This window comes from Chionomys nivalis, chromosome 6 (genome assembly GCF_950005125.1).
Source record: "Chionomys nivalis chromosome 6, mChiNiv1.1, whole genome shotgun sequence".
Classification (NCBI taxonomy): Eukaryota; Metazoa; Chordata; class Mammalia; order Rodentia; family Cricetidae; genus Chionomys; species Chionomys nivalis.
This window is the reverse complement of record NC_080091.1, coordinates 34,941,115-35,005,174: the sequence shown is the minus strand read 5'-3', so window position 1 is coordinate 35,005,174 and position 64,060 is coordinate 34,941,115. Positions and strand designations below refer to the sequence as shown.

Below are 64,060 nucleotides of genomic sequence, written 5' to 3'. Positions count from 1 at the left end.
GTCAACCCTGTACACAGCAACATAACTCTCAGCCACAGTCAGCACAGCGGCTCTCTGGAAAAAGTAAGGTTTCAGGTCTAGCCCCCAGTATTTCTCCTGGAGTCAGCTGAGTAGTGTGGGGAGATGGGCAGGGCCAAGAGTGCAGACCTCATACAGAGGGGCAGCTACACCAGGGCTGTTCTTGGAGGGCGGGGTCCCAAGAACAGTGGAGGTGCTGTACCAGGATGCTGCCCCCTTGGGGCCTATGTAGCATTGCAGGCAACACAGGTAGATTGCAGAGCCAGAGGCCACCAGCCCTTGGAAGAGCCACACCCAGGTTAGTGCTTTGCTGTCACCATCCCCAAAATTTTCAAGTTATTTAAGGATGTCATCTTCCTGGCTTGTCCTTTTCCCCACCCCATGGTAATGACTGATCTGGAGTAGCCAGTGTAGCCTCTGGGGAGTCCCTGGGCAGTTCTCCCAGGTACCTTTGCTCCCATAACACACCACACAGGCCCTAATGCCTGTGCCCTTGGAAAGCCCCAAATGCCCTCTCAAAGGTTATGTGACATGTTGGCCAGTTCCCAATAGAATTCTACCTGGCAGATGTGTCTGTTTGGGTGTGGTTCAAGCCCTTCCCTTTCAACACTAAGCAAGCAATGGACCATTTAGCTATACCCCAGCTTCTAAGTTTTTCCAAGACAGAATAATATTTTTCAAAATTTAGAGATATCTCCATATCTTAGTGGTGGTGACAATGCCTTTAATCCCAGCACTTGGGAGACAGGGGCAGGCGGATCTCTGTGAATTCAAGGCCAGCCTGGTTTACAGAGGGAGTTCCAAACTGGCTCCAAAGCTACAGAGAAACACTGTCTCAAAAAACAGAAAACAAAAAAGAATGCTTCCTGCTCTTCTAAAGGACTTGAGTTCCCAGCACCTACGTCAGGTGGCTCCCAACTGCAGGGGAATGACACTCTCTTCTAGCCTCTGCACACACATTGCATGTACACATGTGTTTGTGTTTGTGTGTATGTGTGTGCTGTGATGTTGGGTTTCTCTTGAGACTGCTCCTCCACCAGTCAACGCTAGCAGGTCCTGAACATCAGACATGGAGGCTTCTTAGTTCTTTGGTCTACCCTCCCATCATGCCTAGCCCCCCACGGACTATCTATCCCCGAGGGTAATGGCAAAGCCAGAGTCATGGGAATGTGCCCTGTACCATCACACTTGGACATGCTCAGAAGGGACCATCTTGAAAACTTGACGGTCTTCGAATGAGGACTCTAGCCAGCACGGGACAGAGTTGCTGTGAAGATGAGGACTTCCTTGCCGGTTTCCCCTCTGCTTCTGCCCCTACCGGCTGCAGTTTCTTCAGTGTGAGTTAAGACAGTACTGTAGGCCCTTTGTCAAAATTACCCCAGGGCCTGGAGAGTAAAGCCTCTTGGGAAATATTGGCCTTACATTTGGTGGTAGGACCCAGCCCACACATTAGGGCTGAAAGTGGGTTATTATACAGTTGAATGTGGGTTATTATACAGTTGAATGTGTAAATAACCCATGCACTTTTTTTTTTAAAGATTTATTATGTATATACAGTATTCTGCCTACATATATCCTATAGGCCAGTAGAGGGCACCAAATCTCATTACAGATGGTTGAGAGCCACCACGTGGTTGCTGGGAATTGAACTCAGGACCTCTGGAAAAGCTGCCACTGCTCTTAACCTCTGAGCCACCTCTCCAGTCCCCCCCCCTTTTTTTTTTCTTAAGACAGTCTCATAGTCTAAGCACGATAGGCAAGGACCACCTTAAATCCCTGATCCTCCTGCCTCCACAGAATAGCACCCACACGGCAGCTCACAAATGTCTGTAATTCCAGTTCTGGGGAACCCAACACCCATGGCAAAACACCAATGTACATAAAGTAAAAATAAAAAATAAAAAAAAAAAGACTTCAGACATGTCATGTAAAGGGCCTCAGTTTAAAAAAAAGAAGAAGAAATTAATTAAACCCAGACTAGGGAAAGAACTCCTAAAACACAACTGTAGCAAAAGCAATCAATTAATTAAAATGGAGGCAACGAGCCTGCGGGGGTGGGGGGGCCGCAAGTACACTTACCGCCGAACCACCTCCCAGCCCCTCCACCCACCCTTTGGGGAAGGGTCTCACTGCACTCGGAGTTCAGTTTTGGCTAGACCGGTTGGTCAGCCAGTCCCTACTCCCTCCAGGTCCGGGCTTACAGACTCCTTCCCATGGCCTGGCTTTTGCATGGGTTCTAGGGATCCAAACGCAGGTCCTTGTGCTTGCATAAGGACATTTTTGCGAACAGCACGTTTATAGGATGGTGTATGAATAAAAGCTACACTGGTGCCGAAGCTTCCAGCTTGGCAGATCAAGATTCTGTGGTTCAACTGAATGCGCTCTTGGTCTGATTCATCCAAATAAGGCACGGCCAGACCCACATTCCTGAGGCTCCGTATCTAAGGCCTCAGAGCTTGAGGCCAGCTCCCACAGCTGCGGGAGAGCAGCACTGACTTTTCTCTTGTTTTTGAGGCAGGGTCTCACACTCAGAGCTCAGGCTGTCAGGAACTCTACCTGGAGGTGGGATTTCAGGCATGTCCACCCTGCTTCAAAGCACTTGTATTGAGTGTACACCTTAGGCCTCATGATGAAATGAGAAAGACCCAGACCTTGGGGGGGGGGAGGATAATTACAGGTAGGATTTGGCCAGGATCCTGTTTAAAAAGCTTCCTCCTGGAGAGCAGGCAGGATATTTTTGGAAAGTAGGGCATTTAAAAAGTATTTCATAATCTTTCAAATGAGGGGGCTGCTTGTGTCCCTTCCGAAAGTTGAAGAAAACGGAGGCGCTCAAAGGAACCTAGCAGGAAGCGGTTGCCAGTGCAGGATGCCGATGCGGGTCCTGGATCTCCGCCCAGGGATGCCGGTTCGCGTTTCCGCAGCGCAGGCCTCGCCGCAGGACCCCGCCCGACCTTGAAGGGCCGCTCGACCTTCAGGTCCGTGTCTACCTCAGTTACTCTCTCAGTGCAATGGGAAGATGCGCGCCTTCAGAGGGAGGGCCAGAGGCCCCGACGCGCTCCTAAGGGCAGCCAGAAAGCGTGGACACCCCCCCCAACTGCCCGCAGACCCTACCCCCACACCGACCGCGACGCAGCCACTCCGTAGGAGCCCGCGGGCGGGAACCTGCCTCCGCGCGCGACGGCGCACGCGCACCTCACTCCCCGCCCCACCTCGCGCCCGCGTGCGCCCATAGGCCGCCCGCGCCGTCACTCCGTCTGGGAAGCAATTGCGATTGATCAAGGTCCAGGCGCGCGACCGGGCGGTGGGCGGGGCCCAGGCCGTGTATAAAAGAAGCGGGGCGGCCAGGCTCGTGCCGCTTTGCAGACGCCGCTGTCCTTTCTCACCGCTTTCTGCAGCCATGGTCAACCCCACCGTGTTCTTCGACATCGCGGCCGATGGCGAGCCCTTGGGCCGCGTCTCCTTCGAGGTCGGGTGGGCGCTGGCGCTCCGGGGTGGGGTCCTGGGGCCGGTGGAGTGGGAGGCGCCCCCGGGCGTGGGCCCACCCTCCTGGGGAATCGAGCACGGGCGGCGGCGCCATTTCCTGACAAGGGGCCATTTTGGGAGGCCGGCGAGGCGCGGGGAGGCTGGGCGGGCGGCGGACAAAGCCGGGCGGGGCGCGGCCGTTGGGGGGAGGGGGCGGCCCCCTCCCCCGCCCGCCCGCCTCGGCCTGCCCGCAGGCGCACGTGGCTGCGCCCTGTGGGGCCCTGCGCGGCCGAGCGCACGTGCTCGGCTCGGCGCGCCTCTCCCGTCTCGGAGCCGTTGGGCCCCGCCTTGCTGGGCTGCGGCGCCGCCGACCCGCGGGCATCCTCCCAGCCACCTCCCCTGAGCCGCTGCCTTTCAGTGCGATCTGGGCAGGGACCCCACTTAGGACTCAAAGACTAAGGCTCGATGAGCCGGTCCCTGCTCGTTAGTCCCCGGTAATTCGGGTGTCCTCGAGTGTGGCCGGAGCGTTTCTCCATTTGGTTTGGAGCAGTAACGTTTGTGTAGAGAGAGGCCCAGAACATCCCTCTACCTCCCCCACCCCACGAGCGGAAATGGGAAAGGCCGGGCCTTTGCTGGTGCCCAAGGACCGCCTCCCGTCGCAGTGATGGCGCAGCGGGGGAGGCGCTCTGGAACCCCTCCCGATTGCCCTCTGTGGAACAGGCATGTTAGGGCTGGCCACGCTGCAGTCTCACATTTGACCCAAGCGGATTGCCAGTGGTTAGTTATCTAATTGGTTTGGGAGGTGTTAAATGGCTGCTTAAAGATCAGATAGTAATTAGTATCCTAAGCGTGTTTCTTTTACAAAATTAAATATTCTCGTTAACCCCAGCACCATACCTTAGGTCATAGTGAAATTGAATGTTGCTTAGTCTCTGTCTTGTTAAACTACTCTAAAACTACCAGTGGTTAGGTTTTGATGCTCTTAACTCCAAACCTAGATTTCCCCACCACAGTGCTCGGCACATAGTCTTCAGCCAGAGTTTCTCTGTAGTCAGAGCTGATAATTGACAAGGGCTCTTGTGGAAACTTGGCTCAAGCTTACTGCTGGGCAGCAGGTCAGTATCAGGTTAGCCAGAGCTTAAAGGAAGTGAGACAAGACTTGCAGGTCCGTAGGTGAGAATAGAGATGGACCCGCCAAGAAGGGCTTCGAAGAAGTACTTGCAGTAAAAGAAAGTGGGCTTGCCCGCTCTGAGAGAGGGAGTTTAAGCGGTTTAAAAGAACCCATATATTTAACCTTTTAAGCCATAGGTATATCCCTCTAAGAGAATATAGATGCTATAACAGATTTACTATTATCTTGGAAAGTTGAAAGAGAATTCGTGGTTTTGGACTACGAAAGGGCTTTGTAAATATTGAGGAAAGGTTCAAAGCACATACTAGTAGGTAAGGAACCTAGGTACCAAGACCACTTACCTGATGCTTCAGAGCTGTGCTGTGATAGGGTGAAGGTGGCATTTCCCTTACCAGTGACTAACACAGCTTACTTACCCGATTGTGCATTGTGTGACAGTATTTTCTTTCAGAAGTTTTGATTTTAGATTCTGACATGAAGTTAGGGGAGGTGATGTATATTTGAGAAGCCTGAAGTCTGTTCAGAAGTAGGTGTGATGTATTAAAAGCTCTTGAGTCACATTAAAGGAGTCTGTCGCTATTTCTAAGTCATGACTAGCTCCAGATTTCTGGCATGTTTTTGGTTCTCATGTTTCACAACCCAACCCTTAAAACTTAGGAGTGATTCCTACTGGGATTTGGAGATTATTACTGAAGTAGTATTCTCCTACTAAGAAAATGAATTTGTGATGTACAAATCCCTAATCTAAGGGCATTAGTCATGAAAATATTCACCTATGTATTAACTAGCTGTCCTTTTTCTCCTTACAGCTGTTTGCAGACAAAGTTCCAAAGACAGCAGGTAGGTTTAATTTTCTAAATTTAACTTAAAGTTTCATGGATAGAACAATTTTAAAGAGAAAGCATATGTGTATATATTGTTTTTGTTTCTAACAACTGTATTTTTTTATTTCTAACAGAAAACTTTCGTGCTTTGAGCACTGGAGAGAAAGGATTTGGATATAAGGGTTCTTCCTTTCACAGGATTATTCCAGGATTCATGTGCCAGGTATAAATTGACTGAATTTTTAGTTCCTTTAACTTCAGATTGAGCCAGAATGAATGCTTCAGTTGTACTTATGTGTATACATAATATAGTGCACATATGCAGGTCCGTTCTCCATCTTGTGTGTCCTGGGATTGGTTTCAGGTCTTGGTGGCTGATTATTTTATCCACTGAACCATCTCATTGGCCCCTTGAATTCCTTTCCTTTTCTTCCTCCTGTGTACTGGGATTCCACATGTCCTCCACACTGACCTTCTAGAATCTATACGTACCTTGTTCTGGGGTGAGCCCTCCAAAGTGCCTGCTAGTGAGAACCTGAGTCCCCAGAGCTCCTGTAAAAGCTGGGTATGGTGACAAATGCTCTGATGCTGTCAACCAGCCTAGCCAAAACTTTAGACCCCAGGCCAATGGGAGACTTATAATTAATTGTCTGAAACAAAAGATGGCCCTTGCAGAATAGCAGTTGAGATCCTGTGGCTTAATGTGCATACAGAGACAAAAATTAGGAATGTGTTAAGGCTTTTACCTTGTGAACTTTTCGGTTACATTGCTGAAATGACAGATTTCTCTCTGTTACAGGGTGGTGACTTCACACGCCATAATGGCACTGGCGGCAGATCCATCTACGGAGAAAAATTTGAGGATGAGAACTTCATCCTGAAGCATACAGGTCCTGGCATCTTGTCCATGGCAAATGCTGGACCAAACACAAACGGTTCCCAGTTTTTTATCTGCACCACCAAGACTGAGTGGTAAGAAACACAATGAATGTATCTATTTGGAAAAGTACAATCCTGCTGAGAGACATTTGTTTCTTCGGTGTTTTATTCCATCTCTTAGTGGAAATAAGCCTGTAAGAGTGCTGATTTTGTGTGTGTGCGCGCATTTGTCTTGTAGCAGTCTTTATCTCGGTGTGCCATCTTCTGCTAGTTGCTGATGGTGATCATTCTTCTACAGGCTGGACGGCAAACACGTGGTCTTTGGGAAGGTGAAAGAAGGCATGAACATTGTGGAAGCCATGGAGCGTTTTGGGTCCAGGAATGGCAAGACCAGCAAGAAGATCACCATTTCCGACTGTGGACAACTCTAATTCTTTTGACTTGCGGGCTTCTTACCCACCAGACCATTCCTTCTGTAGCTCAGGAGAGCACCCCAGCCCCATCTGCTCGCAGTACCCTGTAATCTCTGCTCTCACTGAAGTTCTTTGGGTTCCATATTTTCCTCATTCCCCTTCAAGTCTAGCTGGATTGCAGAGTTAAGTTTATGATTATGAATAAAAACTAAGAACTGTTGTCATTGTTTGTGTTGAGGTGTTGGTACAGGTCTCTAAGCAGCTGGTTAGGTTACTTTGAAGATAGCAGTACTCTTCACTAATTCAAGAGGTCTTAACTGTCACTGATCCCACTTAGTGTATTTAAACATGTAGGTTTGTAAATTTATGGTTTTGTGGGGGCTGCTGTGTGAGTGTAAGTTTGGGGTCTGTGGGTCCTAACCCTTACCAACTAAACCATCTTTGAACCCCAGATTTGTTTCTCCCAGAGGTGACAGAAGGATCAAAAGTAGAATGGAGTACAAGTCTGAGTAACCTCTGAGTTAGTCTTGCAACCCATGTGAACAATGAAGCCTTTTCTGGTTTCAGGATAACCTGGTGCACAAACATGCATACATATAGCACTCAAGTTCAGAAGTTATTCTTGGTTACATGGTGCGTGTGTGTGTTTATGGTCTGGAGGCTTCAGACATTGAGCTGTGAGCCATCTGATGTGTGTATTGAGAATTGAACTCTAGTCCTGCAAGTACTAACTGCTGAGCCATCCAGATCTTAAATGCTTTCCAGCTTGTATTCATTCTGTGTAGGTTTTAGGACAACTTTTCAGGGTTTGGTTCTTCCACTGTTTCTCAGCACTTGACCTCAGGTCCTCAGGCTTTGTGGCAAGCACTTTTTATGCACTGACTTACTACGAGCCCCAGTATTTCCTATTTACATTGTTCTTAATGTTTTTAAAGTTAGCTTTGTTTAGATGTAATTTGTAATTAATTGGAATTGGGGTTTGTTAAATTTGTTTCTTTTAACAACAGAATCACATTACTAGAATCACATGTCATAGTTTTGTCAGCTTGACACCAGTCTACAGAGACCTGGCACATCAGTTGGGCATACTCATGGAGGGCTCAGCACAGTGCATTGTGCCAATCCCGAGGCAGGTATGAGCAAACCAGTAAGCAGTGTGCCTCCATGTAAGATGTAGACCCTTTGCTCTTCAAGTTTCTTTTGGCATGGTGCTCACAGCACAGAAAGCAATCCAAAATTTATTTTTCTTAGTTCAGATTCTTCATGAGTTTTTGAGTGTACATGTACCTGTGAGTGCAGGTGCCCCAGGAGGCCAGAAGAGGGTGTTGGGTCCCTTGGAGCTAGAGTTGTGAGCTACCTGATGTTGGGAACCAGCCTTGGATCCTCTGCAAGAACAATATATATAATTTCAAGGCAGTATACACTCTTTTTTTTTTTTTTTTTTTTTTTGGTTTTTCGAGACAGGGTTTCTCTGTGGTTTTGGAGCCTGTCCTGGAACTAGCTCTTGTAGACCAGGCTGGTCTCGAACTCACAGAGATCCGCCTGCCTCTGCCTCCCAAGTGCTGGGATTAAAGGCGTGCGCCACCACCGCCCGGCTGACAGTATACACTCTTAACCACTGAACTGTCTCCAGTCCTTTTATTTGCTGAGACAGGGTTTCTCTGTAGCTTTGGAGCCTGCCCTGGAACTAGCTTGTAGACCTCCAACTCAGAGATCCACCTGACTTTGCCTCCCACCTCTGCCCGGCTCAGCATCCTTTTAAAAAGGATGTGAACAGACTGAAGGGCTAACTCCGGGTTAAGAGCACACACTTGTAGAAGACTGGATTCAAGTCCTAGCCACCAGCATGGTGGTTTACAATCATCTGTAACTCCAGTTCCAGGGGATCCAGTACCCACTTCTGACCTCCATGTGCACTAAGTATATATAGTGCATATACATATATGCAGGAATAGTTTTTTTTTTTTTTTTGGGGGGGGGGTTTCGAGACAGGGTTTCTCTGTGGTTTTGGAGCCTGTCCTGGAACTAGCTCTTGTAGACCAGGCTGGTCTCGAACTCCCAGAGATCCGCCTGCCTCTGCCTCCCGAGTGCTGGGATTAAAGGCGTGCGCCACCACTGCCCGGCTATGCAGGAATAGTTTTAATTTAAAAAATAATTTTGAAGGCAATGCTAGCCCAGTATGGTGGCACATACCTTTAACCCCAGCACTTGGGAGGCAGAGGCAGACAGCCTGGTCTACAGAACAAGTTTCAAGTCAGCCAGAGCAACACAGAAAGCCTGTCTGAAACAAAATTTTTTTTTTATTTTTTGGTTTTTTGAGACAGGGTTTCTCTGTGGTTTTGGAGCCTGTCCTGGAACTAGCTCTTGTAGACCAGGCTGGTCTCGAACTCACAGAGATCCACCTGCCTCTGCCTCCCAAGTGCTGGGGTTAAAGGCGTGCGCCACCACTGCCCGGCAAAAACAATGTTTCTTAAGTTTACCTGTAGCAGTCAGGAATGCTTGGCCTCATACATGATACAGTCTAAACCAAAAAGCATGCTGAGGATTGAAACCCAGAGCCTCGACCCAGGCATGTCAGTCCAGGCCTATCTTTCAGCACTTTAGGAAATAAGAGACAAAAGGGATCAGAAATTGAAGGCTAGCTTCATTCTGAGTTTAGATCAGCCTAAACTAAATGAGACTTTGTTACAAACAAACCAGAGCCTCACACATCCAAGGTGAAGGTCCTACCACTGAACTATGCCCCCAGCAGGAATACCTTTTTTTTTTCCCCACTTAAGGCAACTTTAGGTGGCTGGAGAGATGATGCTCTTGTTACAGCACTTGCTGCTCACGATGACGCTGGCAGGCTCTGCACCAGGAAGGCCTTGAACTCACAGAGATACTCCTGCCTCTGCCGCATTCATGTCTTTCCACTTCCTAAGTGACAATGTCTGTTTTATCCATTCTCCAGTGGATAGTCCTCATACACATACAAGCAATACTAGTTTTTTTTTTTTTTTTTTTTTTTTTTTTTTTGGTTTTTTGAGACAGGGTTTCTCTGTGGCTTTGGAGCCTGTCCTGGAACTAGCTCTTGTAGACCAGGCTGGTCTCGAACTCACAGTGATTCACCTGTCTCTGCCTCCCAAGTGCTGTGATTAAAGGCGTGCGCCACCACCGCCCGGCTCAAGCAATACTAGTTAAGTTCAGTGGGGCCAGGTGTGGTGGCACACGCCTTTAATCACAGCACTTGGGAGGCAGAGGCCAGCCTGGTGTACAGAGGGAGTCCCAGGACAGTTAGGGCTACACAGAAAAACCCTGTCATGAAAAACCAAATACATACATACATAGGACATGAAATTGGATGGGGTGTTAAGGAGAATTCATGAAGGAGTTGGAAGGAAGGAAATGGGTAGTAGATTGCATACATGTATGAAATTTTTTTGTTTTTTTCGAGACAGGGTTTCCCTGTAACTTTGGAGCTTGTCCTGGAACTAGTTCTTGTAGACCAGGCTGGCCTCGAACTCACAGAGATCCACCTGTCTCTGCCTCCTGAGTGCTGGGATTAAAGGCGTGCGCCACCACCGCCCGGCTGGTGAATGCTTTTAAGCAGGAAGATCTCTGTGAGTTCGAGACCAGCCTGGTCTACAAGAGCTAGTTCCAGGACAGGCTCCAAAACCACAGAGAAACCCTGTCTCGAAAAACCAAAAAAAAAAAAAGAAAAAAGCGTTCACCACTGCCGCCTGGCCTGAAATTCTTAAAATACCTTAAGAAAAAGTTCAGGCTTTGTCTAATAGCCCTAATTCTGGATTGCCTAATCATTTTGTTTGTATTCTTTACTTGTTCTACCAGTTCCTACCAGTTTATTTTCTGGAAAATAAATGGAAGTTAGGCCTAGAAGTTTGATTGAATTCAAGTTCATTATTCATTTTTTTTATTTTTATTTTTTTCAAGACAGGGGTTCTCTGTGTAGTCTTAGCTGTGTTAGAGTTTGCTGGCCTCAAAGAGAGAGCCTCTTGCCTTTTCCTCCTGAGTGCTGGGATTAAATGTGTGCCACCAAGGCCAGGCTTGCATTTATTTATTTTTTGAGACAGTCTCACTGTGTAACTCAGTCAGATCCTCCAGTGCTGGGATATGGGCACAAGCCACTGTGCTCAACTTCAAGCTCATTATTGGAAAACTTTCAGAGGTGCTGCTATATGCAGCACAAAAGTAAAAGTGACTCAGCACTAAGGCTAAATTCAGTGTCAGGTTCAAGTGGTGTCTGGCCGATCACTCACTGGAAACCCTGTGTGTGAGAGCAAGAGAGATGGGGAGCTGTGGGGGGTAGGGCAGGCTCTCATCTAGCTCAGCCTGGCTTGGAACTATGTAATACAGGCTGGCCTCAAGTTTGTAGCAATCCTGACTCAGACATTCTCCAAGTCCTGGGATTAACAGCATGAGCCCATGTCTGGCTTGGAAAGATACCATTTGTTTATTTATTTATTTATTTTTTGTGCAGCAAGTGGTCTGAGGGGTTAACACCCTCTCCTTTGACTTTTCATCTGATGGTTTTATTTTGACATCAGTTAAAGATGTTGGCCTTGGCCCTTGCTGAACACTGCAGCAAGAGAGGGGAGGCCCACCCTCATGGGAGAGCTGTCCCCATTCTGCACTTGGGAGAGAGAATGGACCCCAGTGGCTTAGGGGAACTGGCTCTGCCTATCGCTTGAGTTGGTTGACCCCAGTGGCCTAGACTGACCAGCTCAACCACCCAGGCCCACAGCCAGGCCTGGGGTGGCCCACCCTAACATCTACCACATCTAGGACCTTCTAGAGTTTGTGAAGTGACTGGTCCTGTGGACCAGTGCCTGTAGGATTTCCATGTCTCAGGGTGGCTGAGGAATATCCAAAAGGAGGTTCGGTGTGAATCCAGCGATGACGGTGGACCAGAAACCAGAGGCCTTGAGCCAGACAAATGACTCATTGTTATGAACATTTACAAGTAAAGCTAATTGGATAAAAGGGTATAGGCAGTCACACAAAGAGAGACTGTACAAGGACATTAAGAAACATCTCCATCGCCGGGCGGTGGTGGCGCACGCCTTTAATCCCAGCACTTGGGAGGCAGAGGTCGGTGCATCTCTGTGAGTTCTACAAGAGCTAGTTCCAGGACAGCCTCTAAAGCTATGGAGAAACCCTGTCTCGAAAAACCAGGAAAAAAAAAAAAGAAAAGAAAAAGATAAAAAGAAACATCTCCATCTACAGAAGGAAGTAAACTACAGGATACAACAATGGCACGTGAGATACTTGGGCCATGTTACAAGAATGAATGACGGCAGATGTGCGCTGCTTGGAGGAGTGCACGGGATAAGGCGAGAGGAAGGCCAAAAGAACGCTAGACAGACAGCATAGAGGAAGGCTGTGGGACCTTGGCTATGACAGTCACGAGCGTCTAGGACCGCTCAGCACAGGAGCAGCTGGAGAACCGCCACACACGGGCTGCCCATGGGTGCCTAAGCGTTGCAAGGGCATAAATGATGAAGATGACGAATATAACACCCCGGGGCTCCCAAAGCCAGCAGGACTAATAGAGAGGTGTTGGAGGAGGAAGAGATTTTTGTCGTTTTTGTTCTTTTTCATTCAGAATTTTTGTTTTGTCTTTTGGAGACAGGGTTTTTCTGTGTCACTTTTGAGTCTGTCCTGGAACTTGCTCTATCTATAGACCAGGCTGGCCTCGAAGTCACAGAGACCCACCTACCTTTGCCTTCTGAGTGCTGGAATTAAAGGTGTGCGTCACAACTGCCCAACCTTTTGTTCTTTTTTTAAAGATTTATTTATTTCAGATCTAATTACAGATGGTTGTGAGCCGCCATGTGGTTGCTGGGAATTGAACTTGGGACCTTGGGAAGAGCAGCCAATGCTTTTTATTTTATTATTTTTTTTTTTTTTGGTTTTTCGAGACAGGGTTTCTCTGTGGTTTTGGAGCCTGTCCTGGAACTAGCTCTTGTAGACCAGGCTGGTCTCGAACTCACAGAGATCCACCTGCCTCTGCCTCCCGAGTGCTGGGATTAAAGGCGTGCGCCACCACCGCCCGGCTAGCCAATGCTTTTTAAATATTTGTATGTATTTATGTATGTATGTGTTGATGTGCATGTAAATATTTGTTGTTTTCTCAGACAAGGTTTCTCTGTGTAACAGCCCTAGCTGTCCTGGAACTAGTGCTATAGACCAGGCTGGCCTCAAACTTAGAGATCTGCCTGTCTCTACCTTCCTAGTTCTGGGACTAAAGGTGTGTGCAACCAATGCCCGGCTTATTTATTTTTATTTTATATAATATCCTATTATGTATCCCTGCAGACCAGAAGAGGGCATCATATCCTACTATAGATGGTTGTGAGCCACCATGTGGTTGCTAGGAATTGAACTCAGGACCTCTGGAAGAGCAGCCAGTGCTCTTAATCACTGAGCCATCACTCCAGTCCCAACTTGTCTAGATCTCCTATTTATTTAGTGTTTTTTAAAAATATTATTTATTTATTTATTATATTCTGTCTGCTTGTATGCCTGAAGGCCAGAAGAGGGCGCCAGACCCCATTACAGATGGTTGTGAGCCACCATGTGGTTTCTGGGAATTGAACTCAGGACCTTTGGAAGAGCAGGCAATGCTCTTAACCACTGAGCCATCTCTCCAGCCCCTTGTTTAGTGTTTTATGTGCATCAGTGTTTTGCCATGTGTTGGGTCACATGGAACCAAAGTTACAGATAGGTATGAGCTGCCATACGGGTGCCGGGAATTTTCAAACCCAGGCCCTCTGGAAGAGTAGCCAGAGCTTTTAACTGCTGAGCCATCTCTTCAGCCTCCTGTCTAGATCTTGATTCAAACAAACTGTTAAAAACAAAACCCAGGAAAACCTGAATGCTGACTGGTACTTCATATTAAAACTGTTAGCTGTTGGCCGGGCGGTGGTGGCGCACGCCTTTAATCCCAGCACTCGGGAGGCAGAGGCAGGCGGATCTCTGTGAGTTCGAGACCAGCCTGGTCTACAAGAGCTAGTTCCAGGACAGGAACCAAAAGCTACAGAGAAACCCTGACTCGAAAAATCTAAAAAAAAAAAAAACCTGTTAGCTGTCTTCGAGGTGTCCCATCTCTAAGTGGAATATTTAGTGGAAACCGAGTAAGTCTCTACAATACAGACGTGAAGACTGTAACCAGGTGGGGATATGGTTAAACTGACCACAAGACTAAAGTCAGAGGACAGGATATATGGCTCTACCAGACCAGCATTATTCTCTTTATTTCTGTGTATTTGTCACAATTTCCACGATAAAATTATTTTTTCAAAATAAGAATTGTTTTGATACTGTTATATCAACAACTCCTTTCTTTTTTCTTTCTTTTTTTTTTTTGTTTTTCGAGACAGGGTTTCTCTGTGGTTTTGGAGCCTGTCCTGGAACTAGCTCTTGTAGACCAGGCTGGTCTCGAACTCGCAGAGATCCACCTGCCTCTGCCTCCAGAGTGCTGGGATTAAAGGTGTGCGCCACCATCGCCCGGCTATCAACTCCTTTCTTACAAAGAGTTCCATGGAAGAAAAATAATATTTTGGCTGTAATACACTGACTAGTGAATTAAGTTAAACTGTATGCGTTATTACTTAGAGATCATCTTTAAAGATTGAAAGTTACTGCAGGTTTGTGGGATCTATGAGACCACAGCAGAAAACTGATAAAGCAGCGGCATTTCTAGGTCATGGTGTGAACTCTGGGGCAGGAAGGTCGCGGCTCGGCTCCTAACTGCCCTATCTATGAGCTCAGTCACCTTCTCAGCAGGTCATTTGGTTCCTGGGGCAATAATGTTCCTTGGCCAGTGAAGCATAGGCACCACACATGGTAAGTGCGCAGGCAAGGATTCAACTCATTCCATTACCAGTTTTGATCCTGAATACATAATTTCCCCTTTGTCCTCCACCTCTGCAATGAAGATTTATCTCCTAATTGCTGGCATTAGTTCACAAAGATTTTCTTTCTTGGTTGCATGTAATAAAAATAACGGTATATTAGATTGTATCCAAGCTTCAACATGGTATACTACTTTCCAATTTTTAAGATTATTCTGAAAGACTAAATTTTTCTTCTTTTTCCTTTTTTTTTTGGCTTTCCGAGACAGGGTTTCTCTGAAGCTTTGGAACCTGTCCTGGAACTCACTCTGTAGACCAGGTTGCCCTTGGACTCAAGAGATCTGCCTGCCTCTGCCTTCCAAGTGCTGGGATTAAAGGCATGGGCCACCACCGCCTGGCATAAAAGACTAATTTGCAACTTAAAATTTTCAATGTCTGAGTAAAATTTTTTTTCTTTTAATCAAGTCTCTTGTAGTCCAGGTTGCCCTAGAACTCAGTATGTAGGCAAGGGTCACTATGAACTCTGAAGGTCCTGCCTACACCTCCCAGATGCTAGGGTTGATGTAGACAAAGCCATGCCCAGGTGTGAACAAAGTATTTCCAACACATCATGAAGAAATTCTGGGACAAATTAGTTTTGTAAAAAATGTTTTATCAATTCTATTTTTGTATAAAACACAAGGGAGAAACTTGGCCAATCAACACATGACCATGACCACAAGGAAAGGGACTTATCAAACTTCGCGAGTCTAAAAACATACAAATGTTTCTTTTATCTTGTCTACAGCAATTGTCTATGCTTTTCCACTGAACTGTTCTTAAAGTTTCCATACAATCCCACAGGTGTCCACTGTCCAGATACAGACAGTAACGGGGAGCAGGTGGTTAAATCACTTCCTAAGCAGTTTTCTGCTGTCCCTTCTTTCCAATCAGAGATTTGTGGATGTGCGGAATCACACCTAGAATGAAATTTAAGAAGTTTTGTTAGTACACTATGATAACATTCTGTATATTTTAATGCTTTAGTGCTAAAGTAAACAAGCAATTATACAAAGGATGAATTTAATCAAATCACCTTTCATATTTGGATCCTATTAAACCTACAGGAGCCCGGAAGCCGCTCTATAGGAATAGTAAGTGTAGCTAACTGCAGCCACTACAAGGTTCTGGAAGCACCTGGTAACTCCATCTTTACAGATGCTACAGAACACTTTTGTTTTTGTTTTTTTTTTGTTTTTTTTTTTTTTTGGTTTTTCGAGACAGGGTTTCTCTGTGGTTTTGGAGCCTGTCCTGGAACTAGCTCTTGTAGACCAGGCTGGTCTCAAACTCACAGAGATCCGCCTGCCTCTGCCTCCCAAGTGCTGGGATTAAAGGCGTGCGCCACCACCGCCCCGCGCTACAGAACACTTTGGTCCTGCCAAGACTATCCTAACAAGCAACGTCTCAGGACATGTTATTTCTCTAGCATAGTTCAAAATGTATGGGGCAGTACTTTAAATCTTAGGCTTGAAGTATCACAAAACTAAACAACAAACTAAAATAAAAATAGCACTGCCCCTGGCAAGGGGACAAATATTTACTCAGACCACTATGAGAAGAGGCCTAGAGGGTCCTGAGTTGTGGCTCAATTGTAGCATTTATGGGGACCCAGGTTCACCGCACCAACAGAACTGTAGTACACTTAACACTTGTGGACCTAAAAGTCATACAGTTCCTATTTAACCACTGATGCTGAGGATCACTGATCTGAAGGATGTTAATTAGAAATACTGTAGACTTAATAACACATACCGCCCCCAGCTATGGTAGCCTTGATGAGTGAATCCAGCTCTTCATCACCTCGGATTGCAAGCTGCAAGTGGCGTGGAGTGATGCGCTTCACTTTGAGATCCTTAGAAGCATTACCTGCCAACTCCAGCACCTTTAAAGCATCCATGAAATAACACAATTAAGGAAACAGTAGGTTTCCAATTGTAGGAGAACAACCTCTTTGTCACTGTATGTTTTTACAACACTCAATACCTCCCTCTGACTCCCCTCCTTGCACAGAGACACACGCAAAAAAAAATCCCCCCCGCCCCAAGACAGGGTTTCTCTGTGTAGCCTTGGCTGTCCTGGAACTCAGTCTGTAGACCAGGCTGGCCTTGTACTCAGAGATCCATCTGCCTTTGTCTCCAGAGTGCTGGGATTAAAGGCATGAAACATCACTGGTTGGTCAAAACTCCAAGGTTAAATACCTAGAATATGCTGACTTGTTTTAAAATGTATTTATATAACACCTGTGTGTTTGGCAAACTGGTGGATAAAGAAATAAAAGACAGGTGCAAAACTAAACCCCCTTTACAACCCAGAATTCATTTTTTATTCTGAGTTTTGATACTGGTAAGACATGACACTTATGACAGAACGACAATGGCACTGTACTAATCATGAGGCTGGATCTAAGAATAAAGGTGACAAGTTAAAAGCATAAAGAAACTAAAGCTGCAGGGCTTCCCACAAGCCACGCACCTACCCTCTCACTGAGCTGTACTGGAAGGCGGTCTAGTTCTACCCTAGAAACCCTGGCCAGCTGTGAGCGAAACATGTAGCTCAGTCACTTGTCGCTGGGTAGGACCACAAGTCTAATGCCAGCTGAGGCTGCCTACAAGGCTGTGTCAAAGAAACAAAGGACAGGACTGGAGAGGCGTCTCAGTGGCTAAGAACACTGGCTGCTCTTCCACAGGGCTCTGGTTCAATTCCTAACGCCCACATGGTGGATCATAACCATTCTTTTTTTTTTTTAAATTTATTTATGTATACTGTGTTCTGCCTGCATGTATGGCTGTAAGCCAGAAGCGGGCACCAGATCTCATTACAGATGGTTGTGAACCACCATGTGGCTTCAGTGATCAGTGCTCTTAACCTCTGAGCCATCTCTCCAACCCCCCATCATAACCATTAACTCCAGATCCAGAGTACCTGACACCCTCTTCTGGCTTCTGTGGACACTGAACGCAGGTGGTAAGCAAACATACAAGCAGGTAAAATACCCAAATACATAAAATAATAAAACAAAACACCCAAAGGGCTAGAGATGTAGATCAGTATAGAGGAGTTCCCTAACTCATAAGGTCTTGGGTTCAATCCCAAGAAAACGTAGCTGAATCCCAAATAGGAATGTAGAAAGACCTCCATGGGGTGAGCTGTAACTCTACATGCCACAGCACTAGTAAAGGAAAACGCATATCTTCCTAGAGCCTGTAGTAAAAACCTGGAATAGGATCAAAGAAAGTGTCTCAATTAACAGCAAAATGCCCCCATGAAACCTTTGACTCGTAACATAGCAAAGCTCAAACTACCCATAAAGCAGAGTTTAATCTTGAACAGGGAGGGCGATGAAACTATGGCAGTGTGATCACTAATGCACATTACAGTCACATTTCTCAGCTTTGTTCCCTAGCACATCTTCCCCATTACGAATCTTCTGCTTGGGTTGGAGAGATGGCTCAGCAGTTAAGAGCACAGGCTGCTCTTCCAGAGGTCCTGAGTCCAATTCCCAGCAACCACATGGTGGCTCACAACCATCTGTAATGAGATCTGGTGTCCTCTTCTGGCCTGCAGGCATACATGCAGACAGAACACTATATACATAATAATTAAATTTTAAACAAAAAACAAAAAAAAAAATCTTCTACATGGCTTGGCTGTCTCTAGCACCTGACTTGCCTGCTACTCAAATTGGGGTTTGGAATGTAGTTGCCAACATTTCATGCCTTCCTGTGCATTTTCCAGGGGAGGTCTTGAGACGGGGAGAGAAGATCCAGAATCCTCATATTAAGAAATCTTGCCAAGCCAGGTGTTGGCAGCGCACGCCTTTAATTTCAGCACTTGGGAGGCAGAGGCAGGTGGATCTCTGTGAGTTCAAGTTCCAGGACTGGCTACAAAGCTACACAGAGAAACCCTGTCTTGAAAAAAACCAACCAACCAACAAACCAGTCTTACCAAAATAACTTATTTAACTGAAATGTGAAGCTCACTTATGAGCACGACGGAAGGGCTGTTGACTCTGCTACGTACTAGATCCAAAGGTTTTTGATTTTAACAACAGAGCAAGTTGTTAGTTTTGGGGCAGGGACTCTCTAGATAGCTGAGGATGGCCCCAAATTCACAACCTTCCTATCTAGGATCACAAGCATATGCCACCATGCCTGGCCATATTCTATTACGAATCTTCATAAACTAAGAAGGCATGTTGTAACTTCAAGAGTAGTGTCCCTAGTTTACTTTTTAAAGAAAGAGTTATCATATACCCCTGGATGGCCTTAAATTCACTATGTAGCTAAGATGACTTGAGTTCTTGATCCTCCTGACTCCACTATCCCCAGTTTATGGGGTGTTGGGAAACAATTCCAGGGCTTCATGTGTGCAAGGCAAGGAGCCTCGAACACTGCTAAATGTCTAACATATGTATCTCACAGTTCACTTAATTACAAAGTATTTCTTTATCATGGCTCTGAAAAATGTGGTTTGCTTGCCCTCACTTAAATATAAACAAACAGAAACCAAGCATACCAGGACTCCAACTGGCAGAGCACGCCTCTAATCCCAGCACTCGGGAGGCAGAGGCAGGCAGATCTCTGTGAGTTCGAGACCAGCCTGATCTACAGAGGGAGTTCCAGGACAGGCTCCAAAGCTATAGAGAAGTCTTATCTCAGGAGAAAAATAAAAAACAAACAAACAAACAAACAATTGGCAGAGTGATGATGTCTGGCCTAGTCTCTACAGAATTCCGATCAGCCAGTCACCTGTCTCTGCCAAGCCAAATCAACAAACGAAAAAACTCCCCACACTAAGCAGAACACAGAGTAAGTTCTAGGCCAGCATGAGTTGCTGTCTCAAAAAAGCAAAACAGAAGAAAAGGAAGCAGCCAGTGTGGTGGTCTACTTCTGCTACCCAGCACTGGTGGGAGGCGGGGGTGGGGCGGGGGGCAGGAGGATGGGGTCAGACAAAAGGAACAAAAGTTCATGGTCACCCTCTGGCATGCTGGAGTTTGGAACCAGACTAGGCAATATGAGGCTCAAAAGAAAAAAACAAAAAAAACAAAAAAAAGAGTGCACTAATCTCTTTAGAAGTATTCTCAGGCCGGGTGGTGGCACACACCTTTAATCCCAGCACTTGGGAGGTGGATCTCAGTTAGTTCGAAGCCTGGTCTACAAAGTAAGTTCCAGGATAGCTAAGACAGTTACATAGAAAACACCCCCAGCCCAAAAAATTGTGTGTGCGTGGTGCGATTGGGAGCTCTTCCAGAGGACCCCACGTTCAATTCCCAGCACCCACATGGCAGCTCGCAACTATCTATGGTTCCTGTTCCAGGGGATCTGACAACTTCAAACAGACATACATACAGGCAAACACCAATGTACATAAAATACAAATCAAAAATGTGTTCTCCATGGCAGTCGCAGCCATTTAGTTTAGAGTAACCCTTTGGATCCCCACGTGACATCTCTCCACAAACCTCAGCCGTGAGGTACTCCAGAATGGCGGCACTGTACACAGCAGCAGTGGCTCCCACCCGTCCATGGCTTGTGGTGCGAGTCTTCAAGTGTCTGTGGATCCGGCCCACAGGAAACTGAAAAAGAGACGTCTTTCTTGTTGGGAGGCACTGCAGTGCTTGAGTGTAACTGAAGGCTTACCCCTGTTACGGGCAAATTTACTCGGTAGTTAATGGTCCTAGCGCCTATATGGATGTGCTGCTACTTAGCACCAAATCTTCAATTTTTGAGCAACACAGATCACTGTAAAAATGAGTATACTATGCTGTTATCAATTACATGTTCAATACGGCCCAATAATCACAATTGTATCTGATCAATTTTCACATAAAAGTCACATGACTTTCAACCTTCACCCACTAGTCTCCTCTGACCCTAACACTGTTCTTCTTCAATTTTATTTTATTTTATTTATTTATCTTGGTTTTTCGAGACAGGTTTTCTCTGTAGTTTTTTTTTTTTTTTTTTTTTGATTTTCGAGACAGGGTTTCTCCATAGCTTTTGGTTCCTGTCCTGGAACTAGCTCTTGTAGTCCAGGCTGGCCTCGAACTCACAAAGATCCGCCTGCCTCTGCCTCTCAAGTGCTGGGATTAAAGGTGTGTGCCAGCACCGCCCGGCCAAGATCTCATTCTTAAGGACTGTCTCCAGAAGCAATTATAATTTTAAGAGCACAATCAATGCCTTATTTCTATTTTGTAATGTTAGTAAGGTGTGCTGTCTGGCATGTAGCAAGACAGCCAAACTACCTCTTACTGAGCTTTAGAGACCACAAAGAACTGTATTTTTTTAAAAAAAGATTTATTTATTTATTATGTATACAACATTCCTTCCATGTAATTTTGCATGCCAGAAGAGGGCACCAGATCTCATTTATAGAGGGCTGTGAGCCACCATGTGGTTGCTGGGAATTGAACTCAGGACCTCTAGAAAGAGGAATCAGTGCTCTTAACCTCTGAGCCATCTCTCCAGCCCAAAGAACTGTATTTTAAACTTATTTTATGTGTATGGGTGTATAACATGTGAGCCTAGCTCCTTCAAAGGCCACTGGATCCCCTAAAACTGTAGGACAGTTGTGATCTCCCATATGGGTGCTTGGAATCAAACCAGGATCTTCTGGAAGAAGTCAGTTCTCTTAACAGTTGAGCCTTTCTCCTGCCCTATAATGAGGCCTTTAAGACAATGTTTTAGGAAGGGTAGGTTGTGCATGGTGCACACCTTCGATCTCATCCCTGGGAAGCAGAAGCAGGCAGACTTCTGAGTTTGAGGCTAGCCTAGTCTACAAAGCAACAAAGCAAGTTCCAGGATAGCCAGTACTACACAGTGAAACACTGTCTCAAAAAAAAAAAAAAAAAGAGGAGACAGGGCCTTGCTAAGTTTTCAGGCAGATGCCAAGCGATTCTTTGTACAGGACCATGCATACCTCTTTTTATTTATTTATTTATTTATTTATTTATTTATTTATTTATTTACTTACTTACTTACTTACTTACTTACTTATTTTGGTTTTTCGAGACAGGGTTTCTCTGTGGTTTTGGCGATTCTTTGTACAGGACCATGCATACCTCTTTTTTATTCATTCATTCATTCATTCATTCATTCATTTATTTATTTATTTTGGTTTTTCGAGACAGGGTTTCTCTGTGGTTTTGGAGCCTGTCCTGGAACTAGCTCTTGTAGACCAGGCTGGTCTCGAACTCACAGAGATCCTCCTGCCTCTGCCTCCCAAGTGCTGGGATTAAAGGCGTGCACCACCACCACCCGGCCCACGCATACCTCTTAAAACAACTTAGTGGCTGGCATACAACTGGAATCTAGCACTGGAAAGAGAAGACATTAGGATCACAAGCTTGAGGACACTGTCCCCTGTCTACAAACACTGGTTCCTAAACAAAACAAATAAAAAATATTTTGACCCTTTTGGATGTCAGTGTGGCGATTTTGCAGAAAACTAGGAAACAACCTTCCTCAAGACCCAATAATACCATTTTAGGTATATATCCAAAGGATGCTCAATCGTGCCACAAGGACATGTGCTCAACTATGTTTATACAGCATTGTTTGTCATAGCCAGAACCTGGAAACAATCTAAATGCCCTTCAACCAAAGAATGGATAAGGAAAATGTGGTACATTTACACAATGGAGTACTACACAGCAGAAAAAAATAACGACATCTTGAACTTTGCAGGAAAATGGGTGAAGCTAGAAAACATCATTTTGAGTGAGGTAACCCAAACCCAGAAAGACAATTATCACATATACTCACTCATAAGTGGTTTTTAAACATAAAGCAAAGAAAACCAACCCACAAATTACAATCCCAGAGAACCTAGACAACAATGAGGACCCTAAGAGATACATACATAGATCTAATCTATATGGGAACTAGAAAAAGACAAGATCTTGTGAGTAAATTGGGAGCATGGGGACCTTGGGAGAGGGTTGAAGGGGAGGAGAGAGGCAGGGAAGGAGTAGAGAAAAATGTAGAGCTCAATAAAAATCAATTAAAAAAAAGAAAAGAAAAATACAAAAAAATTTTTGAAAGGGACCATCATTGTTCTTGTGTTTCTTATTCTTTTGGACTAGGAATCTCATCCACAGCACTAATTTTTAAAAAATATTTATTTATTTGTTTACTTATTTATTTATTTACTTATTATGTATACAATATTCTGTCTGTGTGTATGCCTGCAGGCCAGAAGAGGGCACCAGACCCCACTACAGATGGTTGTGAGCCACCATGTGGTTGCTGGGAGTTGAACTCAGAACCTTTGAAAGAGCAGGCAATACTCTTAACCTCTGAGTCATCTCTCCAGCCCCCACAGGACTAATTTTTCATAAATGATCTAAAACTAGTTAATTTTGTGTAGGACAACCTTTACAAAACTGGCCTTATTTCTGCTTTTAACTATTTTAATATGCATTTCAATAAACTTTGCAGTAACTAGTGCATCACATCTACCTTACAGCACACTCACACACCATAATCCTCTATTAGATTAGAAAATTCTAAGTCCCCTCAACACCTCCAATTTTTCAAGACAGGGTTTCTCTATAGCTTTGGAGCTTGTCTTGTAGACCAGGCTGATCTTGAACTCATAGAGATCCACCTGCCTCTGCCTCTCGAGTGCTGGGATTAAAAGAAAGTTACAATCTTAGAGAAAACTTTTTTGGTGGGACAGGGGAGGGGCTTCATTCTCTACCTCTTCCCATCTACTGCTCATACTTCTTTTTTGTAGCTCTAGAGACTGAACCTGGAGTCTGACAACATCCTGGACAAGTGCTTTACTGCTAAAGTGATATCCTTTCTTTGTACTTTTTCTTTGATCTTGCTATACAGTGTGCAGTGTGTGGGCTGGCCTCCAATTTGCAGAAATCTGAGATTACAAGCTTTGTACCACACCTCAGACTCGCTATTTTCTGAGGCAGAGTATGGCTAAGCTGTCCGCGCTTAGCATAGTCTTTAACACACTATGTAGCCCAGATTGGCCTTGAATTTGTGATCCTACTGCCTCAGCCTCCAGAGCAGCTACTATCACAGGCAATGCTAGACTCCCTCAGTTACACGGATTATTTTTAAAACAAAGCCATGCTCATTTTCTTTTCTTTTTTTTTTTTTTTTTTTTTTTTTTGGTTTTTCGAGACAGGGCTTCTCTGTAGCTTTGGAGCCTGTCCTGGAACTCCCTTTGTAGACCAGGCTGGCCTCGAACTCACAGAGATCCGCCTGCCTCTGCCTCCCAAGTGCTGCTCATTTTATTTTCAAAAGTTTGTGTGGCCTGGCGTTGGTGGCACACGCCTTTAATCCCAGCACTCGGGAGGCAGAGGCAGGCGAATCTCTGTGAGTTCAAGTCCAGCCTGGTCTACAAGAGCTAGTTCCAGGACAGGCTCCAAAGCCACAGAGAAACCCTGTCTAGAAAAACAACAACAAAAAAAAAGTTTGTGTGTCCAGGCATTTTGCCTTGTATGTATGTCTGCATACCATTTGCAGGCCCAATCCCCTGAGCTAGAGTTACAGACATGGTACTTGCCATTGGAGTGGAAGAACACTCAGTGCTCTTAACTACTGAGTTCTCTCTCTAACTCCTACATGAACTCACCCCCCCCCCCACCAAAACAGGGTTTCTTTGTTTGGCCCTGGCTGTCCTGGAACTTTTCCTGTAGACTAGGCTGGCCTTGAGCTCAGAGATTCACTCATCTCTGTGAATCCCAAGTGCTAGGATGCATGCATGCATGATTTTTAATCCTTTAAACCACTAAAATATTTATCTTATTTTTTGTTTTTTCAAGACAGGGTTTCTCTGTGTAACAGTCCTGGCTATCCTAGAACTTGCTTTATAGACCAGGCTGGACTTGAACTCACCGAGATCTGCCTGCCTCTGCCTCCTGAGTGCTGGGATTAAAGGTGTGCGCCATCACCACATGGCATATTTATCTTACAATACTTTATTACATTTATTTGTGTCTATGTACTAGGGAGGCCAGAAGAGGGCACTGAATCCCCAGGAGCTGGAGCTACAGACTAAGGTAAGAGATGCCCAAATGAGCTGGAGCTACAGACTAAGGTAAGAGATGCCCAAATGAGAGCAGGGAACCTCTTTAGTCCTCTAGAAGAGGAGAGAGTGCTCTTGATTGCTGAGCCATCTCTCCAGGCTCCACTTATTTATTTGTGTGTAAGTCAGAGGACAACTTGACGAAATTGGATATCTCCTTCCATCATTTGGGTCTGGAGGCATTTGGAGGTAAATGCCTTTATATGCTGGTCCATCTCACCAACCCTTTTCTTCTTCTCCCCTGCGCCAAGCCCTTTATTTATTAAACCAATGCAACAATCTTCACTGCTTAAATACACCTGAAATAAATTATGAGACTTTAAGTAGTGCCCTAAAATACACAATGCTTTAAAAGCTAAGTTCCAGCCGGGCGGTGGTGGCGCACGCCTTTAATCCCAGCACTCGGGAGGCAGAGGCAGGCGGATCTCTGTGAGTTCGAGACCAGCCTGGTCTACAGAGCTATTTCCAGGACAGGCTCCAAAGCCACAGAGAAACCCTGTCTCGAAAAACCAAAAAAAAATAAAAAATAAAAAAAAAAATAAAAGCTAAGTTCCTGAACTTTAAAGACGGCCCAGCAGTTGGAGCACACATTGCCCTTACAGAGGATCTGGATTTGGTTTCCAACACCTTCATGATAGTTCACTTCAGTTCCAGGAGTTCCAATGCTTTCTTTGGACCCCCACACATGATGCAAATGCAAGCAGGCAAAACAATCATACACATAAAATTAAAATAAAAACAGCTAAGCGGGGGTGGCACACATCTTTTATCCCAGCACTCAGAAAGCAGAGGCAAGTAGATCTCTCAGTTTGGGTCCAGCCTGGTCTATAGAGCGAGTTCCAGGACAGACACGGCTACACAGAGAAACCCTGTATCAAACAAACAAGCAATACCCCCAAAACAAAGAAAACATAATGAACTTAAGTTCCTCTCCCCTTTCCTTCTGTGTCACAGAGATTCTGTAACCCACTTGTTGAAACTGCCATAAGAAACATGATTTGCTGTTGTGGTGAGCACACCTGAGGCAGAAGGCTGACATGGCCACAAAGGGAAGCTATAAAAAAAACACACACACACAACATCACATAGCATGGACTTCCAATTTCCCACTTAAAAACTATTTATGAGCCGGGCGGTGGTGGCGCACGCCTTTAATCCCAGCACTCGGGAGGCAGAGACAGGCGGATCTCTGGGAGTTCAAGTCCAGCCTGGTCTACAAGAGCTAGTTCCAGGACAGGCTCCAAAACCACAGAGAAACCCTGTCTTGAAAAAAATCAAAAAACCAAACCAAACCAAACAAACAATTTATGTATTTATGTATGAGTGTGGACATGCTTTACACACACACACACACATGCGCGCGCGTCAGAAGATAACATACTGGAGTTGGTTTCCTCCTTCCACTGTGTGGGTCCTGAGAACTGAACTCAGGTCAGGTCGCAAGGCTTAATGGTGATGCTCTTCCCATTGAGCAACCCTGTGGGTTCCTAATATTCCCTATAAAAAGGGTTTTGTGGGGCTGGAGGCATGGCTCAATGGTAAAGAGCATGTGCTCTCACAGAGATCTGCCTGCCTCCACCTCCTGAGTGCTGGGATTAAAGGCGTGCGCCACCAGCGCCCGGCGGGTTTCATTATTATTTTTAATGATGTATTTATCTTTTAGCAGGTGGTGGTTAAAGGTGCATATCTTGAAAACCAGCACTTGGAAGGCAGAATCAGGCCTCTGAGTTTGAGGCCAGCCTGGTCTACAGAGTGAGTTTCAGGACTGTCAGGGCTACACAGAGAAACCCCATCTTGAAAAACAAAAATCAAAAAAAACAAACAAAAAATTACACACCTTTATTTTTGTGTATATGAATGTTTTGCCTGCATTGATGTCTATTTACCACATGTGTGCCTGGTGCCCAAAGAGGCCAGAAGAAGACCTAACCCCCTTGGAAATGGAGTTACAGATGGTTGTGAGTTACCATGTAGGTTATGGGAATCAACTCTGGTCCTCTAGAACAGCAAATGCTCTTCATCACTGAGCCAACACTCCAGCTCCCCATTTCACCCCTCTTTTTTGAAACAGGATTTCTCTGTATAACAGCGCTGGCTGTCCTGAAACTCACAGAGATCGGCCCTCGCGAGTGCTGGGATTAAAGGCGTGTGCCACCATCCCTGGCTCCTCCAGTCCCTTTTGAAGCATTCCTTATGTGCAGGGAATAATTTTTACTCACCTAGAAAACTCTGTCTGTAGGTTAACATTATAATAATTCACATACATGAAATTTGAGAATACTTAGGAGTTTAGAACATATTTCTCTGACTACAGTGGAGGTCTTTTGGGAAATATTCAGAGAACAGTCCAATAATCCAATACTGGTCTCTAGTCTATCCTGTCCTGAAAGTCAATGAGCCACTACAAACATTCTCAGAAGGAAAACCAGAGTATACACACTCTTAAGTTTATAAGAATGAAGAACATAGTTATAATCTTGAGAAACCAGGCATTTAAAAAGAGGTTTACGCCGGGCGGTGGTGGCGCACGCCTTTAGTCCCAGCACTCGGGAGGCAGAGGCAGGCGGATCTCTGTGAGTTCGAGACCAGCCTGGTCTCTAAGCATACGCGGGTCTGTGTGGGCATGAGCTGTGTGAGATCCCCGATCAGGTGTCACAGGCAGCTGTTCTACAAGAGCAGCTCACATTCTTAACTGTTAATTCTGCTTCCCAGGCCCAAGAACAGATATTAATAGAGGGGAAAAAAATTAACAAATTTGTTAAGACATCCTATTCTCTTATAAAATACAAACTAATGGCTTACTTTATAATTCAAGTCTTAACTAGTTACTCTCATATTCAAGGTGTATTATAAAAAAAGGACATTTCGGCAATCAATAAACCATCTCTGGGTCATGAATTACAAAAGTAAAGAAAACAACAAACTGACAGAATGGATTTATTCATTACCTGCAGCCCAGCTCTCTGTGAGCGGGACACTGCCTTAGCCTTGGCTTTCCCACTGTCTTTCCCAGCTTTGCCTCCAGCCTAGAAGAAAACAATTTGGAGTTGAAAATGTTAATGCAAAAAAGTCACAAAACAATACTTTAGGTAAAAATTTCTTCCTTCCTTTCTCTTTCTCTCTCTCTTTTTTTGGTTTTTTGAGACAGGGTTTCTCAGTAGCTCTGGAGCCTGTCCTGAAACCCGCTCTGTAGACCAGGCTGGCCTCGAACTCACAGAGATCCTCCTGCCTCTGCCTCTAGAGTGCTGAGATTAAAAGCGTGCACCCCCACTGCCCAACTACGTAAAAATTTCTTATAAAAACGTAAGATATTTAGGTGATTTGCTGCCTCACTGTAAATATATATATTACCTTTTATTAACACATTAAAAACCAATCACTAACACATATTTAAAGTTTAAGTTATTTATAAATCTGACAAATTTCTGACTGACATTAAGTTTCATGAATTTCAGAAACATTTAGCTTTTCTTTTTTTCCCTATTTTTTTCAAGACAGGGTTTCTCTGTAGCTTTGGAGCCTGTCCTGGAACTAGCTCTTGTAGACTAGGCTGGTCTTGAACTCACAGAGATCTGCCTGTCTTACGAGTGCTGGGATTAAAGGTGCATGCCACCATCGCCCAGCAACTTTTAACTTTTCAAAAAGATCAGCATAACATTATTTCCATAGAAAATTGAGAATTTATCTTTTCTGGGAGGAAGAACAACCATGTTATCAAAAATTAGGCTAACTAAACACTGAAAAAAGAGAATGAAGTTCCTCAGGACCCAGCCAGTCCATTTCTAGTTACAGACCCCAAACAAGTCATGACTGAAATGGGTACTTACTTGTACAGCTCTGTTCACGACAACATTATTACAGCAGCCAAATATACAGAATCAGTCACATGTAATGGACTGAGTTGAAGGCTTCATTCTCAAATATTAGCACCCTTTAGGTGGTGAGACAGAAATGAAGGTTGTTGGTCACTGGTGTATGTCCTTACAGAGTGCATTATAATTGGCTGTTTCCTGGCAAGCCATGAAGTACACACTCTTGCTACCATAATGCTTTGCCCAAGAGTATGGGGCCAACTGAGGCCCAAACTCATCTGAAATCATGAGCCATTCTGTTTGTGAGTATGCCTTCAGGCCTGAAGAGGGCACCAGACCCCATTACAGATGGTTGTGAGCCATCATGTGGTTGCTGGGAATTGAACTCAGGACCTTTGGAAGAGCAGGCAATGCTCTTAACCTCTGAGCCATCTCTCCAGCCCCTTTTTCGGTTTTTCGAGACAGGGTTTCTCTGTGTAGTCCTGGTTATCCTGCTGGAACTCTCTCTGTAGGCTAGGCTGGCCTCAACTCATGGAAATCTGCCTGACTCTATGTCCGAATGCTGGGCACCATTATAGCCTAGCAGTTTTTCCTTTTTAAAACCTTTTTGTCAAGTATCTGGTCAAGGCGATGAGAAAAGTAATAAAGAAACTTAGTACTAAGAGTGGGGTTGTTGTCATGACTAAACTTGACTTATGGCTTTTAGGCTTTTGGAACTGATTTACAGGAGGAATGTGGAAGAGTTTGGAGATATGGGCTATAGAAGCTCTGGGATGCTATAAGAACTCAACTAGCAATTCTGCATTTAAAAATACAGAACACAGATGATACAGAGATTCAGATAGAACAAAGACTATTGGGAAGTGGTGTAAGGGCCACTCATTATTATATTTGTCTATATTTTGTGGGAAGCTGGTCACAGCAGTGAATTTAGGGAGGGGATTTCAAGACTGTGGAACACCCAAGCTTTGGCGTTACCATTTCTAGCTGCTGTGAGCAAAGATCAGGAGTGCAAAGCTTAGCACTTTTTAAAATCAATATTGTAGCTGGGTGGTGGTAGGACACACCTCTAATTCTAGCCCTCGGGAGGCAAAGGCAGATCTATATGAGTTAGAGGCCAGCCTGGTCTACAGAGTGAGTTCCAGGGCAGTCAGGGCTACACAGGGAAACCCTGCCTTGAAAAACCAAACCAAAGAAAAAAAAATTAAAAAAAAAAACAGTAAGCTGCTATTTACCCTGATCTCCCAAACCACATATAATCAACTTTAAATAAAAAATCGCTGACGACTGAAAAAGAGAAAATATGTAAAAACTGGGCTATGGAGCTGGCTCAGCAGGTACAGGTAACCAGCATGAACCTTACCACCTCGGCTTGAGCCTGAGACTCACTGGTGGAATGAGGACAGACTTCGGCAAGCTGTCCTCTGACCTCATAAGCCCACCCTTACATATACACAATGAATACAAACTTTGGCTGGGTTTAAAGAGTTTATTCCAAAATACACATACATAAATAAAAACGTTTATTCATGGGAAAGGAACATACTGAAATAGATTTTCGCCTTGAAAACTGGATACTTTGCTGCTACTCTAATAGACCACTTTTATTTCCCGTCAAATTATTTTCTTTTTTCTTAACCAAGGACAACCAATGCCATCAGTATATTTTTTTCTCTTAAATTAATGCTTATGTATTTTTGGGTAGATATTGAAAACCTATCACTACAATGTGAGAAAGAAAAACTAACCGGGATCATAAAAACCAACCGCCTGAGGCCGGGCGGAGGTGGCCCACACCTTTAATCCCAGCACTCGGGAGGCAGAGACAGGTTAATCTCTGTAAATTCGAGGCCAGCCTGGTCTACAAGAGCTGGTTCCAGGACAGGTTCCAAGGCACCAAAGCTATACAGAGAAACCCTGTCTTGAAACACAAACAAACAAAAACTCATAACTGCCTGAGCAGATTAACTTCTGTACAAACAAGTAATTCCTGCAGTCACCATACAATCACAGCTGACAGAACTTTTCTAATTTGAGGTCTGAGAATTTTACAGTCCAAACTTGGCTACTTTCCACTGGCCAATCTGTTTATAGTCATCTACTAAACACCTCACATGTCATCAACATGAGACAAATTACATTACTTGTCAGATGAGAAATGATAGCCTGGGGTTGGCTTTAACTTTGAAGTCAGCCGCACCTGTTGAAGGTACCCGTGAAGATGTAGGTGAAAATCAAAGTACTAAGACGGGATGTGATAATGGACTTCCTAATAGGTTTGCTTAGGAGACATTGAAACAAATCAGATTTAGCTAAAGGAGCACTGCCTCCAAAAGAACTCAAAGATAGGCAGTGCAGTTAAGGCTAACCGTGCCTGTTCCTGATAAGGGGAATTGAGGATGCTAGGATACAGTAGTTTATTCACCGGGACTGACCCAGCCAGTTAGACTCCATTCCCACGGCAAAGAAGACAGCACCGATTTATGACCAGCAGTTACGCCCAGATTCCCACACCCAAACCCAAATCAAGGCGGCAGGCAGCACAGGGTCACAAGCATCATTAAGTCCTAGTCTGCCATTTACTCCCCAGAACTCTTATCAGGGAAAACATAATTCTGTCAGGTGGGAAAGATGACCCAGGAAACGACTATTTGAAAAAGAAGAACAACAATGGCATACTTACAATAATCCTGGTAATATGTAGTATTTTTTGCTGTGTAAATCTCCTATCTGCCTAAGTGGCCAGACTTGCAATCTCCTGCCTCTGTTTTAATTGTTCGAAGTGTAACCTGGGACCCGAAACCGAAAAGAGATTTCAGGATGACAGTGTCTGTGGAATGCACAAGCCTAAAATGTACATAAATTAGAGCTCCTGATGAAGGCTGGCTGTTGCTTGGGTGTTAACCCAGCCGGACATGCATTATTAAATAGTTTTTCCTTAATTAATCTCTTACGTGTGTGGACAGACTCATTATTGGGAAGGCATGTTATTTCTTTAACAGTGAGAGGATACTTAAGACAGGAATACCGACATCAATACAATTCCACAATTGAGAGCGTCATTCCCTCTAACAATTTTGACGCAACGCACAGGTTTCCGTTGCTTTTAGCACTTTCTCCTTCCCCTGAATTTAGAATGGTGCTAAAGTTTTATTCACTTTCGTTTCTAAAAATCCGCTTTCAACTAGATCCGAACTGCAGAATGAAAAGATACTTTCAGATGAAGCCCTGTAAATAAACTGTTGCCTTTAAAGAAGTGGGAGCATAATCCGGTGACCGCTTCAAGCCGGTGCAAACCGCGCACCGACCGAGCGGTACCGGTGGGCAGGGTCAGAACTCCTCCGATCCTCCGCAGGGACATTACGTAACCCGGCGCCGGAGACTCAGCACTGGCCCGGCGGCGGCGGGTCCTCCTCCCGGCGCCGCTGAACCCGCCCCTGCTTCTGCCTCCCGCGTCCGGCGCGGCCCCTCAGGCGGAGTCCGGCCCCGGCGGGCGCTCCCGCTCGGCTGCGCGACACCGCCCACTCCCAGCGCCACAGGTGGAGGCGCCGCCCGGGGCTTCCGTGCGCCTACTCCCCGCGCCGCCCCGCACTCACCATGGTCTCGGCCGCGCGACGCCCACTGCCGCCCCGCGCCGCCGCCGCCGCTCTCGCAGCTAGACCACCGCTGCAGGAGCCGGACAATGCCCCCGGTCCGCCTCGCGCCGCCGCCACCAATAACCGCTCGTGTTGTTCATTTGAACCTCGGCGGCGGACCAATGGGACGCTTCCTTCTAGCCGGAACTCCGCCCTCTCGGCACCGCCTCCCCAACGGCTGTTTGTTTTTGCACACGGCACTTGGAGGCGGGGCCTCCAACCCCAACATTGACGCGTTCTCCACCTGTCTCCTTGCGCCGAGTCTGATGAACAGAAGAACGAACCAATGGGAGAGGAGAAAAACCAATGAAAACATTGCCGGCCGCGCCGGAGGCGGGAATCTGGGAACAACAGCGGGGTGAGCCAACGGACTGGAGTGATACGGGCCCCTGTGCCTTTCCCGCCCGTGCACGAGCCCGCTAGGCCTTCTTCGTTCGCTTTTTCTTCTATTACTAGAAGTTTAGGGGAAATGTCCAAGTAGCACGGAAGGAAAAGTCTAAAGTGGAATTACCTTCGTGCGGAAGCTATTGGGAAAACTTAGGAATATGTGTGACTCGCACCGGCACGGTAGTAAAATTCTCTAGCTATCGTCCACCCGTTCATACAACTTTAAAACGCTTCATTGTTTTTGTGATGATCATTGAACCGAGTTGGGAGAGCTGCGTCCGTCCGTTTCTCAGCTGAAGAAGTGAGCTTAGGAGAACCTAGTCATTTGCATATACCCCATCAGAATTCTTAGGACTTCGTTCTGGTTCCAGCTTCCAAAGGTTTATTCTTTTCGCCGTGGGAAGCCCAGACTAGTCCTAGGAATTAATTGCGAACGAAATAATTCTCTACTCTTTTGTTTTATTTTGAGACTTTGTCCTTACGGTTCGGTTTTCCCAAGCCAGTGTATTTAGAAATTTTCCTCCAGATAGATGGTATCTGTCCCCAAGTTTGAATTACATTTCTTTTGACAATTAACCTTCATCAGAAACAGTAACCTGGGAGAAGTGAGTCTTGCCGGAAAAAATAATTTGAATTCTAGACGAGGAAGGGATGAGCTTCTAAATGATTTTGGGAAACCCAGATGAAGATAAGGACAAGAGTGAGGAGAAGGGGGCAATGAAATCAGAATAAATGCAAATGTGCTGAGATATAGAACTGGGCTCGAGTTCGGAGTTAGTCAGTAGACAGTACCCTGGTAACTCCTACTCCTTTGTGTTTCAGGGCATAATTGAATGATAATATTGGTCTACTAGGGAATGGTGTTACCAGTGTACCAAGGCATAAGTCAGTTATCTTTGTACAAAGACAGAATCCAAATCATTAGCACGGTATCGAAGGCCCTGACCCCTGCTCACCTTGTCTCTTATCACTTCCCTAACTCCATATTGCTTTTGTATGTGTTTTTGCCTTTTCTTAAAGCAATCCTCTGTCTTGCCTCTTTTATTCATCTTTTAAGAGTAAACACAACCAGACGTGGTGGGACACACTTGTAATCTTAGTATTCGCTGGTAGGCTGAGGCAAATATCACAAGTTCAAGGTCAACTTGGGCTACGTGCAAAAGACAGGGCTCATTGAAGACATTTTCTAGAATATTTTCCATTGACCTCCTAATCTGAGTGTCCTTCTGCATGGCTGTGGCACACATTATATACTGTAAGGGTCTCCCTCGGAGCATAGAATTTTTTTTTTTTTTTTTTTTTTTTTTTTTTTTTTTTTTTTTTTTTTTTTTTTGCTTTTTCGAGACAGGGTTTCTCTGTGGTTTTTTGGAGCCTGTCCTGGAACTAGCTCTTGTAGACCAGGCTGGTCTCGAACTCACAGAGATCCGCCTGCCTCTGCCTCCCAAGTAGAATTTTTTTTAGTTTTTTTTTTTTTTTGCCTAGTATTCTAGAAATGTTAGTTGGCAAATAATTAAACAGAAAAATAACATTTAAATAAATCACTAAGATAGTGTCACCTATGGAAAGATCTGACTGACTTGCAGCCATGTGGTTTATGTACAGTATTTCATGTCACCAAGCTTATTTTTGCTGTTAGTAAAACTGAAAATAGCACCTACCTTTTTTCAAGGATTGTGTGTGTGTCTGCCCGCATGTGTCCTCGTGCATGGGTCCGTCCGTATGAGTGCCTGTGCACACGCGTGGTGGTCAGATGCTGTTAGGTGTCCAGCTCTATCTCCCTCCACTTTATGCCCTTGAGACAGGGTCTCTTACTGAACCCGAAGCTTGTCATTGTGGCTAGCCAGCAAGCTCCCAGGACCCACCTATCTCTGGATTCAGTTCTGGGGTTACAGGCATATGTGGCCAGTGTTAACACGTTTTGGTTTTGTAACTGAAATCCTTGGCCCTGGACTCTTGCAGTTTCTCTTCTGTGGCTCCCTGCAGCCTTTATACCCCTTTCGGTCTCAGCTCTCTGCCCTGTCTTTCCTCTGTCCTTCCTGCCATAGCCTCTCTTGGGCTGTTTAGCTGCTGCTTTGGTTGCCAAACAGCTGGCAGCCTTGTTTAGATTAGCCTCTCCCTGCTAAACTGTTCTGCTACTGGTGAGGAAATCTTAAAATTCGTGCACAAATGCAAGAGAATTAGAATAACTAAAATTATCTTGAGAAAGAACCAAGTTGGAGGATATAGCTTTCTTAATTCCAAAACAGACTACAAAGCTATAGTAACCAAGTATGTTCTAGCAAATGATAAACCAGTGGGCCAGAGTTTGGAAATGAACCCGCATGCTCATGTAGGTTGATCATTTGGCAAGTGTGCCAACAGAGTTCAGCAGAGAAGAAGGCAGTCTTCAATAGATGATGCCTGAACCTCTAAGTAAAATGTGTGTAGTACAATCTCTATTTGGTCTTAATAAAAACCTGCAGTCAGATATTAGGGGGTGAAAGCTGAAAGATCAGAGAAGCAGAGCAGCCAGCTACTAGTTCTTAGCTCTACGAAATCCTCAGACCAAATGGGGTATCCAATTTCTACAAGTTCTCAGACTGAATGCCTTTCTCTGAAACCTCACACTGAATCCATGAGCTCCTGTCTCTTCCTACCTTTCATCCTTCTCTCCACCTAGGCATACCCCTTCCTGTCTCCACTTCCCTAGTGCTGGGGTTAAAGGTGTGAGCCACCACCGCCTGACCCTGATTCTCCTTTAGACTGGATGGATCTTGCATAGCCCGGGGTGGCTTTGAACTCACAGAGATCTGTCTTCCTCTGCCTCCTAAGTGCTGGGGTTAAAGTGTGTGCCACCACTGCCTGGCCTCTATAGCTAACTAGTGGCTAGCTCTGCATTTTGATCATCAGGTAAGCTTTATTTGTTAGAGCACAAACAAAATATCGCCACAAACATATACATACATGCAGGCAAAACATTCCTACACATAAAATGAAAAATATAATTTTAAGTGAGAAAAACACAAAGCCAATGTAAAAGAATAGGTAACCAAACTCGTTTATTCTTGAGTTTCAGGTTAGCTCTTAAGGACAGTAGGGTAAGTTTTTTATATATTTGTGTTGTGCAGCATTAAGCAACTATTTTGTTGTTGTTGTTGTTTTGTTTTATTTTTTGAGACAGGGTTTCTCTGTGAAACAGTCCTGGCTGTTCTGGAACTCACTCTGTAGACCAGGCTGGTCTCGAACTCACAGAAATCTGCCTGTCTCTGACTCCCAAGTGCTGGGATTAAAGGTGTGCACCACCGCTGCCCAGCTGACATTAAGCAATTTACAAAAACATGAATACACTGTGGCTGGGGAAATGGCTTAGTGAGTAAGATGCTTTGCAAGCATGATATCTTACATTTAGATTCCTGTACTCAAAAAGTCAGACATGAGTCAGACAGAGGTGGTTCTCACCTTTAATCCCAGCAACTGGGAGGCAGAGGCAGGTGGATCTCTGTGAGATAGAGGCCAGTCTGGTCCAGTGTTACGGCGTAAATGAACGGCAGATAGAAATTATTATAGAATATTCAGCTTTAATAAGGACTTACAGAACAAAGGTCCCCGTGGAGAACAGGAAAGCAGAAGGGAAGGCAGGGAGCACACCCGCAATATTTATAAGTAAAAAATATCCTCAGGGGACCCCGCCCTACAAGCAAGGTGATTGGCTGGGGCTTCCCCTACAGTCCAGAGAGCATGTTTCAGGACAGCCAGGGTTAAAGAAACCCTGTCTCAAAAAACAAAAGCAAATAAACAATCCCCCCCCCCCCCCAACAGAGGCAGACACGGAGCACATAAGCACACATTTGTAAAACAAACACTGAGAAGCTGAGGCAGGATTTCAGGCAGTCTCTAGCTAGTCGGTCTGACCAATGGGTGAGCTTCAGGTTTGGTGGTGGAAATTTGCTTCAAAAATAAAATAGATACATAGACACAAATATACATGTAACAGTGCTAGGAGAAAGGTAAATGTGGGCCCGGCGGTGGTGGCGCACGCCTTTAATTCTAGCACTCGGAAGGCAGAGGCAGGCGGATCTCTGTGAGTTCGAGACCAGCCTGGTCTACAAGAGCTAGTTCCAGGACAGGCTCCAAAACCACAGAGAAACCCTGTCTCGAAAAACAAAAACAAAAACAAAAAAAAAAAGAAAAAAGAAAAAGAAAGGTAAATGTGTTTCATGTTTCACACACCAATGCAGCAGGATTTGTATAACCATGTGACTTCATGGTTGTGATCTCAAAGGAGCTTCTCCCTTAAATTTTTTTGCAATTAATGTAAGAACAGTCTGAGTCTCTAAACCTATTTGTTACTGGGCGGTGGTGGCACACACCTTTAATCCCAGCTCTTGGGAGGCAAAGGCAGGCAGATCTTTGTGAGTTTGAGATCAGCCTGGTATACAGAGAGAGAGTTCCAGAATAGCCAGGGCTGTTTCATAGAGAAACCCTGTCTCAAAAAACCAAACAAGAACAACAAAAAAGTGTTAAAGGGGGCTGGAGAGATGGCTCAGTGGTTAGAGGACCCAGATTCAATTTCTTGCATCTACATGGCAGCTTATAACTGTAACTCTAGTTCTAGAGAGTGGTTCTGGCCTTTATGGGCACTGCACACACACGATGCACTGCACATACATGCAGGCAAAACATACATGCACGTAAATAAGAAACTAGTCATTCAATGCTGTGTAGACTTATTTTCTTTTTTTTATTAATTTATTTATTTATTAAAGATTTCTGTCTCTTCCCCGCCACCGCCTCCCATATCTCTCCTCCCTCCCCCAGTAGACTTATTTTCAAAGACTCGAAACAATCCTAGATAGAGTGATGGGCAGCAAAGAATAACAAATGGCCACCTGCACACTTGTGGTTCACATTTACTTTATCACAATGAGTAGAAGAGTTGAATTCTAAAGCATGTTAAAATTTGATAGCTCCCCCATCTTGTTAGAATATTGAAGCACATGCACACATGTTGTAAATCATGTACAGTGCACCCACTTCCAGTTCCAGAGTATCCTGCACTCTCTTCTGACCCCCTTGGGTACCAGGCACACAGGTGGCATGCATACATACGTGGAAGCAAATTATTCATGCACATAAAATAAAAATAAATCTTAAATGAAAAAACCTTAGTTTATGAAGTGATTTGTACGTACACGTTCATATTAATTAAAACATAATCTATGGGCAAAGATTCTTCAAAGTCATTACCAAGGCTTTTTTTCTTTAAGACAGGCTCTCTCTATGTTTCCCTGGCTGTCTTGTGATGTGGGAGTCCCCTCTGTGTATTATGATTACTATTAATGAATAAAGGAGCTGCTTTCAGCCTATAGCAGAGCAGAGAAGGGCAGAGCAGAGCTAGGTGGGGAGGACTGGACTGAATGCTGAGAGAAAGTAAGGCGGAGTCAGAGAGATACCATGGATCCGCCACTGGAGATAGAGGTGCTGAAACTTTGCTGGTAGGCCACTACCTCATGGTGATGCACAGATTTCTAGAAATGGGTTAAATTAAGACGTAAAAGTTAGCCAATAAGAAGTTAGAGCTAATGGACCAAGCAGTGTTTAATTAATACAGTTTCTTTGTGATTATTTTGGTTCTGGGTAGCCATGATGAACAAGCAGCTCCTCCTTCTACATTTGGTACACCAACATGGTAGACTAAATCCATGAAAACCCGAGAAAGCTTAATAATTAATTCTAGACAAAAGAACAGAGTTAAGCATGGTTTGCTAGCAGACTTTTCTTGGATGGGCTTTGTTTGCTTGAATCTCCTTATAGAGAGGTTTCTTCTGATTCAGCCTTAGCAGGAAAAAAAGTCGCAGCTTAAGCCGGGCGGTGGTGGCGCACGCCGTTAATCCCAGCACTCGGGAGGCAGAGGCAGGTGAATCTCTGTGAGTTCGAGACCAGCCTGGTCTACAAGAGCTAGTTCCAGGACAGGCTCCAAAACCACAGAGAAACCCTGTCTTGAAAAACCAAAAAAAAAAAAAAAAAAAGTTGCAGCTTCCTGAGACCATGGCCAGGGCTCAGCGCTGCTAGGAGTGACAGGCAGAGAGTATGGTGAATTTCTCACAACATACTTCCAGGCTGTGCAGTGCTCTGCATGGCAGATTTAGCTATTACTCAGACAAAAAGTGTTTATGTGCTGCACACTCATTCTCAGAGCTAAAGTGCTGAGCACTGCTCCTACCTGGGCTCCTACCTGGAGACCCTAGAGCTAGCAGCAATGGTACTTCCACCATTTGAAATTGGAGAGAGGTGGAGCCAGCATCCAGAGCAGTTGCAACCAAGCTGCTTACCATTTTAAAATCTCTTCAAAACAGTAAAGAATTACAGATATGCAATAAAGACAAATCCAGATGAGTCATAGTGTTGGATAAATGTACATAGGTTTGGAAGAAAGAAGAAAAAGGGTATAGTGAGTCATAAAATAAAGATGATGCTTTAAAAAAAGGGTAAAGTCTTTAAAGAGACAGAGTACAGATAGTCATAGATTTTTTTTTTTTTTTTTGAGACAGGGTTTCTCCGTAGCTTTTGGTTCCTGTCCTGGAACTAGCTCTTGTAGACCAGGCTGGCCTTGAACTCACAGAGATCCGCCTGCCTCTGCCTCCCGAGTGCTGGGATTAAAGGCGTGCGCCACCACCGCCGGGCTCAGATAGTCATAGATTAAAAGAAGTAAAAAAAAAAAATAAGCCATGTAAAAATGGAAAATTTAGAGAGTCTGGATTATGTATATTACTATGTTCTCTTTGAATTGCTTGACAGCTGAGGAAGGAGCAACAGCTGCTAAGAGACATTTAAATATACATACTGTTAGATTAATAAAACATAAATATTTTATAAATGCATTGACTTCAAAATTGAAGTCAGAAGATATGTTACTTTGGAGAAGAGGTTTTGCTTTTTGTTTCCACAGAAAATGAGAAGCTATGGATTTATTCTGGGCTAAGAAAAACAAGGTTTGATCAAGGAAGACCCCTGAGAAATCCCTGATAGGAGTGGATGGCCCAGATGTCTGAGTTCTACATCCAGAACAGCCTCAAGACTGCTGGCTGAGATGATCAAGCCTCACAGTCACAACTCGATCATAATTCTAAATTTCCTTTGGGTCCCCAAAAGATTATCAGCACCCCAATTCAGCAGGAAGTAGCCTGATAAACTGACCACATTCCCCAAAAATGGACTATGGATATTTTCCTTTGTTTAGAATGTGGGTTACAAGTTGTTATGTATAATAGTAAGGAAAAGAGCTAAACAAAGGATATTAGATTCAGAGTTCTTGTTCTTAAAAAAGGGGGGTGGTTGCTGTGGGACAATGGCTTTACCCTGTAAACATTTATTTCTTGTACTTGTTTAATAAAAGTCTGATTGGCCAGTATCCAGACAGGAAGTATAGGTGGGGAAACCATGTAGGAAGTAGAGGTGGAGCAATGACAACAGGAGAATTCTACGACGAGGAAAGCAGTCTGCAGTCATGCCAGCCTCAGAGGAAGCAGATATGACTGCCTCGCCAAAACAGGTACTGAGCCACGCGGTTAACATAGACAAGAATAATGAGCTAATAAAAGTTATAAGAGTTAATAAGAAGTCTGAGCTACTAGGCCAATCAGTTTATAACTAATGTAGATCTCTGTGTGATTTCTTTGGGGCTAAATGGCTGTGGGACCTGGTGAGACAGAAAACCTCAGTCAACATAATGGTGCTCAAGGGCGGAGTCAGGGAGACACCATGAATCCACCACCAGAGATAGATGTGCTGAAACTTTGCTGGAAGGCCACGACCTTGTGGTGATGCACAGATTACTAGAAATGGGTTAAATTAAAATGTAAAAGTTAACCAATAAGAAGCTAGAGCTAATGGACCAAGCAGTATTTTAATTAATACAGTTTCTGTGTGATTATTTTGGTTCTGGGCAGCTGGGACGAACAAGCAGCTCCTCCTACATTTGGTGCCCAATGTGGGGCTCAAACTCATGACCCTGAGATGACCCTGCGATTGAGAGTCTCATGCTATACTGACTGAGCTAGTCAGGCCATTTCCTATATAAGACTTAGACTCCTTAGGATAGAATGTTTATTAAAACATTTTGCATACATTCCTTGCTTAATATTGTTTATGTTGCTTGTAATTCTAATTATACTTGATATCTGTTCCTAGTGTATATAATTTTGTATTGGGTTTGGAACTCTCTTAGTTAAACAAAAGGGGGAGGTGCTGTGGGAACACATTCTGCCCCTTCAGCCAATAGTCTTTAAGATACAAGCCCACTTAGGTGTGGTCCCTGATACTGTAAAAAGCAGCTCCTTCTTACTAAAGTCTTGGAACTATCTCTGTAGACCAGGCTGCCTATAAACTCATAGAGATCTGCCTGCCTCTGCCTCCCAAGTGCTGGGATTGAAGGTGTGTGACATTACCACCTGGCTGGCTTGGTTTTTTATTTGTTTGTTTTAAAATTTTCTGTGTATGAGTATTTTGCCTGTATATATATCTGTGCATCATGTGCATGCAAAGGCAAATAGATCCTGCGGATCTCAAGAAGGTTGTGAAGAGGTGGTGGTGCATGCCTTTTATCCCAACAGTTGGGAGGCAAAAGTAGGCAGATCTGTGTGAGTTCAAGGCCAGCCTGATCTGCAAGAGCTAGTTCCAGGACAGACACCAAAGCTACAGAGAAACCCTGTCTAGAAAAACCAGAAAAAATAAAGACTCCTGCTGTTCCATTCCTGCCCAATCAGGAGTGTTCAAGCCCCACCTAAGTCCAGAATTCCCCTACCCTTTACTTTACTCCTTAAAAGCCTGCCATAGCTGAGCTCAAGGCTCTTCCTAATTCGACCACTGTGTTGGAATGGACACAACGGAGGGCCCAAACTTGAGCTTATAATGAAGACTCTTTGCTTTTGCGTTTGAACTCAAACTCTTGGTGGTCTCTGAGGGGCTCATGTCCTCTACAAGAACAGCCAGTGCTCAAAACCCCCAAGTTTTGAAGCGGACACTTAAAACTTACATAGCAGATTGTGACTCTTGGTGTTCCTGGGGCCATTGAGCTTGAGGCCCTGCTGGTTTATAAACATCCACAGAAGTTGTGTGGGAGTCTATGTGGGAATAAATTTAGAGTTTGCTCACTTTTTATTAGATACATACTTCTGAAACTCACTCTTGACATTATTGCACAAACGTTTAAGTATTATCATGTAACCGATAACCCTTCTGCCACACCGTAAGTAACACAAGCACTGAAGCACGCACATTTGGAGCTCTCTACCTGAAGCTAATGTGCCCCACCTTACGGTTTACCACTAAACTCCAGCGGTGGAATTATCTGGCAGATAATTCAGAAAAATCATTCTTAAAATCACCAAATTTAGATGTAGGTTGTAGCTCAGGGCTAGAGCTCTTGCCCGGCGTATGTGAGGGACACCACCCTAAACACATATACCAAGAATAGAGAGATAGAGAGAAGAATAAGAGAAGGGGAGAGGCAAGAAGGAAGAAGATGCCCCGGCATCAGCCAGGCAGTCACCAGCCAGAAGACACAAGAAGCTGTTAAAGTAAGATATACAGAAAGAAAGTAAAAAGCCCCGAGACAAAAGGTGGATAAAGAGAAGCAGGTTAATTTAAGTTTAAAGAGCTAGCTAGGAGCCAGGTGGTGTGTTAAACTCTCTCTCTCTCCTTTTTAAGCCCTCTCAGGTTTTATGTGGATGGGCAGCCACTCTGTAGTAGAAGGGCAGCAGGCTGTGTCCCACCATCTGGCTAGCTTATACCCCGAATAACAACATGGAAATTGTATTAATTAAATTGCTGCCTGGCCCATTATCTCCAGCCCCTTATTGGCTAACTCTCACATATTGATCTAACCCATTTCTAATCATCTGTATTGCCACTTGACTGTGGCTTACCGGCATGAGTCTAACCAGCGTCTGTCTCATAGAGGAGAACCATGGCGTCTGCCTCACTGCCTTCTTCCTCCTAGAAATCTGTTCTGTCTACTCCATCCACCTAAGGGCTGGCCTATCAAAAGGCCAAGGTACCTTCTTTATTTAACCAATAAAAGTAACACATAGACAGAAGACCCTCCTACACCACCCCGTGATGTCGCCCTCTGGGTATCCGCTCAGGAGCTGGGCAGCTGCTGTCCTGTATCCCCACTACCTTCCCTGAGGAGATTGCTCTCAGTATCCCTCCAGCACACTCAACACACACTTTTCGTACCATGTGCATTAAAGAATAAGGGACCTAGCTTTCTGCTCTGAGTCGTGTTACACAGGTAATAAAGGTTCGACTGCTGAGATTAATTTAGCAAGCAAAAGCCTGACGACCTGAGTTTGATTCCCAGGATCCACATGGTGGAGAAAGAAAACCGACTTCTATAAGTTGTCTTCTGACCTCCACATGTGTGCCTTAACATTCGCACACACATAAATGTAATAAAAAATTCCCTTAAACAAGCATAGAGTTGGTCTGAGAAGCTAGCGTGGAGGTTATGAGTCAGAGAACCTGAGTTAGTTCACAGCCCTCACGTCTGGTGGCTTACAACCACCTATAACTCCAGCAGCAACTGATGTCTCTGATCGCTAAGGACACCGGCAGACGTCTGAGCATTCCCACACACAGATGCAACACACACATAATTGAAAACATGCAAACCTTTTAAGAAAGTATATTACATATAAAAGAAAAGAACCACCATCAATAACAAAAGTATACCGTATGTGTAGCATGTTCTTGGCATATGTGTTTAGGGTGGTGGTGCCAGGGATGAATTTAGGGCCTCATATATGCTAGCAAGTGCTCTGCCCCTGAGCTACACCCATACCTAAAGTCAGTGAACAGAAATGATGTTTCAAATCCAGGAGCAGAAACTAGCCATAGACAGGTGCAGCATTTTATAGAGTAAAACAAAACAAAACAAAAAACTCACTAAAGGTCATAGAAATAAACTGATAAATCCAACAATAATTTCTTTTTTGGCTCTTTTTGTTTCATCTCACTGCCCACTTAAAATTGTTTTATTAATATTATTTTGTTTTATGTATATGGGTGTTTTGCCTGCATGTATATCTGTGCACCCCATGTGTGCTTAGTATAGATGGAGGTAAGATGGGGCATTGGATCTTTTGGAATTGGAATTACAGATGGTTGTGAGTCACCATACAGATGCTGGGAGTCGAACCCAGGTCCTCTGGAAGATCAGTCAGCACTCTTACTGATGAGCCATCTGTTCAGGTCCCCACCCCATTTCTTGTTCTTGAACTAGGGCCTCATGTAGTTCAGGCTGGCCTTGAGCTTCCTACAGAGGATAACCTCGAACTTCTGATCGTGAGTTCTAGGATTACAGATGAGCACCACTCTACCTGATTTATGTGGCTCAGGGTGTTGTACATGCTAGGCCAGCATTCCTCCAACTGCACTACATAGCAGCCCTTCCTTCTGTTTGTTTGAGACAGTCTCAGGCTGCTCTCAAATAAATTATACCTCTGAAAACGATCTTGAACTGTGCTGATCCTCTTGTGTCTGCCTCCTAAGTGCTGGGATCACAGGTGTGTGCCACAACATTTCACTTCCAATCGTTGCTGTTTGGTGGAAGGCGGAGGGTGGGTGAAAGAGGGTATTACTGTGTCACTCTGGCTGGCCTAGAACTCACTGTGTAGACTGGTGTGGGAGGTCCTTCTTTCTGTGTGTTGCTTTTATTGTTTAATGAATAAAGAAAACTGCCTTGGCCTATAGCAAGGCAGAATTTAGCTAGGTGGGGAAAAACTAAACAGAATGCTGGGAGAAAGGAGGCAGAGTCAGGGAGAAGCCATGTAGCCCCGCCAGAGACAGATGCCGCTTGGAATCTTGCTGGTAAGCCACAGCCACATGGTGATACACAGATTAATATAAATGGCTTAAATTAATATGTAAGAGTTAGCTAATAAGAAGCTAGAGCTAATGGGCCAAGCAGTGATTTAATTAATACAGTTTCTGTATGATTATTTCTGGTCTAAGGTAGCCAGGGCAGCTGGGAACCAACAAGTGGCCCTTCTTCCAACAGTAGACCAGAGTGGCTGCAGACTTTCAAGAACTCCCTGTCTCCTGTCTCTGGAGTGTTGGGATGACTGGCATGTGCCACAAATTGTCTTCTCTCTTAAGTTAACAATTTGTCTGAAAAGGAATTGTGCACCGTTAGAGAGTGGAGCAGATATGTGGGGTGCAAGCACCTAATGCTCTCTCTATCAGAACTGGAGTAATCAAGACATTTTTCTGTCAGTGCTGGAGACTCAAGAAAGTTCATTTCAGCCGGGCGGTGGTGGCGCACGCCTTTAATCCCAGCACTCGGGAGGCAGAGGCAGGCGGATCTCTGTGAGTTCGAGACCAGCCTGGTCTACAAGAGCTAGTTCCAGGATAGGCTCCAAAACCACAGAGAAACCCTGTCTCGAAAAACAAAAAAAAACAAAAAAAAAAAAAAAAGAAAGTTCATTTCATCTGTCTAAGTGGAACTTAACACAAGGAAGCATTAAACTAATTTTCAATTTAATTTCTGCATAATAGTTATGTGTCTGTGGCACATTTTAATGATAAAGCATGTTCATCAGAAAGTATCTCAGAGTCGGGTGTGGTGGTACATGGTGGCTCAGGCCTTGAATCCTACCATATCTGATTTCATTTTGCTTTTTGAGGCAGGGTTTCACTCTGTAGCTCTGATTGTCCTGTAAGGGACCTAGCTCTTGTAGACCAGGATGGCCTAGAACTCAGAGATCCTCCTGCCTCTGCCTCCCGAGTGCTGGGATTAAAGGCGTGCGCCACCACTGCCTGGCTCAAAATTTTATTTTTAATGATGTGTATGTGTGGGTCTGAGCATATGGATGCAGGTAAGAGGTGTCCTGAGTTGGCACTGAGAAGTGCACTCAGGTCCTCTGCAAGAGCAGTAAGTACTCAATCACTGAGCCGTCTCTCCAGTCCCTATTTCCTTGATGGAAATCAGTGCATATATAAATGCAATGGCCACTTATCAGTGTTGGGATTTAAAAGCACCCTATTAAAACGTTCAAAAGGATGCATGCCAAACTCTCCAGCAGCAGCTGCCTTCAGCTGGCTTTACATATTAGGATGGAGAGAAGAGGCGTATTCATTTGTTGGGATTTGTTTGGTCTCATGTAGCCTGGCTGGCCTCATGTTCACTATAAGATCTAGATACTCCCAAGTGCAGGGGTGACAGGTGTGGGGATCATGTGAAGCTTCCAGTTTCTCTGCAGCTGTCTCTTGTAAGGACAATATGCTTGAGTTAGGGATGGAGTATTCAATAAAATCATCCATCGCTCTTATTGCTTCGTAAACTCTTTCTCCTGGCTAAACTGTGAATTCAATCCAAACCATAGATCATGTCTTCTGCATCTAGTACAGCATATAATAGCTACCCAATAATTAACAGAATGAATTTATAAATGATCTAATCTAAATACAGTTACTGGGATTTTGACCATGACCACCAGCTGGCTCTCATTTCCGAAATCTCAGCAATTCCCTTGGAAGTGAAATTGACTTGGGGACCCTAAGAAGTTTTAATGTGCCAAGGGATCCTCCTCTCAATGCACACTCATTTATTCTTTTTAAGATATGTCTCTCTACATAGGCTGGCTGTTCAGGAACTCACTGTATAGACGAGGCTGACTTCAAACTCGGAGATGCACCTGCCTCTGTTTTCTGAATGCTGGGATTACAAGTATACACAATTGTAATTTTAAAAAAAGATTTATTTATATATTTATGTACATAGTATTTGTCTGCATGTATGTCTGTACACCAGAAGAGGACACTGGCTTGCAAGGGACTACAGTTATAGACAGTTATGAGCTGCCATGTGGGTGCTGGGAATTGAACTCAGGACCTCGGGAAGAGAAGCCGGTGCTCTTAACCACTGAGCCATCTCTCCAGCCCCCACAATTGTAATTTCTGCTTTAAAAAAAATTTAAAGACTTTTATTTTATCTGTATGGGTGTTTTGCCTGCATGCATGTCTGTGCACCACATGTGTGCAATGTTCTTAAAGGCTGGGGGCAGGAAATTTATGGAAAAATCACAGGAAAATTAACGTATATGCATCTAAGTTTTGTCTCTGTGTGTAGAATTACTTCATAAAAAGAACATGATTTTTTTGTTTGTTTTTCTAGACAGGGTTTCTCTATGTAGTTCCCCTGAAACTTGAGTTACAGATACTGCCATGTTGGTGCTGGGAATCAATCCATGTCCTCTGAAGAGTAGCAAGTGCTCTTAACCACTGAGCCATCCTTCCAGCCCCTCCTCCCCCCCCCCTTTTTTTTTGATATAGTCTTGCTATTCAGCCCAGGCAATGGTGCACATCTTTAATCCTAGCACGCAGAAGGCAGAGACAGGAGGATCTCTGAGTTCTAGGACAGCAGGGTCTATAAACTGAGTTCCAGAACAGCCAGGGCTGTTACCCAGAGAAACCGTTTAAAAAAAAAAAATCACATAATCTTCCTGTTTCGGCCTCCCAGAGTGCTGGGATTACAGAAGTGCACCACCACACCTTGCTTTAGTTATCTTTATTACTTTTTGCACATGTGTGCGGGCACAAACCATGGTGTGTAAGTGGAAATGAGGACGATCCTTGGAAGTCACTTCTCTCCTTTCATCATGTGGTACCCAGGAATCGAACCTTAGTTATGAGAATTGGCAGCAAGAACCTTTATCTGCTGAGTCATCCCATTGGCCCGGCAGCTCACCTTTTAAGTTCAGTCTTCAAACCAACAGTATCAACGCTGCCAGGCATGTTACTTGACTACAGCTTCTTTCCTAGACCCAAACTCAGGAATCATGGCTCAAGGCTTAGGGCAACTCCAGTGCAAGCAAGAGTTTGTAAAACCCACCCCAGGTTTTCTTAGCCAAGGGACTGAGGACAATGCTGGGGGATTTTTTCTAACCTTTCACAACATCCTCTTTGTTAGCTTCCACAGTAGCAGGCATCAGGCAGGGAGTTGCAAGGAAAAGCTGTACATTGAGGACTGCTTTGGCAGGATCCCTAAGGCTTCAACCATCCCTCCTACCTTGTACCTTAGGATTCCACAAGCCAGGTCTGGTTCTCAGACCTGACTACACAAAAAAATACCTTGGGGGAGCTTAAAATGGTCCACACCAGAACTTACGTCCCTGAGTTCTGGTCCAGTTGGCCTGGACGATGAGTACCCCTAACTCCAAGTTGTTCTGTCCCCAGCACTAATAACCAGTGCCAGATGTACAAACGCAGAATCACAGGAAAATTTCACGTATGCAGTCAAGTGCTGTCTCTATGCATGTAGGATTACTTCATATAAAGAATTAAGTGATTGTCTTGTTTTTCTAGATGGCGTTTCTCTGTCTATCCTCTACTCCCTCGGTACCAGAGCTGCCTGCCTCTGCCTCCTGAGTGTTGGGATTAAAGTCCTGTGCCACTACTGCCTTTTTTTTTTTTTTTTTTGGTTTTTCGAGACAGGGTTTCTCTGTGGTTTTGGAGCCTGTCCTGGAACTAGCTCTTGTAGAACAGGCTGGTCTCGAACTCACAGAGATCCGCCTGCCTCTGCCTCCCGAGTGCTGTTGTTTTTTTTTTTTTTAATATTTATTATGTATACAATATTCTGTCTGTGTGTATGCCTGCAGGCCAGAAGAGGGCACCAGACCCCATTACAGATGGTTGTGAGCCACCATGTGGTTGCTGGGAATTGAACTCAGGACCTTTGGAAGAGCAGGCAATGCTCTTAACCTCTGAGCCATCTCTCCAGCCCACTGCCTGATTTATACTTTGAGGTCTTAGTATGTAGACCAGGCTGGCCTGGAATGAACTTGCTCAGATTAAAAACCTATACTGTCATACCTAGCTAAGCTTCCATCTTCACCAATTCCATCCTTCATTTTCAGAAATGTCACTTAACATGAACTGATGGCTAGTACAACGGTTTTCCATGGTGACCAAGTGTGATCCTTCTCAAGGAGTCTGGCTAACAAAACCTGCTGATACTTACCGCTCTCACTCCGAGTCTATGGTGTGCTCCAGAAGCTAAGTGAAATGGTGTCACTCTGACAGTGGATCACATGTAAGAAGCCTCTCATTTCTGCTCTGATAGGTATCCACGTTTACAGCCCAGAAACACTCCCTTGGATATGAGGTGCAGAGCAGTTCCAGAGACAAAGAGTTTGAGAATCTTTGGCCAGGACCACTGGACACAATCATTTTGTTTTTCTTCTATCATTTGGGCAGGAGAAGATTGGCCTAATTTATTGCTTAATCAGTCCTTCAACTGTTGGGAACATCTGGGCAGCAAGCTTTTGTGAGCCCTTCTAAACAACACAACAAAAAAAGAGGAAGTGGTTATGAACCAAAGCATAAAATTATCTGCTCTGACTTACTCCACAGATGCCCTACTAGAAAGGATCATAGAAACTCAGATGATCCCAGGCCACTTCAAGTGGGGACCCCCCTCAAACCCACACCCATCTGTGAACCACGATGAATGATAGCTCCCTCCCCAAACATCATGCAATCCCTTAAATAAGAGACAATGGCACAAGACTGTCATTCACTTTTCCGCATACTTTATTTGTTACAAACATACAATTTTTTAAATATAGACTGTAAAACTCCATTTGCAAAAGTCTGCTATTGGAAGGAGTGCACACCAGCAGGAAGGATTCTTAAACTTTTTATTTCTATGAGTTTTTCTGTCAGTTTTGCTAGTTAGTGGTAAATACGGGACCCGCCATTTTACAGACCTGTCTGAAGCTTCTGGCTGTATTCACATTGCTCTTTGAAGCAGCCCTGCTTGTCTCACAATTCATCAGAATCTGAGCTTCAACCTACAGGCGGTGAGATCACCAGCCCGTCTGGACTCTGCTTTGAACGGTTTTCAGGAAGTATGGTTTCTGGATGGGTACTGCACTTCATGGATTGTTGAATTGCCCATGCAGCTGTGTTTGTTAAAGTGCATTCTTCTTTTAAAAAATAAGAGGAATAATCTTTACTCTTTAACCAAGGTACTTAAAAAAATGAACTTTTTGGTCTCTCAGCAGATATTTCCCAAATTGATCCTACCGCTACAAATTTTAGTGTTCTATTTACAAATGTTTATAGGGTTCTGGGTGGAGGGGACCTTATAAAATCAAAGGTGCAGCTTCAATTGAAGCAGAAACCAGCTCTACAAATCCATACACAGGCATACACACTGGTTCATGATGCATAATAAGCATGTTGGTATTTACACAGACTACAGACATTCCAAACCCTCTTTAGAGTAATTTCCAACCTAAGCTAATTGTACATCTAGAGCAGGAAGCTGTTTCCTGCTCTCAAGATTTGGCTTTAACTCATTCAAATGACTTCTGTGGATCCCAACTAGGACATCAGTCCCAGCTTTGGAGCGAAGAGCCTAGCTTAACAGAGCCACCAGGAGACAGGACACAAAATGTGCCATCTGCACTGTACTCACAAGACTGGAAAGACAACCGCATGAAAATTCACAAGAGTAAACGCCTAATACGACTGCTCTAACTTCAGAAAAACATAAAGTTCAAATACACTGACAATCTTGATTTCAGATATCAAGGTCACGTTAAAGCAACTAAAATATATTTGCCTGCCACCAAAATGCCAAAAACCACAGGCTCTTTGTGGAGTAAGTCATGTGACCTACAGCCAAGTCTCTAGACTTTTCATACTCCTGAGCGCTTTGGTTCAACAGATAGTGATGTGGGCTTGGAGAAAAGGGTTTATTATAAAACCTCCCCCAACACTGTGCTCAGGGATATAATTCTGCTCATAATCCTGGACTTTCCTGCATCTGTATTTCTCTAAGACAGACATTTAAAAGGGAAGAAACAAACTTCCTGTCACTCTATTTCCAAACACTAAGACTTACTAACCATTGTGATCTTGCAACACAGGGCACAAAATATTTTGCCTTTAAGAAATAATAATTTTGTTGAAAAAGTTAGCACTGAAGAGTTCCTGAAGGTGGGAAAATGGACACACCTGTGCCTTCTGCACTTCACTAGTGGACACGGAACAGGCCTACTGCTTTCTCTCCAGAGCTCTGGACCATATTCCAGAGCACAAACCGATTCTTCTTATCCACGCCAGTGGGTAGTAATGTAGTGGACATGAAATTTGATCATAGAACCTCATGTTTATAGTTAAAAATCTTTCTCCAAAGTGTTAGAATCATAAAAAGGCTTTAACTTCTAACAAAGTTCTATTCTCTTTATTAGAACTCCTACTGAAACTACAAATATGGCATTCACTGTTTAAACATGGCTCTCTCTACCTATCCCAATTGGAATGTCCAATTCAAGAGGCATTGGATTTTTAAATGAAAGTAAAACAGGTGGTTACATGATTACATTGGTGGCTACTTCCTATCTATTAGGAAATATGAAGTACATTCATAAAGGCCTTAATTTGGGTCAGGAGTACACACAGCAAATGGGAATTACTAGGGCAATAAATCTTTACGGTCCAATTTTATTCTTTTTCCATTTTCCAAATTTAATTTTCAATATTGACTACTATCCCATTTGTTCACACAAAAATTTATTAAATTCTTCCAATAATGAAACTAGGTTCAAATTGTGAGGACCGAAGAAGGTAACTTTAAATAGCAAAGTCAGAGATACCTATAGAATTTACCATTTATGAGTCTAGCTACCTTTTGAAAGTTCTGCTATAGAATTCATCGTTCACAGTCTATCTCTTGAAACTTCTGGGGGCCAATATTTGAAAATAACTTAGGTTTTCTAAATTAAAAGCAGGGGAAACGAATTATACTTTGCCATTTCCACCTTATATCTGAAATTTCCAACAGGACAGGACATGAACTTTTTTTCTTTTTTCTCTATATTTTAAGGTAAACGTGGCTCTTTTTTTCTTTTTTCTTTTCTATAAACTACCTCTCTCCCTTCCCCAGCCCCCCTCCCCACACCCACCATCCTGTCTATGGAAGGGAGTTGACTCTTTAGGAAGACAGCTAATTGATTTACAGTACTCTAAAACCAACCCTGAAAACAGATAATCTCATTCACTTACTATAACTTCAGTGCTGTTGTTGACAGAAAAGAAAAAGCTACCTTAAGGCTCAAGGGAAAGCAACTTATTAAATTGTGAATGCAGCATTGTTTACTCTCCCATCCATTGGAAACTAGCAAATGCATTCTAATCAAGAATACAAACTTCCTAACATTAGCAAAGATCTCTATTCTCCTTACATAGAACAATACTCAGAAGTGGATTATCTAGGGGCCTGAGAAACCATGATCCATCATCACACACGATCCATGTATTTCATGTTCAGAAAGTGCTTTATCTTTGAGAACTACATCAGGGTTAAAAATGGAAATATACAATGCAAGTCACTTGACACCTTTTCAAGTGAAGTACAAAGTGGAAAAGGAGCAAAAAGATGGAGGCTCTGCTCTCTGAACAGGCCTTACACATGTGACTTTTAGGGTATAGAAATCAAAATTGTCTTAAGAATTAGTAACAGTGGGCTTTTATGCCACTGTATTTTAAAACCTGAGATTGGACATCAAAGCAGTCAACTTACTCATCAGAGCAATTCTGATACTTCCTAAAAATAGAAGAAAACTCAGATTCAGGGTCAAAGAACATTAACTCTCCTCAATCAAAAACACGATAGTAAGAGTGTTGCAGAACGACCACTCAGCAAACAGGTCATTTCAACACAAGCATAAGTCACTCCTTCCCCTTCTCACTGGTCAAGGCCACACTATTTTCAAATGAATATCTACTGAGAGATCAGTTGTGCATTGGACAAAGTACCATAATTGGGTTAAAAATGAAAACAAAATTTACAGTGAAGAATACTTATGTGCATGACTTGCACACTCCAGCCTCTTTACTTCCATCCACCTCAAGAGCAAGGTGGATGCAAATAGTCGCCTATGTGACTGTCCTACACCCCTGTAAAGCCAGCCAAGGTCACATTAACAAAGCATCCTCAGCAACTCTAGTGCCTGAAGTGTGCAGTCATTTACAGACCACTCAATATGAGGGCATATTATAACCAGCCTCTTTTGCCCACAACCCTGCATTTTCAGGTAAGACAGAATAATTGTTTTGTTTTGAGAAAACCGAAGTTTGAATCTTTTAAAAGACCTGCAATTTACTGCAAAGTGATCCAGAGGTAACAAAGGAAGCAGGAGGCTAATGGCTGCCTGAACCAGAAGCCTCTCAACCATTCTGCAGTAAATGATTATGGGAAGTGACACGCAAGTAGCCATGTGCTCACAGCTACAGTCATTTGTACCACCTACATGCCTCCAACAGATACATAGGGTGTCTGGGTTTTTGGTTTGCTTTCGTTTGCTTTTTGGTGCCGTGCAGATTTATGTTTTGTTTCGTGCAGCATGTGCACTGAAGAATTTGCTGACAAGAGCTGCCGCTAGACTTGCTGAAATGGTGTGGAGGGACAATAGAAAACACTAAGAAGTAGTAGGGTCTCTGCATAGATTTTTTTTTCCTTCTCTTTGATATTCTTAAAGACGTGTTTTTGTATACAGTAGCGTGAGAAACAAACATCTCAACAATAATTTGAAATGGAGGTTTTGCTCCAACTTCTCAGAAATGTAACTATTTTCATTAGCTGGGATATCTGCCAAATTCAGAAGAAAAAAATACAACTCTAAATCATAGTAGCATTTCAAAAACACAACAGAAAAGTTGGTAACTTCCCATAATTTGTACAATGCCATTTTCTGACAGGAGCTACCAAAGACCAACGCCTTCAAATCCTACTATTTATGAGCCGACTCTCCACATTTGCAGACTTCTATTGTCCCTAGTCCCTAGAATGGGGATCAGTGAAATGGCACAGTTAATCCCCACCCTTCTGCTATCTTCCTACAGTGGGAGGGGAGGCCATGGACCACCCACCCGCTGCAGGAGAAATAAACCTTAGAGATTGGTTAAGACTTAAAAACCCACCACTATGACATTTACCACTTAATCTTACAAAGGCAGGTCAAAATTTTAATATAAATTACTTTTGCCAACACATAGCTTATGCATTCTTTGCTCCTTTTTTTGGAGGATTCTCAAATTGATATCTAAAAATTTACATATGATATATTACTGTTATATGGTCTAATGACTAAGAAAATTTCTCTGGTAACCAAAGCTGATGCCATATATGGTAGTGTTCTTGGCATATACTCTATATGCCTCAGACCACTTCCACATTCTTTCTATTCAGCTAATTATAGCTTAGTAGCCACTGGTGAAGGATTGTGAAGACCCTGTCATTTCTACAGAATAGAAAGGCAAGGCTAGTTACTGCAATTCAGCCAAATAAAAAGAAAAAACAAACAAAAAAGAAAAACCAACCCCTTGAAAAGGAGAGGTACTGCACCTTTGCAAAATTGAACTGGCTCACTGCAGCTGAGCAACAGAACCACCACTGAAGCAAGAACACAAGTTGGTCTATACAGGAATTGTACATGATTCGAAAATGAAAACGTTACAGCAATCAACGAATGGCTGCAACCTTAATTTTCATTGCTGCCTCAGAGTTTGAAACTATAATCAGTTTCTGCAAACCTAATGCTAGCTTCTCAGCTCCTTTACTAAAAGTAGGAATTTGTTCTCCGCAGCAAAGAAACAAACACTCAAAACACATAGGTAAATACAGCAGGACATTATTGAAAACAGCTGCCTTGTAGTACAAAATACAGTACAAGTATACGGATGTCATTAGAACATCAAAAATACTATTGCTCCCATACAATTTAGGAAACATTCTTTGCAACGGAGAAAAATTTAAAAGAAAAGCTTTAAAAAAATCTGTTTAAAAATTCTACTGTGGATGATGAGTAGAGAAATAGTCTGTAAGGGCACCAATGTTTGTGGCTCTCCCATTTTTAAGTCTAAGATCAACAATATTCTCAATCAGTCTAATTTTTTTTCAAAGCCTGATTTTATATACACAAGTATTTCCCTCCCTCTCAGCCACAGACACAAAAATGACCTTTTTGTATATTACTTATTTCCCAATAAATACAAAAAGATTGTATAGATTGAATACCAAAATAAGCTAATAAAAAGGATATGCAATAAATTAAAAAGGCAGCTCAAATAAAGGGCAGGCATGCAGTTAAAAAGAAATACTAAGATTGTGGAGGTGGGGTTACTTGCCTCCTGGTTCTTGAGAAGATGTCACACAAATACCTGAAAAACTTTGGAAAGAACATTAGCTCCCATTCAATTCAAAGTTGCCTATGACATTTCTAGGAATACCTTTTGATGGGGTGGGGTTAACTTGATTAGAAAAATCATTTATACTGAAAATCCATTTAAAATATAGAAGAGGCGATCCTTGAAAACCCCAACTTTTATTCTTGAAAGACAGCTGGATAAACTGGCAAACGCCAGTTTGTTGAAATCTCAAGATGGTATAAAAATGCTTCCAGGATAGAGTCAGCATTCACGTTCACTTCAGTTCCATTCACAGATGGAGTTCAGCTTCCACCGGGTGCAGTGCTTGAATCACTCATCCATCATTTGCCAACTTTGATTGTGAGGTACTGAATACAATGGATCAAGTTCTTAAAAATTTATTTTAAAAGAATAAATGATGCTGGAATTCTGGACCTGAGGATCGTCAGTATTTCAATAAATCCACAGATTAAACTGAAGGTAAATGAAGCCTTCAGTTCCGGTTGTCTCCAACTTCTCTGTGAGGATGTGTATGCCTTTAAAGCTCAGGCTTGTAGCCACACTGTTCCTTTTCGCAGATAGTCAAGTTTTAAGGTTTAAAATGCAGCCAGCCAGTGGCTGTAACAGCCGAATTAGCCATAATTCACTAGCTCATATGGTGGAGCCATAGGGATTCAGCTCTCACTCATGGTAAGCCATTTCTTGGTAATGACCTCCACACTGGAGAGATCAAGGGAAGAACTTTAGTGAGCAGCAACCAACCCACTCAAACAAATCCATCTTGTGCTTTATGCCTGACTTCTTGTGCCTACCTCAGCAATCCCCATTGTAAAATTGCTTTCGCTTAAAAAAAAGCCAACTTTTAAATTATTTTAGTAATGGATTCTAGTTCAAGCTTTGATATCTGAATTCATCTGCATCCCGGAAAACAATTCTGCAAAGAAAAGACAGGGGCCTTGGTCCAGGTTCCATGCAAAACCATTTTTTTTTTTTAAAAAAATGGATCCAATTGGTTTTTGAATTCTTCGATAGCTTCTTGAATTCTTAGCTTGCCCTGTCCATGACTGTGTAAAATTGCATTCTTTTTCATAAACCTGTACCCCAGAACTGGGTAACTGCAAAGGCCTCTTTCTTCTCAAAGATTCCATTAAGACCTAGATCCAAAATGCTGATTTCGATGGAGGTGACGGGATAGATGGTAAAACAGCGAGGCCTGGAGGGATGCTAAGACCAGGTTACCCAGGTACAACACAAATTCACCTATTACCAATGGACGAGTCTGGGGAACTCGGATGCGGGTTTTGTCCCAGACTTTCAAAGACCTATCCCCTCCAGTGTTATTCTGATGAATTTACGAACCTTGGTTTCAAACAGAAGCTGAGACTCTTGCGCAGGTGAGGAGATGCTGCTGTCTGTCCTCTTTGCAGGTTGCTGGCAGTTCCTTGGAACTTTACTGCTTTTCTCTAATTGTCTGTGACTGTTTTCTTATGGTTATTTCTCTTAACTATATTATTTTAAATTTTGTTTTCTCCGTCGGCGGCCTCCCCTGATCCCTCTCCACTAGCTCACTGGGGACGAGGAGGAAAGGGAACTCTCTAACCAAGGGGGGGGGGATGGTGGTGGGGTTGGGGGGGAGGCCAGTGCGGGAAGCTGCCCGTTTCAATCCTCATCCACTTCCTCACCCTCGGACTCGTCGCCGCCGCCGCTGCCCCCACCGCGTCGCTCGTAGAGCTTATCTCTCTGTCGCTCCTGGATCTCTTTCATCTCATCCGCATACCGGCAGAAGGCGCCTCCAAACTTGCCCCAGGCCTTGAAGGGCACGGTGATGGCGTTGCGGTAGGACGGCTTCACCTCGCTCACGCGCAGGAACACCCCGTACTTGTTGCAGCCGACGTCGAAGAAGAAGCGTTTGGAGTCCACCGTGATGGAGGTGCCCTCCGGGAGCTCTCCGTACAGGCCGCCCCCCGGGCCGCCGGCGCCGCCTCCTGGGCCGCCCGCCAGCTCGTCATCTTCGCCCCCGTAGTCGTCGATGAGCTTGGCCAGCGCGTCGCGGAACTCGATGAGGCCCTGCGCTGGCAGCGCGATGGTCTGGCCGCTCTGCAGGCCGCCGGGCCCGGGCCCCCCGCCGAAGCCGCCGCCGCCGCGGTTCACCGTCTGGCGGATGCGCAGGAAGCGGCCGCGCTGGTTCTCCTTGAGGTCCAGGTAGTACTTGCGGTTCTCGCGCACCAGGAACTCGCTCTTGAGCGCGCGGCGCGGCCCGCCGCCCTCCTCGGCTCCCGCCGCCAGCTGCTCGGGGCTGCTGGGCCCCAGCTGCGCGTAGTGCTCGATGAAGTCGCCCAGCGAGTCGCGGAACTCGGCGGCCACCGCCATGGACAGCGTGAGGCGGCTCTTGGAGCCGCCCGCGCCCACCTCGGCGATCTTGAGGAAGCGGCCCTTGGCGTTCTGCTTCACGTCCAGGTAGAAGCGCTTGTTCTGGATGTCCAGGCGCTTCGAGGCCAGCTCCTGCGTCTCCTGCTCGCCGCCGGGCCCACCGCCGCCGCCGCCGCGGGGCGCGGGCTGGAAGCCGCCGGGCCCGCCGCTGCTGCCGCCGCCGCCGCCGCCGCGCTCGCTGCCGCTGTCGCCGTCCGCCATCTTCTCGGCCGCCGCCTCGCCGCCGCCCGCTGCGCTCGCGCCCCCGCCCTCCGCCCTGCGGCTCGCGCTCCGGGGCCCCCCAGCCTCGCCCGCCGGCTCCTCACGCGCGCCCGCCGCTCATCGCCGGCCGCCGCCGCCCCCCATCGCCTCCGCGCCCCGCCCCCGCGGCTTCCGCGCTGCACGGCCCGCTTCCGGCGCGCGGCTCTCGTGACGTCACTCCGCCCCGCCCTCCCGCCGCCTCCCGGCCGGAAGACCCGGAGAAGCGGCGGGGCGCAGAGGTGACGTCACTGGCCGCGCCGGGGAAGCGCCCTGCGGCTCTCCTGGTGACAGTGCGTCCCTGCTTCTGTCCGCTGGCCTTGGGGTGCTTGCTTTCTGCTTTATTGATATTCATGGTTTCAGAGGCTTTCGTCCATGATCAGATGGCTCTGTCGCTTTTGGGCAGTGGTAAAGCAGAACATGCTGAGAAGCGTCTGAATTACTCAAGAGTGGAGCTGCTTACCTCATGGTGCCTGGGAAGCAGAGACAGGAAACGGCCAAGGACGAGTGATCTTTCTAGAGCACACCCGAATAACCTGTTTTCTCCAACGTGATCCTACCTTTCAGTATTGCCACTAGAGTATTAATCCTAAGGGACTACTAATACACTGATTAGGTCAGAGTCTTAAGGATCCAGTCACTTTTCAATGACCATCCACCAGCCAAGGATGAAGCCTTCAATACATAAGCTACTCCTCGCTCCGCGCCCCCCACCTCTTTTGTTTTTCGAGACAGGGTTTCTCTGTGGTTTTGGAGCCTGTCCTGGAACTAGCTCTTGTAGGTCAGGCTGGCCTCGAACTCAGAGATTCGCCTGCCTCTGCCTCCCGAGTGCTGGGATTAAAGGTGTGCACCACCACCGCCCGGCTAATAAGGCGTCTTTAGGACAGGATCTCACTACCTCAGCTAGACTGACTTGAACCTGAGTTCTAGCATCAGTTTAATTCTAGTTAATCAAGTTCTATTTTAATCAAATGTTAAGTGTTTTAATTTTGCTTGTGTGTACATGTGGGTACATATGTACATGTGTGTAGAAGCCAGAGGTGAACATGGGTGTCTTTCTCTGTTATTCTCCACCTTATTTTTTTGAGGCAGGGTCTCTCACTGAACCTGGAGCTCACTGAGTTGAGCCAGGCTGGCTAGCAGTGAGCTCTGGGGATCCGGCCCAATGCTGAGAGTACAGAGGCACACTGCTACCTTAGGGATTCAAGCTTAGGTCTTCCTGCTTGTGTGCTAAGCACTTAACTCTCTCCAGTCTGGGTTCTGTCTGAGATCAGATTTGTTGTTTGTTTCCTTCGAGATTCCATTTGTTTTCAAGCCTAGGATCTTCTGCTCTTACAATTTTTTAAAATAAGGGCATATTTTTGAGTTTTTTTGGTTTGATGTTTTAAATATATTAAACTCTAGTCTATCTAAAGCATATCCTGATGTTTAGCATGAAGTTAAGAATCTAAGGAATTTCCTTCAAATAACTAGCCAATTGTCCCAATACTACTTATTGAGTAATCCTTCAAGGATAAATGTTAACAGGTGGACACAGGGGTAGGTTATTTTGGGCAGAAGGAACATATGTTCCCAGATGGTGAACAGTGCAGTTTGGCTGGGGCCCAGAGTCTGTGGGGAGTGGATGGGGAACAATGTAACTGGAGGCAGCTAGCTGCTCTGTGACTAGGGAGACCCTTGACTCTATGAACAGGGACCACCATAACCGTATAAACAGGAGTGGTTCTTTAGCCTTGTGTCTCAAGGAAGTGACCCAGGGCAAAGGAGAGCTTGGGTGGGCTACAGTGGGACCCAGCACAAGCCCTTGAGTAAAAGCAGTATCTGTATTCTAAAATAGGCCCACATAGACTTTGAGTGACTGGGCAATGCTGGCTGGGGAGGAGGGAGACTGTGGTTCTTTGGTCAGGATTTAAAAACTATATGGGGTCAAGAGAAGACAAGTAGGCGGTAATTTGAGGTGAGGGCTCTGGTGACCAGAGAACGAGAATAATGCTAGCAGGTAAGCTCGATTGGGGGCATGAGGTCTTTGAATGAAGATGATAACTCGGAACCAAACTTAGACTTCACAAGACCCCAGATGCTGCAGACGTTAGCTGTTCCCCAGCCCCGTGTACAGGGAATCTATGGAAGGGGCTGCTTTTTAACGCATTGTCTTTGGAATATCAGATGTTTCCTCCGCTCTTCCTTCTTGGTGGGCTTAAAGCCCTGCCCTTCAGTAAACCAAGGGTTCCTGAGACAGATCTGTTGACTGAGAAGCTGGCTGGCTGATGCCCCTGGGCAGATGTGCCAGTGGAGAGTCCAGCACTGGAGTGGGTGAGGCATGCAGCTCAGAGACTGCCAGCAGACAGACAGACTGACGTCATTCTCCTTGGGGGCCACTTAAAGCAAGGGACAGGTGAGCAGAACAGAGTCAAGCTGGCGATGACTGGAAGTCATGTGACAGTAATTATTGAGCATGAACTTGTCCCACATCTTCAAGTTGCGTCACAAGTCACACCGCTCAGCTCTTCCAGTTCTAAATGCTGTTTCTTAAGCCCTATTTCACATTGTTACTGGGGGAGGGGATGGAAGGCAGCTGTCAAAGCAGGAAGTGTGGTTTGAGGAGCCACCCTGTGCAGGGCAGGAAAGGAAGGGAATGGGCAAAGGGCGCAGGCTCTCTTTCTAGAGAGATGTAAGTGGCATGAAGGTTGAAGAAGGGCAGAGCGCAGACTCATTCGGAATCACTCATGCGAGGCCTGGAGCAATCACAGGCCATTGGCACTTGGGAAAGGGACGGGGTAGAAGAGGAGAAGTATCCATTGCCTTCTGAGAGTAAGGAGAGAAGACACTGGAGCCTCTGGAAGAGGAAGACTTTGAAGCAGCCTGCCCAAGGCCACATGCTGAGTTGGCTAGAATTGAGGGAGGAACTGATAGAAGCTGACAGAGCATCCCTTGGCATCCAGGGAGGAGACTGAGGAGGTTGAGGCAGGTGTTTTGCATGTATACACTCTTCAGGAGTGCAGGCTGGACTCTGGGAAGCAGATGGGAATGAACCTTACCAGGCCGAGGTGGCAGAGCCAGGAGACGATGGCCTTGTGTGGCTAGTTTTGAAAGGGCTGAGCTTTGGAGGGAGCTGGGCTAGGACACAGAGGGTTCATCTATAGAGGGGGCATGGGTTTGGCCTCCCCTTCACCCCATTTTCTCTCGTAAACTTGACATTTAAAGGACTTGAGAGTGTGACTCAGTGGGTAAAATGCCTGCTGCATGCAGCACAAGGACCAGAGTTGGGATTCCTGGCTGCCATGTACAAACTCCGGGTGTGGTGGTGTGTGCCTGTAACCCAAATACTTAGATCAGAGACAGCCGGCGCCTGGGGCTCTCTGACTAGCCAGTTGAACTGAAATGGTGAGGTCTTGTGCAAGGAGAGAATCAAAACTATGATGAAAAGTGCTTGACAAAGACATTCCAGGACCAGCTTCTGGCTTCCACGTCTGCAGGCATGGGTGAGCACACCCGCACCTACACCCACACATGATTCCATATATAGGACACCATAACACACACACGATGTAAGAGTAGTGTTTTTCACACAACTTCACTAAAATATTAACTTGCCACTGCATTTACCTCTGATCTCCACTCTGCTTTCTCACTCATCTCTCTCTGTCTTGGTCTCCATCTTTCTACATTTGTCTTTCCATTTCTCTATGTCTCCAAATCTCTCTGTGTCTTGCTCTATGGCTAGATTTCCTTTTGAGCTGTTTAGGAGTAAAGCAATATGCCTATTCACCCAGCAACATTTCTGTGTCTGTTCACCGGAACAAGGACACTCTGAGCTAACTGGAGCACCATGGTTAAACTCAAGAAATTAGCTCAGCCACGCCTGCCGTTAGCCCATCTGCAGATCCAAGGACACTGTGCCAAGTGTCCAGACTGCACCCTCTGCTGCATGGGAAACCGTGCAGCATTCAGGTCATGGTGTCTTCTCTCCCTAGTCTTTGGCCAGTTCTGGGCCCCTGCTGTCCACAGCAGCAGCATTTTGAAGTATGCAAGCTGGTTATTTTGTAGATAGATCACACTACTCTGGGTTTAAAGGTGTTTCTTGGCTACACTCTGGAACCGTCTGCTGTCCCTGGCCCTTCCAACTCCCCACAGTGCATTCAAGGTTGCCCATGTGCCAACCAGCCTGTGCCTAAAGCTAGGAGGGGGGAGAAGAGGTGGTTGCAGGCCAGGGTCAGCAAAGCGGGGGTTGGCAGGAGGATGTGGGGTCACACAAATGGGTTTGTGGCTGTATCTAAAGTGGAGCCATGTTTAACTCCAGGGTCTTCCTGTTCTGGGTTGCTGCAAGCCGCAGTTCCCTGGTTTTTTTTGCCCTTTCCCATTCCAGATGAAAGCAGACTAGGGGGAAGCAGGGAGGCCCTCCAGAGGAACCTGTATATGAGCTGCCAAGAAACAGGGCAGTCCATGTCCCAGGCCAGGCCTCCCATGTTGCAGACACATGGTAGTTTGACAAATGTGGGCCAAATGTACTGTCCAGGTCTCTATTGCTATCTTGGATTTGTGTGGCTGGAAGCAAGTTTATGGCTCACGCACAGTCCAAAGTTTTTGCCTCACCCTGACTCTGAGCAGCAGCTGTGCTGCTATTTATTCTGGGCATTCTTGTCCTCTGTGAGGTGGAAAATCAATTCTTTGCACAAGTGCTGGGTTTTAGGAAGCATAGTTTCTCAGCTTCTGGGCTTAGCAGTCAGCGGTGGCACCTCATGTCGTATGACTGGTGTGGTACATGAGAGGCAGTATTAGGCTGGGGTGCCTCCATCTGCAGACTGCACACACCTAGGGCCTTCCTACAACCTGGCTTCCCACTCTGTAGGTCATTCTTGATGCTCACGTGGCCCTCACAAAGCTACCCACATGCCCTATGGTTTGGTGGATAGGCCTGTCTTATCCAAAGACAAAGCCATTGTTTCTGCTGTTGGTGTTATTCATGGAAGTTACTGAGCTTCCTCCATTAATCTGACTCCTATAAAGACATTTTTTTTTTCAGATAATATTGAGAACACACAAAGGAAACCCAGATACACGTTTATCCTTTGGGAAGGGTGTTAGTTGAAAAAAAAAAAAAGCTGAAACTTTCAAATGGAACAGGTGGTAATGAATAAGCAGGTCGGGGGGGGGTCACAATTCCCCTCATTTATACCCCAAAGCAACGGGAAGGATGCACACACAGGACCCTGGTGGGCATCCTCTTCTCGCATGGGCTTCTTCAGCCAACAGCTGATGGTGCAGAGCCTCATGGAGACTCGCAGCTGCCCCAGCCTTGGCTGAAGCCAGCTGTTGTGTCCACAAAGCCTCCAGTTAGGATTCTTATCCCAGCTGTTGGGGGGAACAGGTTTGCCCTTTCCAGACACACTCTAGGTCACTTGTGGGTTTTCTGCAGAGCCGGCCCATCTGCTCTGTCTTCTCACTCACCCAGAGAAACCCAGTGCTTCCCTTGTCCACTGGCACCCCCCATTTCCTGGGGGATGCTGTCTCCCCCAAACCTTCCAGAAGGCCTACTGGCTTAGAATCAGGCCCCTGCCTGGTTATTCTGTCTGCCCTTCTGCCTGATTAGAGCAAGGGTCTCCCGCAGGCTGGATGGTGTCCAAGTCTGTACTGAGCACAAGGAAAGCCATGTGGCAAGGGAGAGGGTTTTTAGGGTCACCAATAAGGATGATGGCCTGAACAATATCCACAGTCTTTAAAATTGACTTTAATTGAAAAGTGGAGTATTTGAACCAGTCCCCAGGCTGGTGAGGTGACTTAACGGGTAAGGGCTTACCATGCAAACCTGACAACCAGGGGTCAGCATTCAGAACCCACGTAAAGTTGAAAGGAGAGACCGAATTCCACAACTAGCCTCTCACTGCCACATACGTGACGTGGCATGTATGCGCTCACCTATACATTGTACACAAACGCACCCCCCGGCACACACACTGTTAAAAAGATAGAGCCTCGCCGGGCAATGGTGGCGCATGCCTTTAATCCCAGCACTTGGGAGGCAGAGGCAGGCGGATCTCTGTGAGTTCGAGAGCAGCCTGGTCTACAGAGCTAGTTCCAGGACAGGCTTCAAAGCCACAGAGAAACCCTGTCTCGAAAAACAAACAAAAAAAGATAGAACCTAGGTCAGAGAAATGGCTCAATGGGTAAAGACACCTCCTCTTAAACTTGACCAGCTGAGGTCTGTCCCAGGGACCTGTGTAGTGAAAGGAGAGGGCTCCCTCAGGTTGTCTGATCTAATGTGCAGCATGACTTGAACACACACACACATGCACGCATGCATGCACACAGACCCTGAGTAAAGACATTTAAAAATTGACAATTTGCTGGGTGGTGGCGGCGGCACATGCCTTTGATCTCAGCACTTGGGAGGCAGAGGCAGGCGGATCTCTTTGATTTTGAAGCCAGCCTGGTCTATAGAGTGAGTTTCAGGACAACCAGAGACGCAAGCAAGTCCCTCTTTCAAAAAGAAGAGAATTGTGGGCTGGATAGATGGTTCAGAGACTAAGAGCACTGACTGCTTTTCCAGAGGACCAGGTTCAATTCCCAGCACCCACATGGCAGCTCACAACTGTCTGTAATTCCAGTTCCAGGGGATCTGATGGCCTCTTCTGTCCTCTATGGGTGCTGTCTGCATTGGGTACAGAGACATACAAGCAGGCAAAACACTCATC

The 64,060-nt window shown here is 45.1% G+C and overlaps 3 protein-coding genes and 1 non-coding gene across 5 annotated transcripts; 2 read left to right on the top strand and 2 right to left on the bottom strand.

Moving 5' to 3' along the window:
- The first annotated feature begins 3,349 nt into the window (after positions 1 to 3,349).
- On the top strand, positions 3,350 to 6,952 carry Ppia (peptidylprolyl isomerase A). The gene is made up of 5 exons (XM_057771919.1): positions 3,350 to 3,484; positions 5,422 to 5,452; positions 5,571 to 5,659; positions 6,236 to 6,408; positions 6,614 to 6,952. Exons 1-5 carry the CDS (start codon positions 3,416 to 3,418, stop codon positions 6,744 to 6,746), a joined length of 495 nt encoding a protein of 164 aa, XP_057627902.1. The 5' UTR covers positions 3,350 to 3,415; the 3' UTR covers positions 6,747 to 6,952.
- Positions 6,953 to 14,988: 8,036 nt separating this feature from the next.
- Positions 14,989 to 32,212, bottom strand: LOC130876499 (histone H2A.V). 2 transcript variants are annotated; one of them, XM_057773069.1, is made up of 5 exons: positions 32,079 to 32,212; positions 27,619 to 27,696; positions 20,085 to 20,198; positions 16,376 to 16,505; positions 15,081 to 15,543 (listed from the first exon to the last, which is right to left on the bottom strand). In XM_057773069.1, exons 1-5 carry the CDS (start codon positions 32,079 to 32,081, stop codon positions 15,482 to 15,484), a joined length of 387 nt encoding a protein of 128 aa, XP_057629052.1. In that variant the 5' UTR covers positions 32,082 to 32,212; the 3' UTR covers positions 15,081 to 15,481. The 2 variants fall into 2 exon arrangements, with proteins under 2 accessions (XP_057629054.1, XP_057629052.1); XM_057773071.1 differs by lacking the exon at positions 20,085 to 20,198 and having other exon boundaries at positions 14,989 to 15,543.
- LOC130876651 (small nucleolar RNA SNORA40) lies at positions 16,859 to 16,981 on the top strand. The gene has a single exon (XR_009057310.1). It is a non-coding gene; the product is annotated as a small nucleolar RNA SNORA40 (small nucleolar RNA).
- A 23,370-nt stretch (positions 32,213 to 55,582) lies between the features above and the next one.
- Purb (purine rich element binding protein B) lies at positions 55,583 to 57,496 on the bottom strand. The gene has a single exon (XM_057771243.1). The coding sequence runs from the start codon at positions 57,330 to 57,332 to the stop codon at positions 56,361 to 56,363; it is 972 nt and encodes a 323-aa protein (XP_057627226.1). The 5' UTR covers positions 57,333 to 57,496; the 3' UTR covers positions 55,583 to 56,360.
- Positions 57,497 to 64,060: the final 6,564 nt, after the last annotated feature.

What these genes read in the sequence shown, in the direction of transcription:
- Ppia (XM_057771919.1), top strand. Translation starts at nt 3,416, where the DNA reads ATGGTCAACCCCACCGTGTTCTTCGACATCGCGGCCGATGGCGAGCCC. An exon ending in CAAAGTTCCAAAGACAGCAG is followed by an intron (nt 5,453 to 5,570) that starts GTAGGTTTAATT and finishes TATTTCTAACAG; the next exon opens with AAAACTTTCGTGCTTTGAGC. An exon ending in TGCACCACCAAGACTGAGTG is followed by an intron (nt 6,409 to 6,613) that starts GTAAGAAACACA and finishes ATTCTTCTACAG; the next exon opens with GCTGGACGGCAAACACGTGG.
- LOC130876499 (XM_057773069.1), bottom strand. An exon ending in CACAGAGAGCTGGGCTGCAG is followed by an intron (nt 20,199 to 27,618) that starts GTAATGAATAAA and finishes TCTCTTTTTCAG; the next exon opens with TTTCCTGTGGGCCGGATCCA. An exon ending in TGGAGTACCTCACGGCTGAG is followed by an intron (nt 16,506 to 20,084) that starts GTTTGTGGAGAG and finishes GATGCTTTAAAG; the next exon opens with GTGCTGGAGTTGGCAGGTAA.
- Purb (XM_057771243.1), bottom strand. Translation starts at nt 57,332, where the DNA reads ATGGCGGACGGCGACAGCGGCAGCGAGCGCGGCGGCGGCGGCGGCGGC.